The sequence below is a fragment of the Semicossyphus pulcher genome, unplaced genomic scaffold (assembly GCF_022749685.1).
Source record: "Semicossyphus pulcher isolate SPU_LCO1_2020_fin unplaced genomic scaffold, fSemPul1.0.p SCAF_9, whole genome shotgun sequence".
Classification (NCBI taxonomy): domain Eukaryota; kingdom Metazoa; phylum Chordata; class Actinopteri; order Labriformes; family Labridae; genus Semicossyphus; species Semicossyphus pulcher.
The window spans coordinates 10,225,970-10,296,536 of record NW_027211770.1 but is presented as its reverse complement, the minus strand read 5'-3'; the positions used below and the strand labels follow the sequence as shown (position 1 = coordinate 10,296,536).

The 70,567-nt window shown below is 44.4% G+C and overlaps 4 protein-coding genes across 4 annotated transcripts in view; all 4 read right to left on the bottom strand.

Moving 5' to 3' along the window:
- LOC138583714 (uncharacterized) overlaps positions 1–9,646 on the bottom strand; it is a 23,540-nt gene extending 13,894 nt beyond the window's left edge. Inside the window, exons 1-18 of the mRNA XM_069655676.1 lie at positions 9,275–9,646; positions 8,294–8,521; positions 7,233–8,021; positions 5,819–5,944; positions 5,323–5,427; positions 4,834–4,969; positions 4,556–4,668; positions 4,226–4,378; positions 4,043–4,099; positions 3,710–3,807; positions 2,511–2,676; positions 1,878–2,047; positions 1,615–1,752; positions 1,278–1,392; positions 1,027–1,173; positions 525–591; positions 210–331; positions 1–39 (exon numbers count right to left, since the gene is read on the bottom strand). The exon at positions 1–39 is cut by the window's left edge and continues 111 nt beyond it. Coding sequence (XP_069511777.1) covers positions 1–39; positions 210–331; positions 525–591; positions 1,027–1,173; positions 1,278–1,392; positions 1,615–1,752; positions 1,878–2,047; positions 2,511–2,676; positions 3,710–3,807; positions 4,043–4,099; positions 4,226–4,378; positions 4,556–4,668; positions 4,834–4,969; positions 5,323–5,427; positions 5,819–5,944; positions 7,233–8,021; positions 8,294–8,521; positions 9,275–9,646 — 3,141 coding nt within the window. The remainder of the gene's footprint in view (positions 40–209; positions 332–524; positions 592–1,026; positions 1,174–1,277; positions 1,393–1,614; positions 1,753–1,877; positions 2,048–2,510; positions 2,677–3,709; positions 3,808–4,042; positions 4,100–4,225; positions 4,379–4,555; positions 4,669–4,833; positions 4,970–5,322; positions 5,428–5,818; positions 5,945–7,232; positions 8,022–8,293; positions 8,522–9,274) is intronic.
- A 19,283-nt stretch (positions 9,647–28,929) lies between these two features.
- On the bottom strand, positions 28,930–39,575 carry LOC138584771 (neural cell adhesion molecule 1-like). The gene is made up of 17 exons (XM_069657083.1): positions 39,325–39,575; positions 38,424–38,495; positions 38,122–38,319; positions 37,889–38,026; positions 36,742–36,885; positions 36,428–36,545; positions 35,215–35,369; positions 34,972–35,105; positions 34,579–34,714; positions 34,318–34,488; positions 34,096–34,215; positions 33,797–33,799; positions 33,435–33,571; positions 32,587–32,749; positions 32,194–32,389; positions 31,930–32,058; positions 28,930–30,144 (listed from the first exon to the last, which is right to left on the bottom strand). The coding sequence occupies exons 1-17, from the start codon at positions 39,392–39,394 to the stop codon at positions 30,102–30,104; spliced, it is 2,127 nt and encodes a 708-aa protein (XP_069513184.1). The 5' UTR covers positions 39,395–39,575; the 3' UTR covers positions 28,930–30,101.
- Positions 39,576–41,117: 1,542 nt separating this feature from the next.
- On the bottom strand, positions 41,118–48,920 carry LOC138583713 (maestro heat-like repeat-containing protein family member 1). The gene is made up of 18 exons (XM_069655675.1): positions 48,762–48,920; positions 48,265–48,369; positions 47,780–47,915; positions 47,502–47,614; positions 47,168–47,320; positions 46,985–47,041; positions 46,652–46,749; positions 45,451–45,616; positions 44,818–44,987; positions 44,555–44,692; positions 44,218–44,332; positions 43,967–44,113; positions 43,465–43,531; positions 43,150–43,271; positions 42,826–42,975; positions 42,593–42,727; positions 42,247–42,346; positions 41,118–41,125 (listed from the first exon to the last, which is right to left on the bottom strand). Exons 1-18 carry the CDS (start codon positions 48,918–48,920, stop codon positions 41,118–41,120), a joined length of 2,139 nt encoding a protein of 712 aa, XP_069511776.1.
- A 16,577-nt stretch (positions 48,921–65,497) lies between these two features.
- The window catches only part of LOC138583712 (neural cell adhesion molecule 1-like), a 9,492-nt gene continuing 4,422 nt past the window's right edge, over positions 65,498–70,567 (bottom strand). Inside the window, exons 10-15 of the mRNA XM_069655674.1 lie at positions 70,383–70,385; positions 70,021–70,157; positions 69,168–69,330; positions 68,775–68,970; positions 68,511–68,639; positions 65,498–66,712 (exon numbers count right to left, since the gene is read on the bottom strand). Of these exons, the coding sequence (XP_069511775.1) occupies positions 66,670–66,712; positions 68,511–68,639; positions 68,775–68,970; positions 69,168–69,330; positions 70,021–70,157; positions 70,383–70,385 (671 nt within the window). The 3' untranslated portion in view covers positions 65,498–66,669. The remainder of the gene's footprint in view (positions 66,713–68,510; positions 68,640–68,774; positions 68,971–69,167; positions 69,331–70,020; positions 70,158–70,382; positions 70,386–70,567) is intronic.

The window sequence follows — 70,567 nt, the reverse complement described above, 5'->3', positions numbered from 1 at the left end:
CATCAGGTGGATGGAAGCACAGCGGATCTCGTCATTTTCCTGGATGAGCACAGAGGCAGAAGGTTCTGTTAGAGTAATGTGTGTCTCTCTGTGTGTGGAGAAACTACTTCACCTTGTTGCAGTCAACAATTAAATAACAGTAGGCACTACAAAGGTAAAACACACTTGTGATTATTCCTTACACCTTGAAACATGTAGAGGAAACTCACACTCTCCAAGAACGGTTTGATCTTCATGAAGATATGAACCACCAGTAAGTGGACGTTCTTCTTGTCCAGGTAGAGGAGGACTTTAGAAAGACCCGACATGGCTTCAAGTGTAATCAGCTTACCTGCAGGAAGAGCAACGACAAAGCATCCAGGATGAGCAGCAGGACATGTTTCACAAACATGACTGATGAAAATGGAACCAGAAGACTGTAAGCTTTATTTAAAGATTAGTGCAGGAAATCAGGAGAGCCAGACAACAGATTAACTGTAACTTTACTTTTTCCAGCACAGAAAATGACTTTGCTTTTAACTTACCGGGATCATCTTTCTCCTCCATCCCTGAACTCATGGCTGCCAGCAGCTCCTTTGCATATTTATTCACCTGGTAAGAGAAGGAAGATGTCCAAAGTAGGGCTGCACGATAAATCATTCAACAACTGCGATGTGCGTATGTGCAATAGTCACATCGCAGGACATGCAATTGTGAGGCAAATTAAGTGACACACGTCAAGCTGCTACTTTAAAGTACTTGCCAGTTTCTCGTTTTAAATGACTAATCTACAACAAAAGTCTGTCTGATATCACATTAGTGCAGCTCTTCAGCAGAGCACAGAGTCTGTGTGTCACCTGCCTGTAAACTGTAAACAAACACGCAACACTGCTGCCGTCACAGATCATGTCGGCGGGATGATTGAGGCTCTGTTACGCGATGTGGCTTTTCAGTGAGTCCAAAGTATCCCATAAATATCAGTGATCTAACAGCTGGTTTGCATCTTGCAGCACAGCGTTTGTTAACGTATGTATATGAGCGGTTTACCTTTTCAGGTGATCCCACAGCTATGTTTCCCAGACCTCGCACAGCCAACATGCGGACTGTGCAACAGGGATCTGATATCCTCTCCATCATGTTGTTCATTAACACGTCTATCAGCATCAACTCCGTCACCACGTGGTGGTTTAAGAGCTGCAGAGAGAGAATCATTTCATTTAGCTCTGTAAAAACACTGGTCCCCTGCTCACACAGAAAAACTGACATACATTTTGATGCAATCTTTCATGGTGTCTCACCTCAGAGAAGAAAGCTGTGACAGTGATTCTCTGGCATTCATAGATGTTGTTCAATGATGGACACAGACACTCCACGATGGAGGGCAACCTGGGACCAGCGTGCTTAGACATCGCCCTGCAGACAAGACAGATGTTATTTATTGAATGGATAAACTATCAGGAACACAGATTTAATAGTAATGGGAGAGAGAAACAGGAGAGGATTTACATTAGGCTCCTGATATCTTCCTCCATAAAAGCTTGGCAGACATTATCCTGCACAGCAGCAGCTTTTATCTGGACTGAATTCCTGAGCTCTCAAACTGAACCTCACCCAGCTTCCTGTAAGGATACGTACCTTGCCAGTAGTGTAATTCCTGTAATGTGTGTATTTTGTTCCTTCATTGCTTCCCAGGCGTTATCTTCATCCAGTCTCTTCATCACTTCATCTAACTGGGCTCGGGCTAACAAGATTCGCAGCGCATCAGCTGCTACCCTGAAACACAAAATTTACACCTAATTGTTAGCCCCCACAGTGCACCTGAAAAAAGTTTATGCAACTTATCTACGTAGAGACATTGTCTAAATGTTAAAAGCTCTAAAGAGAGAAAAGACGCCCACCCTGCTACATGGACAGAGGCAGCGTGTTTAGTGTTGTTGTCCTTCGGTGCTGAGACCCCGACACTTGCTCCCAGTCTGACAGCGAGACAGGTGAAGAGCTGAGGAAACATGTTGACCGCCGGCTCCTGGCATTGACCGTTTAATAACAGTTCTTTGAGCCCACACGTCATCTGGAAACAAAGAAAACACAGATACAAGCACACGTGAACTCAGGAGAGTCAATTCTTCTGCAGCTATGTTTCTATTTTAATCATGACAGCTGCATCTCTACACAGGCCGTATAAATGCTCACCTTATATTTGTGTAATCCTAACTGTATTGTTATTACCAGAACATTTTCTTCAGTACTTGTGTAACTAAATTGCTTGTGTATTTGGCTGCGGATTACCTACTTTCATTACTGTCCCTGAACACATCATACGTAGACCACAGATATTGGACTAAATCTGCCGCTGCTGCTCTGGGCTGTGTAGACATGCGTAACTTAAAAAGATGTTCATGAGTAGCAAACAGTATCTAGCCAGCAAAATACTGAAGACCCCCCAGCCTTTACTGACTGTGTCACTTATATATTTATATATGCACGGAGCAGAAAACACATACAAGCCATGTCTGTGAGAGTTTGTGACTTACAGCCAGGGGCTGATTGGTGGCAATCTTTATTGTCCCTCCTCTCATCATTGACTCCTTCTTGTCTACGTATGGCGCCATGATGAGGAGCTTCTCCATCACCATCTCAATGATCTGACTGGCCACGATGGGGTCCGCTCCCAAGGCCATCCACATCTCGCTGATCCAGCTGGACGAAAAGAAAGAAAAACTTTAAGGATCTTTTGTCGAATAAACCAACTCTGGGCTGTAAGAGAGGTGAGAAAATCTTCTTGTTTATGAAAACAAACTTGATGAAGTACAATAGTTTATGTAATTATTAGTTCTGGATAAATAGCTGTCTCTTTAATCATCTCAATGTACGGCTAGGGTCATGTTTCAATGTATCATTCTATGTTGTATGTCTAAATGCAAAACTATCGCGCCCTTAAAAACTGTATGGGAAGAAGAGCTTTTAATAACATTTACAGATAAAGAGTGGGTTGATATCTTGCATCATTTAAAATACATATCGAGGGATATTTGTACCTGGCTAATCTCATTCAAGATTATTAATAGAATATACTGGACACCCTCTAGTTTATACAGCGTGAAAGCTTAAAGGGGACCCCGGGTGCTGGAAGTGTCCAGAAACAGGCACCTGTACTCATGTTCTCTGGCATTGCCCCAAAGCACAGGACTTCTGGAGAGGAGTTCACGACTGCATCCAGAGAATCATTGTTAAGGCAGTCCCCTTCTGCATTTGACTGTTCTTGCTGGGGGACCCGTCCATTCGGAAAGGCAGCTTCTTCTATCTTTACTGAATGGATCCAGACCGCTGTCATGCTAGATAGAAGGCTGCTCGTCCAACAATGGAAGTCAGCTCACACCCCATCAGTCACTGATTGGCATAATCTACTTGCCAGGGTGGGCGCATATGAACGGGTCTCCTACTCACTGCTGGGTAGGATAGATCAGTACCCTTATTTAGCCCTAATTAATTCTGTATGTTATCTTTCTTGTGTGTGTGTGTGTGTGTGTGTGTGTGTGTGTACTAGGACTTCCAATTATGTTTTTTATTATTTATTTATTTTTATTTAGACTTTATTTAGATTTCTTGCTTTATATTTATAATTTTCTCTTGTAGGTGATGTATTTATGTATTTTCCGTTGTTCGCTGTGTCTTTATACCTGCATGTCTGTTAAAACTCAATAAAATTTCAATCACAAAACAAAGTAAATACCTGTCGTAAGGGAGAGGTTGGTTAACTAGTGAGGTGATCACAGTCTGTAGATGCTGAGAGGCCAGGATGAGGACCGTCTGTCCTGCTGCCACTCTCACCTGAACACAATGAAACAGTTCTTTCACTTTGACCTCATTATAGGTTCAGCAGGTAAAGATTGTAGATACATGGATAATCATTGAGTTATTATGAAAAACAAATAATGAAAAATATAACTGCACAGTGGGCTGATCTGTTCTCATACAATAAACCTAAATAGGGTGAATCAAGTTTGTTTTCTAACGAACAATAAATATCGATGCTGCATGTTGTAACAGTGATGTCTGCACCAACCTGCTCCTCTGTGATGCTCTGCAGACGTGCATGCAGCACCTCCAGCATCTCTGGGACCTAAAACACACACACACACATCAAGCTCTGTATTTGGTAATCCAGTACTGCTGTTTAATCATGAGTGTTTATATAATGATGGACATCAGCAGAGAGTAAGTGCGTGTGTGTGTGTGTGTGTGTTACCTGGTCCTGTAGCCCCCCTCCTCTGTTCTTCAGCAGAGTATTCAGGATGACAGAAGAAGCTCTGCAGCAGTTTGTCTGACTGTCGTTGAGCCCATCAAACAGCAAAAAGACCAACGTGGACAGCTGCTCCTGAGGCAGACGCTTACTCATCACCTGACACACACACACACACACACACACACACACAGGAAAAGTCTAGATGTTTCAACTTTGTTTGCTTACTTTACAAGACTTGGAGGCTTTATTAAGTTAACCAGAATAAGAGCAAGTGCTAAAGTTAAACTCTAGACAATAATTCAACAGAGCCGTGCTGCTTGGCACAAAGTGTACCTTGGTGAGGTCAGAGCAGGTCTTATATAGAACAGCGTGGTCAGGGTTTTCTAGCTGGTCTTTCAGCGGCAACAGACTGTCCACAGCTTCATCCTTATAGTCCAGGGAGAAACCTGCACACAGAGAAAAAGTGCAAGAAAATGTACAAAACAAGCAGCATTAAAAAAAATGAGTCCTTGTTTTTCTATAATACAGCATGTCTATATTTTTCTAAAGAAACTGCAAATCAATTAAATACAATAACAGGTAAAATGTCAGAGCTCTGTGTGTCTGTATACCTTCGTAGCGTAGCTGTATATAAAGCAGTGTGTATATGCAGTCGACCGCAGCAGTGCGAACAGGAGGATGAGGGTCAGAACAACGAGGAGACAGTCGACCCAGCAGAGCTCCAAGGTTGTGGAAGGACACCATGTTCTGGACAAAGAGACACAGATATTAAAGGGTGAGAAGGCATGAGATGGCCGTCATGCAAAATGTGATTTTAACATCAAGCAAAGACAAAAAAAATTATTATTGAGTGACCTTAAATTGCATTAAACATTTATTACGTTTGAAAAAGAAAAAGAAGAACACACTGGAACCATTTTTTAAAATACCGTCTGTTGGGATTTCAAAGATAGTAAATGTTTCAGAAAATCAAACCCACAAGACAAACAGTCAGATGTGTGTGTGTGTGTGTGTGTGTGTGTGTGTGTGTGTGTGTGTGTGTGTGTGTGTGTGTGTGTGTGTGTGTGTGTGTGTGTGTGTGTGTGTGTGCGTGCGTGCACCTTGATAGTCAGGTTATCCAGGAAGTTAGCCAGGATGTGAGCGGTGGCTGTGACAGCTCTCTCTCTCTCATAGTAGTGTCCGGAGCTCAACCAGGATTCAATGTGCTGCACTGGAGAGTAACACACATCATGTCAGACAACACTGTGATCGAGTACAGCAGAGAAAGCCTTTATAGATCTGTGGTTATTTACTCACAGCTGAAAAACAAGTCAAGGGGATGAAGGAGAAGAGACACAGGAGAGGAAGTGGTGAGATTTGATCATAGAGAGCAGGACGAGCTTCTTTTATACAAAAACTTCATTTACTGTTTACTTTATGCTTACTTGGCGATTGCTTGGGTGGCACAAGTGTTAGAGAGAGGGATGCTACATAGCTGTCATTTACAGAAAAAAGTTTCAAGAAATCTGTATCCACAGTTTTAACTACTTTAAGAAAGGTACAAGTAGTCCGATATAAGCCTAACTGTCTCTCTGCTCCGCTGGTATTTACCCTCACCCTGTGTGCACACTTCTCTGCTTCACTCTTCACCTTTCTCTGCTTGGGGTCCAGTACATCATCCTCTTTAGTTTTCTCTGGAGTGCTGGTCTCAGGTGGCAGAGACATCACACTGTTCACACACACCTTTAACAAGTCAAAGTTCTCATTCTCACTCATCATTCACTGGAGGAGAGGGAGCGGTTGTTTGAGAGCTGGTGGAAGCACAAACAAACCATCTGAAGGTAAGTGCAGGTAGGTGATTTATACCTTCACATTTATTCTGTTTAACTGAAGTAAGTTTTTAAAATGTATTTAATGTGAGTTTGTTTGAGCTGTTTGAATGTGTAGTGTAGACACGGGGGGGGGGGGGTAACAGTGGTTAAAGGTCTAAAGTAGTGGTTGGGATTAGTAAGAGGACAAGTTGCATTAAAGAGGGAAGACGAGAAGAACCAGGAGGCCTGAGGAGAAGAGGAGGTAAGAGAAGAGGAAGGAGACGGAGGAGGAAAGAAGAGGAGCACAAAGGTGAGGAGACAACATGAATGTTCTCATGTAAAAGGTGAGTGTTTCATGTTATCATCAGATTTCATTCATTCATTCATTTTACCTTTGTTCACCTGAAGTTTCCAACCACTGACATTCTTTTCTTACAGGGAGGCCAGGAGAGGAGAGAGGGGAGGAGAGGAGGTGGGAGGAGAGGAGAGGAGAGGAGGTGGGAGGAGAGGAGAGGAGAGAGCGGAGGAGAGAAGGTGGGAGGAGAGGAGAGGAGAGAGCAGAGGAGAGGAGGTGGGAGGAGAGGAGAGGAGAGAGCAGAGGAGAGGAGGTGGGAGGAGAGGAGAGGAGAGAGCGGAGGAGAGAAGGTGGGAGGCGAGGAGAGGTTTTGATTTTGAGAGTCCCTTTATTTACCGTTGACAGGAGAAACCCTCAACAACACATGCAACAAAAAAACAAGCCAATCAAATATTCACAACGAGCTCTCCGTGCTCTCCCACAGAGCACAAAACCCCCCCTACAGCCCACACACGAGTGAAAGCCTGCACATTATCCATCATAGAGGCATAGGCATGTTCAACCCTCAGTCTGGCTTTTAAAAGTCCCTCCAGAACCGGTACTGGCTCCACACTACCGGCACCCTGAGCCCGGTTCTGCGAGTCAGCCAAATGGCCAATTTGGCAGAAGCGGATAAAAAGTTCATCATCGTATGTACAGTCTTTTTCTTTGCTGAATACTTTGGGCCAAAGATGAACACAGGAAAAGAAAAATCCTCTCTGAGAGCCTGAAACCAAGATTTCAAAAGTACAAATAAACGTGACAGTCTGGGACACTCAACAAACAAATGAACAAGAGTTTCAACCTGGGAACAAAACAGACACTCCTCTCCCACCCCAGGATCAATGTGCGCTCTGTATCTGTTCGTAGCTATTGCCCCGTGTACCACCCTCCATTGGAGGTCTGCTGTCCGCTTCTCAACGGACAGCTTGTACAGGGACCGCCAGCTGCCTTTCGGGGAAACGTCTGGGCCAAAGAACTCAGTCCACCTCGACTCCTTCATCCCTGACAGAGACCGGACATTCAGGACCTTCACACAGAGCTGGTAAACTACCTTTTTCTCCACATCCTGAAACTTGACCGGGTAAGGAGTTGTAAGGGACAGCAGCTGCCCTCCCCCCTCTTGCCAGCCCCCCATTGCTGGGGTAACAGACAGAGAGGGAAAACTGTACTCGCACCCCTCAGTCCACTGGTCACACAGAGTCCGGTTCTTTGCAAAAGCCTTTAGATGGTGTGGCAGAGCAGTACAGACCTCCTCCACCACTCTGTTGCTCAGTCGTGTGGAGGTGATGTTGCTCCTGTCTCTTAGTGCTTCCACGGACGTAGCCGCCAGCCTCATTAAGTGGCCCAGTTTGGTACAGGCAGCTTCTCTCAGACTCACCCGTAGGCTGGCAGACTGCAAGATTTGAGTCCGAATGAAGCTGTTAAAAAATAAAGGCTCCTCAAACACCCACATTCCTGGAGTCTCCTCTGTGGCACGTGTGGTCTTTAAAACTTGCCACGCCTGCAGTATTGAGCTGTAGAAAGGGGTCAGTCCAGTGAGGTCCACATCCTCAGGCTGCAACAGCAAAGGTGCTTGTCGTAACCCCAGCGCCCAGCTCTCCTCAGCAGCAGTCGAGCTGTGTCCAGCCAGCTTGGGCCACAGTTGTAGAGCAGTCTTTGTGTTGTCCAGAGTCTAAACGAGGCGATTTTTGATGGGATGTTAACAAGTCCCTGTCCACCCTCAGCCACTGGCAGATAAAGGGCTGCTGCCTGAACCCAGTGTTTTCCAGACCAGAAGAAGTCCAGGATGACCCTCTGTATGTCCTCCATCAGGCCTCTAGGTGGAGTCAGAGGGACGAGTCTGTGCCAAAGAGTCGAGGCGACCAAGTTATTGGCGACCAGAACTCTTCCCCTATACGACAACTGCGGCAGCAACCATTTCCATTTAGACAACCGAGCACACACCTTCTCATTAACTCCCTCCCAGTTCTTTTTTTGAAAGCCCTCAGTGCCCAAAAAACCCCCCAGCACCCTCAGCCCCTCCCTCCCCCACTCAAGTCCTCCAGGCAGACTGGGCACCACCTGATCCCTCCACTGTCCAACCAGCAGAGCCTCGCTCTTTTCCCAGTTCACCCGTGCTGACGTTGCCTTTTCATACAGGGACAGGGTGTCCTGCAGACACCGGACATCCCCCTGATTGAAAACCAAAATACTCACATCATCCGCATAAGCAGAGAGTGTTGGGGGACGTTCAAGGCCGCAGGACTCGGGCAAAGACAGCCCGCTGAGCCGCCCCCTCAACCTGCACAGCAAGGGCTCAATAGCTAAACTATACAATTGGGCAGAGATGGGACAACCCTGTCTAATCCCCCGCTGTACAGGGACAGGCCGACTCAGCCCTGCCCCCATCTTCACCAAACACTGTGCGTTCTGATACAACAAACCAACCCAAGACAAAAACCCATCACCAAAACCAAAAGCCTTCAGGGCAGAAAACAAATACGAGTGATCCACCCTGTCAAACGCCTTCTCCTGATCCAGAGACACAATACCACAATCAACATTATAGAATTTACACAAGTCAGTGACATCTCTCATGAGGAAAATATTGTCCATTATTGTCCTGTCAGGTACACAATAACTCTGGTCAGTATGTATGATACTTCCCAGGAAGTCCTTCAGTCTGTTCGATAAAGTTCTGGAGAGTATTTTATAATCCGTGCAGAGGAGGGCGACCGGCCTCCAGTTCTTTAACAAGGCAAGGTCTCCTTTCTTTGGCAGCAGGGAGAGTACTGCCCTCTGACAAGACACCGGGAGAGAACCTGTTCTCAAACACTCCAACAAAACACTGTGAAGATCAGATCCAAGAATTTTCCAGAACCTTTTAAAAAAGTCAGCAGGTAACCCGTCTATCCCAGGGGATCGACCTGAAGCCATCTGATTTACAGCAACAGTTAGCTCCTCCAGAGTCAGCTCACAGTCCAAAGCAGCCGTTTCCTCCTTGCTGAGCCGAGGACGACCCTCCAGGAGCTCCCTACGGCACTCCAAACTACAATTCTCAGCTCCAAAGAGATCCGCGTAGAAACCCATGGCATGGCTCCTCATCTCAGCTGGATTGGTTGTAACTCTGCCCCCTGGAAGCTTCAGGCAGGACATCAGCTTCCTCTGTGCCGCCGATCTCTCCAAGTTAAAAAAGAAAGAGCTTGGGGCATCCATGTCCTTAAGCTGAAGGAAGCGAGACTGGACCAGGGCTCCCTTTACCATCTCCTGCAGGAGGGAGCTCAACTCCATCCTCTTCTCCTGCAGCAGAGGGCCCATGGTGGCATCTGGGCTCCGGTTTAATCCCTCCTCAATGTTTTGGATTTTGGTCTCAAGGTCTTTAACTGCTGCTTTTAACCGAGCAGAAGAGTGAGAGGTGTATTGTTGACAGAACACACGGATCTGGGCTTTACCAACCTCCCACCACAACTTCAGGCAACCAAAGTCTGCTTTTTTTATTTGCCACTGTTTCCAGAAAACCTCAAAGCTTTGGCAGAAAATACTGTCGTGTAGGAGTTTGTTGTTGAAATGCCAGGAGGAATTAACCCTTTCACCTGGTGAGGTTATTAATTCTACGCAGACAAAATGGTGGTCTGTGAAACCAACCGGACTGATGTTACAGTCAAGCAATTTAGGGCTGAGAGTTTTTGAAATGTAAATCTGATCCAACATTAGGAGCATAAATGTTGACAAAAACGAACACAGAGCCGCCTATCTCTGCCCTGACCACCAGCAGCCGGCCCTGCACCACTTCAGCACATGATAACACATTAGCATTAGCAGAGGCTCCAAACAGAACAGCCACCCCTGCACTAAAGTTTGTTCCATGGCTAAGGTTACAGGAACCCTCCCACCATTAACCCCAGTCCGTCTCATCAGAAGGATTACTGTGCGTTTCCTGTAAAAACAACACATCAATCCTTTTCTGATTAGAGACTTCAGATATGAGTGCTCTCTTGTGTCTGTCTCTCCCCCCATTGATATTCAAAGACCCTATTTTAAGGCTACGCGTAGGGAAGTGAGACAGGAGAAGCAGACCGACAGAAAACAGCAAAGAACAGTGGAAAGAGGAGGACACCTTGTGATGCATGATCATTTTTACTTCTTATTTTTCCGGACAGTTTTACCGCTTGCTTTTCTCAGAGTTGTGATGTGTTTTTTTAACCTGAAGCGTTTCTTTTCATCCAGGAGGTCAAAACCAACCTGTCTCTTTAGAGTGCTGACTGATCTGATGAACTTGTCTGTGTTGTAGCGGTAACTTCCTTTTTGGATTAGAAATTTACTCTCGTTGAAAGGGGCACCACCTCGATTAGGAGGAAAATAAACAGATAGGATTACAGGAAAATGTATCAGTCTCGTTATCTTTTTAGTAAGATCTGAACACATTGACCATAGTTCTGTAATGACAAATATAGACAGACAACGACTTTGATCAATAGATGAAGACCTTTTATTGATAATAAAATGATGATTAATAAGTGAATAAGTGAGCATACAATGAATATAAACACTTAAAGAAAACTGTTACCTGGTTATGAACTAAAGTATTAACTTGGCGATAGTGATAAAGAATATGATTTGATTTAGTTTATGGCGGATAAACGGACGGGTCGGATATCACGAAGATCCCTAAATTTGGAATGGTGAAATTTCACAATATTATACGCTACATCAACTTTTGATCACAGCAGTGTCGGGTGTTTTATGCCTACTTGTCGCAGCGTTGTCAGAGGGCTTCTCCGGTGGGGTCCAGCTGTAGTTCGCTCCAGTCGGCGGCGTCAAGGGCTCCGCAACGGGTCTCCACTCGGTGAAAGGCCGTCACTGCCGGTCGACGAATGCAAGGATCGAGGTTACTTTAGCTGGCCCGAGCATCCACCGCGGTGGATCGGTAGAAGTCTCTGGTTAACTGCCTGGGCAAAACACGCTGGTCCCGCGTTCAGTGCTGGTAGTCAAAAGCCGAAGGCGGACAAAACTTCTTAATTTACTCGTTTAAATAACTTAAAAGTAATCTCGCCGGCCGGACGATAATACCTTCAAACTATCAAAGCGGGCTTTACTGATGTAGAAAAAGGAAGAAAATCAAGCTTGCTGAGCTGGATACAATTACGCGTTACTTTGACGGTCAAGAAGTTAAGGAAAGTACGAAACAAAAGAAAGTCCGGAGAAAATAATTAAGGTTAAGAGGAGTATATATGGCTCTTTGGTCGACCGTGAATCCCAAAGGGAAAAAGAAAAAGAAGCCCGGACAAAAGAAAGTTTGTGGTTTTATCAATGTTGTGACTCGTCACTTTGTGGGCGGTCTCGGGCTCTCATCTTACCGCCGCAAACTTTCTTCATTTAAAATAAAGGAAATTTCCTATATAATCACGTAGTTATTCGTTTACTTCATTTTCGCACAAAGTAACATATTCTTTATCACTTGTCAATAGATGTTAAGCAGTTGTTTTTAAAACACACATTAAATGAAAATAGGAACATAATCATGAACACAAGATAACTACGGCAACATACTTTATGAGCATTATAGATTATTAAACGGCGCATGCAATTCCTAATCAATTAGTTGCCAGATCTAACTTTAGCGTTACTACATTAAAAGAAATAGGGGTTAAATGACTCGTTTCAATAAAGATCGCCGGATTATCAATAATTCACAGACGTATTTCATCATGTCCACTGGATGGCAGTATGACCACACGGTAGAAGTTACAGTATAATTGTAATTTCATATCTCAGTAAAAATATAACGTACAGAAGCGGGAATTGAACGATTTTGCAGGGAAACACAAATTGAGTAATATGAACCTGTTTCCTGAATGATCAGACCACAAGTTTACCTTAATTCAGAACTGATCAAAAAGTACTTCAGAACACACACAAGAATGCTCTTAAATTTATGACTGGCGTCTGTTTTCACAGTGAGAGTAGGAGAGAGGAGGAGGTGTTGGGTGTGTTCATGTTGAGATGAGAGAGAGAGGAGAGACAGATAAGACATAGGAAAGGCAACCATTGTTATTCAGTGTCCTTATCAACCAATTCTTGTTGATTCGCCTTTTGGTCCTGTCAGAGGGTACATGTTTACGTGTTAATTCCTTTGATTGTGAACAAAGGCACTTCTACCCAGGTTCGACCAAAGAGGTCTGAGGGTCGTTGTTGATTCACCCCTTTATCTCCTAAAGGGTGGTTTCTTGAAGTGTCCGAGGACTTGATAGTCCACTGGGAAATGTTACTTCTGTCACCTTTATGACTTTTGAAGGGAAAACCACTGACAAGGTTCCAGGATGTCTGGTAAACATCCTCCCCGGTGTTAATCCAAAGGTCCATTAGTTGGAAAGGAATGCATTTAGAGTTAACACTCACCGATAAATGGCTATCAGTATTGCCACACTAGTGAGGTCCACCTCTGTCCTCGCTACAGTGTCTGTGAAATAGTCGCTCACTTTCACTGATTTCTTGAATGTTTCATCCATAAACTGGTTTATTTCTTGTAAAGCTCGTTCTCTAGAAGCTCGTTGGGAATGAACGGCGGAACACCTGATATGGTGATCCGCGTGGAGGGAACAGACAGCGGGGAAACCTGCACATACAAGTCCCTCACAAACACTCCGCTCTCAATCAGCTGGTACACCAGAGGCTCATCTTTTAGAAACACAACCACCCCTTTATTCATTCTGGATGCAAAACACAACTTATCATGAACTACCTGCTCACCAACAGCCAACAAAACCTCCTCCACCGTCACATTACTGTCCGGCGGGACTATCCGCACTCCCTGCCGGATTGACGGAGGTGGCGTCTCGGCGGACGCCATTCCTCCCGAAAACACGAGGGAAACAAAACAACGACCTGTCTCTCACAGTCAAAAACATAAAATACTAATAAAGAGGCTTACCTGATCATGCAGATAGAAAACACAGGAAAATACAGGTGAAAACCAGGGACAGAAACAATTCAAAACCCGCGCCACTCTCACGTCCGCCACTCACGCTCACAAACACCGGAAACGAGGAGAGGAGAGGGGAGGAGAAGAGAGGAGGTGGGAGGCAAAGGGAGGAGGTGGGAGGAGAGGAGAAAAGAGTGGAGGAGAGGAGAAGAGGTGGGAGGAGAGGAGTGAGCAGAGGAGAGGAGAGGAGAGAGCGGAGGAGAGAAGGTGGGAGGCGAGGAGAGGTTTTGGTTTTGAGAGTCCCTTTATTTACCGTTGACAGGAGAAAACCTATCACTGTCACATTTTCACATTCTTTAAAATAAAAATAAAAAAACCCCTCAACAACACATGCAAAAAAAAAACAAGCCGATAATTTCTCAATCAAATATTCACAACGAGCTCTCCGTGCTCTCCCACAGAGCACAAAACCCCCCCTACAGCCCACACACGAGTGAAAGCCTGCACATTATCCATCATAGAGGCATAGGCATGTTCAACCCTCAGTCTGGCTTTTAAAAGTCCCTCCAGAACCGGTACCGGCTCCACACTACCAGCACCCTGAGCCCGGTTCCTGCGAGTCAGCCAAATGGCCAACTTGGCAGAAGCGGATAAAAAAGTCATCGTCGTATGTACAGTCTTTTTCTTTGCTGAATACTTTGGGCCAAAGATGAACACAGGAAAAGAAAGTCCTTTTCGAGAGCCTGAAACCAAGATTTCAAAAGTACAAATAAACGTGACAGTCTGGGACACTCAACAAACAAATGAACAAGAGTTTCAACCTGGGAACAAAACAGACACTCCTCTCCCACCCCAGGATCAATGTGCGCTCTGTATCTGTTCGTAGCTATTGCCCCGGGTACAACCCTCTATTGGAGGTCTGCTGTCCGCTTCTCAACTTGTACAGGGACCGCCAGCTGCCTTTCGGGGAAACGTCTGGGCCAAAGAACTCAGTCCACCTCGACTCCTTCATCCCTGACAGAGACCGGACATTCAGGACCTTCACACAGAGCTGGTAAACTACCTTTTTCTCCACATCCTGAAACTTGACCGGGTAAGGAGTTGTAAGGGACAGCAGCTGCCCTCCCCCCTCTTGCCAGCCCCCCATTGCTGGGGTAACAGACAGAGAGGGAAAACTGTACTCGCACCCCTCAGTCCACTGGTCACACAGAGTCCGGTTCTTTGCAAAAGCCCTTAGATGGTGTGGCAGAGCAGTACAGACCTCCTCCACCACTCTGTTGATCAGTCGTGTGGAGGTGATGTTGCTCCTGTCTCTTAGTGCTTCCACGGACGTAGCCGCCAGCCTCATTAAGTGGCCCAGTTTGGTACAGGCAGCTTCTCTCAGACTCACCCGTAGGCTGGCAGACTGCAAGATTTGAGTCCGAATGAAGCTGTTAAAAAATAAAGGCTCCTCAAACACCCACATTCCTGGAGTCTCCTCTGTGGCACGTGTGGTCTTTAAAACTTGCCACGCCTGCAGTATTGAGCTGTAGAAAGGGGTCAGTCCAGTGAGGTCCACATCCTCAGGCTGCAACAGCAAAGGTGCTTGTCGTAACCCCAGCGCCCAGCTCTCCTCAGCAGCAGTCGAGCTGTGTCCAGCCAGCTTGGGCCACAGTTGTAGAGCAGTCTTTGTGTTGTCCAGAGTCTAAACGAGGCGATTTTTGATGGGATGTTAACAAGTCCCTGTCCACCTTCAGCCACTGGCAGATAAAGGGCTGGGGCCTGAACCCAGTGTTTTCCAGACCAGAAGAAGTCCAGGATGACCCTCTGTATGTCCTCCATCAGGCCTCTAGGTGGAGTCAGAGGGACGAGTCTGTGCCAAAGAGTCGAGGCGACCAAGTTATTGGCGACCAGAACTCTTCCCCTATACGACAACTGCGGCAGCAACCATTTCCATTTAGACAACCGAGCACACACCTTCTCATTAACTCCCTCCCAGTTCTTTTTTTGAAAGCCCTCAGTGCCCAAAAAAAACCCCAGTACCTTCAGCCCCTGCCTCCCCCAATCAAGTCCTCCAGGCAGACTGGGCACCACCTGATCCCTCCACTGTCCAACCAGCAGAGCCTCGCTCTTTTCCCAGTTCACCCGTGCTGACGTTGCCTTTTCATACAGGGACAGGGTGTCCTGCAGACACCGGACATCCCCCTGATTGAAAACCAAAATACTCACATCATCCGCATAAGCAGAGAGTGTTGGGGGACGTTCAAGGCCGCAGGACTCGGGCAAAGACAGCCCGCTGAGCCGCCCCCTCAACCTGCACAGCAAGGGCTCAATAGCTAAACTATACAATTGGGCAGAGATGGGACAACCCTGTCTAATCCCCCGCTGTACAGGGACAGGCCGACTCAGCCCTGCCCCCATCTTCACCAAACACTGTGCGTTCTGATACAACAAACCAACCCAAGACAAAAACCCATCACCAAAACCAAAAGCCTTCAGGGCAGAAAACAAATACGAGTGATCCACCCTGTCAAACGCCTTCTCCTGATCCAGAGACACAATACCACAATCAACATTATAGAATTTACACAAGTCAGTGACATCTCTCATGAGGAAAATATTGTCCATTATTGTCCTGTCAGGTACACAATAACTCTGGTCAGTATGTATGATACTTCCCAGGAAGTCCTTCAGTCTGTTCGATAAAGTTCTGGAGAGTATTTTATAATCCGTGCAGAGGAGGGCGACCGGCCTCCAGTTCTTTAACAAGGCAAGGTCTCCTTTCTTTGGCAGCAGGGAGAGTACTGCCCTCTGACAAGACACCGGGAGAGAACCTGTTCTCAAACACTCCAACAAAACACTGTGAAGATCAGATCCAAGAATTTTCCAGAACCTTTTAAAAAAGTCAGCAGGTAACCCGTCTATCCCAGGGGATCGACCTGAAGCCATCTGATTTACAGCAACAGTTAGCTCCTCCAGAGTCAGCTCACAGTCCAAAGCAGCCGTTTCCTCCTTGCTGAGCCGAGGACGACCCTCCAGGAGCTCCCTACGGCACTCCAAACTACAATTCTCAGCTCCAAAGAGATCCGCGTAGAAACCCATGGCATGGCTCCTCATCTCAGCTGGATTGGTTGTAACTCTGCCCCCTGGAAGCTTCAGGCAGGACATCAGCTTCCTCTGTGCCGCCGATCTCTCCAAGTTAAAAAAGAAAGAGCTTGGGGCATCCATGTCCTTAAGCTGAAGGAAGCGAGACTGGACCAGGGCTCCCTTTACCATCTCCTGCAGGAGGGAGCTCAACTCCATCCTCTTCTCCTGCAGCAGAGGGCCCATGGTGGCATCTGGGCTCCGGTTTAATCCCTCCTCAATGTTTTGGATTTTGGTCTCAAGGTCTTTAACTGCTGCTTTTAACCGAGCAGAAGAGTGAGAGGTGTATTGTTGACAGAACACACGGATCTGGGCTTTACCAACCTCCCACCACAACTTCAGGCAACCAAAGTCTGCTTTTTTTATTTGCCACTGTTTCCAGAAAACCTCAAAGCTTTGGCAGAAAATACTGTCGTGTAGGAGTTTGTTGTTGAAATGCCAGGAGGAATTAACCCTTTCACCTGGTGAGGTTATTAATTCTACGCAGACAAAATGGTGGTCTGTGAAACCAACCGGACTGATGTTACAGTCAAGCAATTTAGGGCTGAGAGTTTTTGAAATGTAAATCTGATCCAACATTAGGAGCATAAATGTTGACAAAAACGAACACAGAGCCGCCTATCTCTGCCCTGACCACCAGCAGCCGGCCCTGCACCACTTCAGCACATGATAACACATTAGCATTAGCAGAGGCTCCAAACAGAACAGCCACCCCTGCACTAAAGTTTGTTCCATGGCTAAGGTTACAGGAACCCTCCCACCATTAACCCCAGTCCGTCTCATCAGAAGGATTACTGTGCGTTTCCTGTAAAAACAACACATCAATCCTTTTCTGATTAGAGACTTCAGATATGAGTGCTCTCTTGTGTCTGTCTCTCCCCCCATTGATATTCAAAGACCCTATTTTAAGGCTACGCGTAGGGAAGTGAGACAGGAGAAGCAGACCGACAGAAAACAGCAAAGAACAGTGGAAAGAGGAGGACACCTTGTGATGCATGATCATTTTTACTTCTTATTTTTCCGGACAGTTTTACCGCTTGCTTTTCTCAGAGTTGTGATGTGTTTTTTTAACCTGAAGCGTTTCTTTTCATCCAGGAGGTCAAAACCAACCTGTCTCTTTAGAGTGCTGACTGATCTGATGAACTTGTCTGTGTTGTAGCGGTAACTTCCTTTTTGGATTAGAAATTTACTCTCGTTGAAAGGGGCACCACCTCGATTAGGAGGAAAATAAACAGATAGGATTACAGGAAAATGTATCAGTCTCGTTATCTTTTTAGTAAGATCTGAACACATTGACCATAGTTCTGTAATGACAAATATAGACAGACAACGACTTTGATCAATAGATGAAGACCTTTTATTGATAATAAAATGATGATTAATAAGTGAATAAGTGAGCATACAATGAATATAAACACTTAAAGAAAACTGTTACCTGGTTATGAACTAAAGTATTAACTTGGCGATAGTGATAAAGAATATGATTTGATTTAGTTTATGGCGGATAAACGGACGGGTCGGATATCACGAAGATCCCTAAATTTGGAATGGTGAAATTTCACAATATTATACGCTACATCAACTTTTGATCACAGCAGTGTCGGGTGTTTTATGCCTACTTGTCGCAGCGTTGTCAGAGGGCTTCTCCGGTGGGGTCCAGCTGTAGTTCGCTCCAGTCGGCGGCGTCAAGGGCTCCGCAACGGGTCTCCACTCGGTGAAAGGCCGTCACTGCCGGTCGACGAATGCAAGGATCGAGGTTACTTTAGCTGGCCCGAGCATCCACCGCGGTGGATCGGTAGAAGTCTCTGGTTAACTGCCTGGGCAAAACACGCTGGTCCCGCGTTCAGTGCTGGTAGTCAAAAGCCGAAGGCGGACAAAACTTCTTAATTTACTCGTTTAAATAACTTAAAAGTAATCTCGCCGGCCGGACGATAATACCTTCAAACTATCAAAGCGGGCTTTACTGATGTAGAAAAAGGAAGAAAATCAAGCTTGCTGAGCTGGATACAATTACGCGTTACTTTGACGGTCAAGAAGTTAAGGAAAGTACGAAACAAAAGAAAGTCCGGAGAAAATAATTAAGGTTAAGAGGAGTATATATGGCTCTTTGGTCGACCGTGAATCCCAAAGGGAAAAAGAAAAAGAAGCCCGGACAAAAGAAAGTTTGTGGTTTTATCAATGTTGTGACTCGTCACTTTGTGGGCGGTCTCGGGCTCTCATCTTACCGCCGCAAACTTTCTTCATTTAAAATAAAGGAAATTTCCTATATAATCACGTAGTTATTCGTTTACTTCATTTTCGCACAAAGTAACATATTCTTTATCACTTGTCAATAGATGTTAAGCAGTTGTTTTTAAAACACACATTAAATGAAAATAGGAACATAATCATGAACACAAGATAACTACGGCAACATACTTTATGAGCATTATAGATTATTAAACGGCGCATGCAATTCCTAATCAATTAGTTGCCAGATCTAACTTTAGCGTTACTACATTAAAAGAAATAGGGGTTAAATGACTCGTTTCAATAAAGATCGCCGGATTATCAATAATTCACAGACGTATTTCATCATGTCCACTGGATGGCAGTATGACCACACGGTAGAAGTTACAGTATAATTGTAATTTCATATCTCAGTAAAAATATAACGTACAGAAGCGGGAATTGAACGATTTTGCAGGGAAACACAAATTGAGTAATATGAACCTGTTTCCTGAATGATCAGACCACAAGTTTACCTTAATTCAGAACTGATCAAAAAGTACTTCAGAACACACACAAGAATGCTCTTAAATTTATGACTGGCGTCTGTTTTCACAGTGAGAGTAGGAGAGAGGAGGAGGTGTTGGGTGTGTTCATGTTGAGATGAGAGAGAGAGGAGAGACAGATAAGACATAGGAAAGGCAACCATTGTTATTCAGTGTCCTTATCAACCAATTCTTGTTGATTCGCCTTTTGGTCCTGTCAGAGGGTACATGTTTACGTGTTAATTCCTTTGATTGTGAACAAAGGCACTTCTACCCAGGTTCGACCAAAGAGGTCTGAGGGTCGTTGTTGATTCACCCCTTTATCTCCTAAAGGGTGGTTTCTTGAAGTGTCCGAGGACTTGATAGTCCACTGGGAAATGTTACTTCTGTCACCTTTATGACTTTTGAAGGGAAAACCACTGACAAGGTTCCAGGATGTCTGGTAAACATCCTCCCCGGTGTTAATCCAAAGGTCCATTAGTTGGAAAGGAATGCATTTAGAGTTAACACTCACCGATAAATGGCTATCAGTATTGCCACACTAGTGAGGTCCACCTCTGTCCTCGCTACAGTGTCTGTGAAATAGTCGCTCACTTTCACTGATTTCTTGAATGTTTCATCCATAAACTGGTTTATTTCTTGTAAAGCTCGTTCTCTAGAAGCTCGTTGGGAATGAACGGCGGAACACCTGATATGGTGATCCGCGTGGAGGGAACAGACAGCGGGGAAACCTGCACATACAAGTCCCTCACAAACACTCCGCTCTCAATCAGCTGGTACACCAGAGGCTCATCTTTTAGAAACACAACCACCCCTTTATTCATTCTGGATGCAAAACACAACTTATCATGAACTACCTGCTCACCAACAGCCAACAAAACCTCCTCCACCGTCACATTACTGTCCGGCGGGACTATCCGCACTCCCTGCCGGATTGACGGAGGTGGCGTCTCGGCGGACGCCATTCCTCCCGAAAACACGAGGGAAACAAAACAACGACCTGTCTCTCACAGTCAAAAACATAAAATACTAATAAAGAGGCTTACCTGATCATGCAGATAGAAAACACAGGAAAATACAGGTGAAAACCAGGGACAGAAACAATTCAAAACCCGCGCCACTCTCACGTCCGCCACTCACGCTCACAAACACCGGAAACGAGGAGAGGAGAGGGGAGGAGAAGAGAGGAGGTGGGAGGCAAAGGGAGGAGGTGGGAGGAGAGGAGAAAAGAGTGGAGGAGAGGAGAAGAGGTGGGAGGAGAGGAGTGAGCAGAGGAGAGGAGAGGAGAGAGCGGAGGAGAGAAGGTGGGAGGCGAGGAGAGGTTTTGGTTTTGAGAGTCCCTTTATTTACCGTTGACAGGAGAAAACCTATCACTGTCACATTTTCACATTCTTTAAAATAAAAATAAAAAAACCCCTCAACAACACATGCAAAAAAAAAACAAGCCGATAATTTCTCAATCAAATATTCACAACGAGCTCTCCGTGCTCTCCCACAGAGCACAAAACCCCCCCTACAGCCCACACACGAGTGAAAGCCTGCACATTATCCATCATAGAGGCATAGGCATGTTCAACCCTCAGTCTGGCTTTTAAAAGTCCCTCCAGAACCGGTACCGGCTCCACACTACCAGCACCCTGAGCCCGGTTCCTGCGAGTCAGCCAAATGGCCAACTTGGCAGAAGCGGATAAAAAAGTCATCGTCGTATGTACAGTCTTTTTCTTTGCTGAATACTTTGGGCCAAAGATGAACACAGGAAAAGAAAGTCCTTTTCGAGAGCCTGAAACCAAGATTTCAAAAGTACAAATAAACGTGACAGTCTGGGACACTCAACAAACAAATGAACAAGAGTTTCAACCTGGGAACAAAACAGACACTCCTCTCCCACCCCAGGATCAATGTGCGCTCTGTATCTGTTCGTAGCTATTGCCCCGGGTACAACCCTCTATTGGAGGTCTGCTGTCCGCTTCTCAACTTGTACAGGGACCGCCAGCTGCCTTTCGGGGAAACGTCTGGGCCAAAGAACTCAGTCCACCTCGACTCCTTCATCCCTGACAGAGACCGGACATTCAGGACCTTCACACAGAGCTGGTAAACTACCTTTTTCTCCACATCCTGAAACTTGACCGGGTAAGGAGTTGTAAGGGACAGCAGCTGCCCTCCCCCCTCTTGCCAGCCCCCCATTGCTGGGGTAACAGACAGAGAGGGAAAACTGTACTCGCACCCCTCAGTCCACTGGTCACACAGAGTCCGGTTCTTTGCAAAAGCCCTTAGATGGTGTGGCAGAGCAGTACAGACCTCCTCCACCACTCTGTTGATCAGTCGTGTGGAGGTGATGTTGCTCCTGTCTCTTAGTGCTTCCACGGACGTAGCCGCCAGCCTCATTAAGTGGCCCAGTTTGGTACAGGCAGCTTCTCTCAGACTCACCCGTAGGCTGGCAGACTGCAAGATTTGAGTCCGAATGAAGCTGTTAAAAAATAAAGGCTCCTCAAACACCCACATTCCTGGAGTCTCCTCTGTGGCACGTGTGGTCTTTAAAACTTGCCACGCCTGCAGTATTGAGCTGTAGAAAGGGGTCAGTCCAGTGAGGTCCACATCCTCAGGCTGCAACAGCAAAGGTGCTTGTCGTAACCCCAGCGCCCAGCTCTCCTCAGCAGCAGTCGAGCTGTGTCCAGCCAGCTTGGGCCACAGTTGTAGAGCAGTCTTTGTGTTGTCCAGAGTCTAAACGAGGCGATTTTTGATGGGATGTTAACAAGTCCCTGTCCACCTTCAGCCACTGGCAGATAAAGGGCTGGGGCCTGAACCCAGTGTTTTCCAGACCAGAAGAAGTCCAGGATGACCCTCTGTATGTCCTCCATCAGGCCTCTAGGTGGAGTCAGAGGGACGAGTCTGTGCCAAAGAGTCGAGGCGACCAAGTTATTGGCGACCAGAACTCTTCCCCTATACGACAACTGCGGCAGCAACCATTTCCATTTAGACAACCGAGCACACACCTTCTCATTAACTCCCTCCCAGTTCTTTTTTTGAAAGCCCTCAGTGCCCAAAAAAAACCCCAGTACCTTCAGCCCCTGCCTCCCCCAATCAAGTCCTCCAGGCAGACTGGGCACCACCTGATCCCTCCACTGTCCAACCAGCAGAGCCTCGCTCTTTTCCCAGTTCACCCGTGCTGACGTTGCCTTTTCATACAGGGACAGGGTGTCCTGCAGACACCGGACATCCCCCTGATTGAAAACCAAAATACTCACATCATCCGCATAAGCAGAGAGTGTTGGGGGACGTTCAAGGCCACAGGACTCGGGCAAAGACAGCCCGCTGAGCCACCCCCTCAACCTGCACAGCAAGGGCTCAATAGCTAAACTATACAATTGGGCAGAGATGGGACAACCCTGTCTAATCCCCCACTGAACAGGGATAGGCCGACTCAGCCCTGCCCCCATCTTCACCAAACACTGTGCATTCTGATACAACAAACCAACCCAAGACAAAAACCCATCACCAAAACCAAAAGCCTTCAGGGCAGAAAACAAATACGAGTGATCCACCCTGTCAAACGCCTTCTCCTGATCCAGAGACACAATACCACAATCAACATTATAGAATTTACACAAGTCAGTGACATCTCTCATGAGGAAAATATTGTCCATTATTGTCCTGTCAGGTACACAATAACTCTGGTCAGTATGTATGATACTTCCCAGGAAGTCCTTCAGTCTGTTCGATAAAGTTCTGGAGAGTATTTTATAATCCGTGCAGAGGAGGGCGACCAGCCTCCAGTTCTTTAACAAGGCAAGGTCTCCTTTCTTTGGCAGCAGGGAGAGTACTGCCCTCTGACAAGACACCGGGAGAGAACCTGTTCTCAAACACTCCAACAAAACACTGTGAAGATCAGATCCAAGAATTTTCCAGAACCTTTTAAAAAAGTCAGCAGGTAACCCGTCTATCCCAGGGGATCGAACTGAAGCCATCTGATTTACAGCAACAGTTAGCTCCTCCAGAGTCAGCTCACAGTCCAAAGCAGCCGTTTCCTCCTTGCTGAGCCGAGGAAGACCCTCCAGGAGCTCCCCATGGCACTCCAAGCTAGAATTCTCAGCTCCAAAGAGATCCGCGTAGAAACCCATGGCATGGCTCCTCATCTCAGCTGGATTGGTTGTAACTCTGCCCCCTGGAAGCTTCAGGCAGGACATCAGCTTCCTCTGTGCCGCCGATCTCTCCAAGTTAAAAAAGAAAGAGCTTGGGGCATCCATGTCCTTAAGCTGAAGGAAGCGAGACCGGACCAGGGCTCCCTTTACCCTCTCCTGCAGGAGGGAGCTCAACTCCATCCTCTTCTCCTGCAGCAGAGGGCCCATGGTGGCATCTGGGCTCCGGTTTAATCCCTCCTCAATGTTTTGGATTTTGGTCTCAAGGTCTTTAACTGCTGCTTTTAACCGAGCAGAAGAGTGAGAGGTGTATTGTTGACAGAACACACGGATCTGGGCTTTACCAACCTCCCACCACAACTTCAGGCAACCAAAGTCTGCTTTTTTTATTTGCCACTGTTTCCAGAAAACCTCAAAGCTTTGGCAGAAAATACTGTCATGTAGGAGTTTGTTGTTGAAATGCCAGGAGGAATTAACCCTTTCACCTGGTGAGGTTATTAATTCTACGCAGACAAAATGGTGGTCTGTGAAACCAACCGGACTGATGTTACAGTCAAGCAATTTAGGGCTGAGAGTTTTTGAAATGTAAATCTGATCCAACATTAGGAGCATAAATGTTGACAAAAACGAACACAGAGCCGCCTATCTCTGCCCTGACCACCAGCAGCCGGCCCTGCACCACTTCAGCACATGATAACACATTAGCATTAGCAGAGGCTCCAAACAGAACAGCCACCCCTGCACTAAAGTTTGTTCCATGGCTAAGGTTACAGGAACCCTCCCACCATTAACCCCAGTCCGTCTCATCAGAAGGATTACTGTGCGTTTCCTGTAAAAACAACACATCAATCCTTTTCTGATTAGAGACTTCAGATATGAGTGCTCTCTTGTGTCTGTCTCTCCCCCCATTGATATTCAAAGACCCTATTTTAAGGCTACGCATAGGGAAGTGAGACAGGAGAAGCAGACCGACAGAAAACAGCAAAGAACAGTGGAAAGAGGAGGACACCTTGTGATGCATGATCATTTTTACTTCTTATTTTTCCGGACAGTTTTACCGCTTGCTTTTCTCAGAGTTGTGATGTGTTTTTTTAACCTGAAGCGTTTCTTTTCATCCAGGAGGTCAAAACCAACCTGTCTCTTTAGAGTGCTGACTGATCTGATGAACTTGTCTGTGTCTGTGAAATAGTCGCTCACTTTCACTGATTTCTTGAATGTTTCATCCATAAACTGGTTTATTTCTTGTAAAGAATACAAGTCAGTGCTCCTGTTGGATGTTTCGGTATTGTCCGAGTCATAATCCTCCTCCATGTCCTCTCCTTCACATGATGCCTGACTGCAAACTGCCTGTCCTTCACTAACAGTCACACCTTCACCGGTGAAACTGGACGAAGCTGCTTCCTCAACATTTTGATGGTTTCCTTCGGCAGCTGCAGACTGAGAGCTGCTCAGGTTTACTGCAGCTACAGGTGCCTGCTGCGCATCAGGCTCACTCTGACTCTCCCTCTCCAAGCTGTTACTGTCAGACTTCAAACCAGCGTTTCGGTCTGTGACATCCCTCACAGCGCAATGCGCCGCCGTGCTCACTGCAGGTCCAACAGACACAGACGCGGAACCGTGCGCGGTCACGGCGGTCGCCGTTGCGCCAGCCGCGGCACACGCCGCCGCGTCACCGGCAGCGCCAGCCGCCCCCTGCTGTCTATGCGGACAGGCAAAACGCTTATGCCCCACATCGCCACATTCAAAACACTTCATGTGCCCTGAGCTCGCATACACCATGTAAGACCCGTCACCGTGCTTCACTCTGAATGACACCTCCAGACTCTGTGTAGGCGAGTCCAGGAACATAAACACCTGCCGCCTCAGGGACTGCACGTGCTTCAGTTTAGGATCTTTACATCCTAAAATCACAGTTTTAAAGCCGCTTGCAAACTTCCCAAACCTGCGGAGCTCGTTCTCTAGCAGCTCATTGGGAATGAACGGCGGAACACCTGATATGGTGATCCGCGTGGAGGGAACAGACAGCGGGGAAACCTGCACAAACACTCCGCTCTCAATCAGCTGGTATACCAGAGGCTCATCTTTTAGAAACACAACCACCCCTTTATTCATTCTGGATGCAAAACACAACTTATCATGACCTACCTGCTCACCAACAGCCAACAAAACCTCCTCCACCGTCACATTACTGTCCGGCGGGACTATCCGCACTCCCTGCCGGAAAACACGAGGGAAACAAAACAACGACCTGTCTCTCACAGTCAAACACATAAAATACTAATAAAGAGGCTTACCTGACCATGCAGTTAGAAAACAGAGGAAAATACAGGTGAAAACCAGGGACAGAAACAATTCAAAACCCGCGCCACTCTCACGTCCGCCACCTCCACTCACGCTCACACACACCGGAAACGAGGAGAGGAGAAGAGGGGAGGTGGCGGGTAAAATTAAGCGACATCTCTCACAAAGAAAGGTAAATATGGATATTTTTATTATCACAATTTATGTAGTGATGCAGAAACAATCAGTTCTCTTGTTTGTTCTTTTTTCTTTTGTTTTTTTACTGAAACCTTCCCTGTGTTCCATTTGTCTTGCAGAGAGAGGAGCAGAGGAACGAGGAGAGGAGAGGAGAGGATGGGAGAGGAGAGGAGAGGAGGGGAGGTGGCGCGCCAAAATTAAGCTAGAACTCTCACATAAAAAGGTAAAGATCAATTTGTCTAATAACCATCACCGAATTGAATAAAATTGTGTTATCTGTTCATTTGTTGATGAACCATCTCAAGTTTCTATGTTTTTTTTCTGCCATTTTTCTTGAATAGGAGAGAAAAGAGGAGAGGAGACAAGACAGGAGGAGGTGAGAGGAGAGGAGTGGAGGGGAGGTGGCGGGCCAAATTAAGCTACATCTCTCACACAGAAAGGTAAATATCACTATTATTATTATCATCACAATTGATGTAGTGATGCAGAAATATTCAGTTCACCTGGTTTCTGTTTTTTCTTTAACTAAAATCTTCCCTGTCTTCCATTTGTCTTGCAGAGAGAGGAGCAGAGGAAGGAGGAGAGGAGAGGAGGTGGGATCAGAGGAGAGGAGGTGGCGGAGGAGAAGCTTGAACTCTCATGAAGAAAAGGTGAATATCAGTTATCTAATGTCAGAATGAATGCCAGATTTCATCAAGTTCAATTATCCGCCATATGTTTACAATGATTTAACTCAACCTCGTCCGTCTGCCGTGGACTGTTAGAGAGAGCAGAGGAGGTCCGAGGAGAGGAGGGAAGAAGAGAGGAGAGGAGAGGAGGGAAGAGGAGAGGAGAGGAGAGGAGGGAAGAAAAGAGGAGAGGAGAGGAGGGAAGAGAAGAGGAGAGGAGAGGAGGGAAGAAGAGAGGAGAGGAGAGGAGGGAAGAGAAGAGGAGAGGAGAGGAGTTGGACGGCAGTTGGAACTCTCGAATCTTTGTGGTAATTATCAGTTAATTTGGCGTTATCATCATAATTCATGTATTGATGGATAAATATGAACATCCTTAAGTGACAGACACCCTGACCCGAGTCTTTAGCGTCATGGAGATGATCATTACAATACAATTAATTCAAATACAACAGTATTACAGTATATATAAGCCAGTTCAGAGTGCATTGACTGTTGATACCAACAAAGTATAGTAAATTAAGATAATAAATAATATATTTCATTATTTAAAGTACCCTTTGTCCGTCTGTTCAGCAGCTCTCTAGCACCCCGCGCTGCCTAACTGCCTCCTCATCGTCAGGGTTTGGTACGTGCAGGTGTGCTCAGCAGGAGGAACACTTTACAAGCCTTACGGTGGCTACGAGGAGCTGGATCATCTACAACCAAACGAGTCCATGTTGATCAATGCTCAAAGTCCCTGACAAATATTTAATAAATGAAATTAGAAATACGGAAAATGATAATTATCAACTCATTTGGGTTATTTTAATTCAGCACTTCATTTTCTTCATGTACAATTGTTCCTGTTGCAAAATAATTCCTACTTTTAAATAATCTGTATTTTTTAGAAGCTTTCACACTAATCAAAGATGAGTTTTAGTATCACTAATAGGCCACTAGATGGTGCTGTTTTCCACCTTATTCCATGATGCGTAAACCATGTAGAAAAAAAGATCAGTACTAGTTTCCTTCAGCAATACTGTCCCGTCAAGATCTCTAAAAGTATCTACATTACCTGCTCATTCTTTATTATCTCAAAAGGATTTATCAAAATAATAGACCTCTAGATGACAAATGCAATGACAAGTTCTACTTTGACCCTGATTGTATGACTACACGTTTCCATTAATGTGACCCCATTCTTCAGACAAAAAAAATATTTTCCTGCTATCTGAACTTAACCTGGCAAAATGCTGCAGACACTCTTTTCTTGGTGAGGAAAAACAACAGATAATTAGAAAAAATATGTAATATTTAATAACTTCTTATGAGGATGTCTGATCAGTGTTGTGGGTAAATGTAATCATTTGAAATTCTGAATGATTTCTTGTGCACAAGAGACACAGAGGAAATCAGCAACTGCAGGATTTTTCACACTATAAACTCAACTTGGATAGTGAGTTTGAAAATCACCGAATAAAAAACAAAGACAAATCACAAGTTAATACCAGGAGGAAATGGGGTTGCTGTGTGTGAACCAAGCAGAAACCGATGTGGAAGTGCATAAAACTGCAGTTCCTCCAGTGTCCACTTGAAGCTGGCTCCAGGAGCTAAGAAAACCCCATTCGGGCGGATATTAAAATGCTCAACTCTACAGCAGAATTAAACTTGTTTACAGTCTGGTACAGAAAATGGTTTTCTTTCATATAGCTAATTTCTGTATTCAAGATAACTGCACAGGGGTATTTTTATATAGCTCACTCATTTTAACTATATTAAGCCTTAAATCATGCGAGCGGGGTCACTCTAAATGACAGGTAGGTACTGCTTGCTGTCTGCTCGACATCAATACAGCCACACAGTCACTTAACTTCTCAGCTGTGTTCGGGATGTTAGAGTCTTTTGGGGATTATTTCATGTACAGTAAATATCAGAAATATAATATTGCTTACGCACGTGTCGGTCACCCACCTCTCTGTCACTGGAGATTCAGGCGCCACAACTAACTTCCTCTGTGGAAAACATGAGGGTAAACTTGCTCATTCCAGGCTTCATTTACGCAGTTGAGAAACCGATGGCTACATCCATAATTTATATAATCAATGGTGTGAACATGCTTGTTTTTATCTGCCCCCTTGTGGCCAAAAATTTAGGAATGCAGCTTCAAATATTCGTAAAAAAAGGTGCAATATGAGGTTAATGTTGGTTCAATCTCGTAACCCATCAACTATTGTCTGGAGACAGTATAACCTCTGGGAAAGACTTTTCAGGGCTCTGGTGTAGCCAGCGGTTAGCGAACAGCAAGAATGGATTGTTAGCTTCACTTGCAGGTAGAAATCTGTTATTTTAATTTTTTAATCAAAAGCCAAATCATCATCAGATGAGCGCAGAGATGACATCATGGCGGATTACGCTACACCCCTTTTTCTCTCCACACTGACTTCTTCGTTTTTCCTACATACGCCAAAGCCTGCTGATACGTGATTGGTCATCACTGCTCAGACTACAGTCGCGCTACAAACTGAAACCAGAACACTTCCCATAGCAGAAACAGATTTTACTGTTTGTGATGGAGGAACTATAAAGAGAAAACAAACATTCAGTTTGAGCAGGAAACACACATAGCTGCTCCGTGTTTTTATCAAATATAGAGATGTAACAACATGTGTATGTACAACCATGTACAGTGTTCAACACAACACCAAAACACTATCAGGATACTTAAATGGTTAGGTCATTTGCAAACAAGACAGAGTGACACATTCAACAGTGAGAAAATATTTGATAACTGAAGGTAATAATATGCCTTTAAATATAAAATAAGATAATCCATATTGTTAGGTGTGTATACTGAATGTTTCCTATTATTACAGGTACTTTCAAGAAGGTTTTCAAAATAAAAGTTGCTTCTAATTACACATGCTCTTTGTGACCAGAGTTAGCTGCAGACTCTGTAAAATTGTTTCACAAAAGGTGATTAAAAATTATGTTCAAAGCCTCTCATGCAGAAAACCTCTCATGTATAGTTTAAAAAAAAAAAATGCCAGTGCATGATAATAACATTAAGGTGAGTTAGTTCAGTTTCAGCAGAAATGCCCTTTACATTACTGGTCAGGAGAAGAATAAAATGTTTTTTAACCAGAAATAAACAGAGGAGAGGAGCAGCAACAATGCAATGTTAATAACAATTTAACAACGTAGATATAGATATCTTAAAATGCCAACAAAATGATAAAGATAATATCCATGATACACTTAACAAAGAGTAAAACTGAAATCAAACCTTGTGTCCGTTTACAACATTCAAAATGCAGCTAAAGGTAAACTTTGTCGTGAAAATAAAGCGAGTTGAAGATAAAGATTTTACCCTGTAAAACACAGACGTCATGATAACCCTGTAAAAGTAGATTTTGTAGCTCTTGCTGATAAAAACGAGAGCAGACAGAGCAACAAAATAAGACTACAAAATGACATCACTTCCTGCCTGTAGCGCTGTCAGGAGAGGATGAACGCAGGCCAGCCGTCCTCTCACTCGTCTGAAACAGTTTGAACCTGAACATCAGTCAGTGATGCTTCCTCCTTCCCGAGGCCGTTGTGTCCAACGTCCCGGCTGTTCTGAGTCAGTTTTTAAGACCGAGTGATTCTTTGATATATTTTTATACATTCTCACTTCTTGGCTCACCCTTCTTTAAGTCGTTTCTGTTTTCTCTGGCCTCATGCGTTGGCAGCGGGCAGGTCTTTACATGGTTGTATTTTCCTGTGTGAAAGAAATAAATCATCATTAAGATACTGCTATAAAAACAGAACTGCATAGAAAAATGTAATGACTCTCAAATAAAAAATAAACTTGACGGGTATTACACAAATATGTAAAGTCTTCTTAGATCAATTTTAGTAACCTTACTTATTATTTTTATTAACATATTTCATTTGTTTGTTCCCCTTGAAGTTTTCTTTTTATGTTTTTTAGTTAACATTTACACTTCATTGACTCACAGGATGTAAAATGTTTGTATAAAGCTGCCATTGTCAGGCTGAGTTCTTCTTCCCTTCTGATATCTGTGTGTCACTGTATTCAAAATCACCTGCACTTTTTTAGACAAAAACCAAGCTGACAAGAACCCTACAAATGGCAGGTATTGAGGCCTGCTTCTGAATGGTATAACATATATACAAACAAGATTTATAGAACCATTTCTTTTGCTGAGATTTAACATCCCAGAGTCCCCAAATGCAAACTAAACAGTTTTAAAAATGTGTTTGTTCCCACGTCGATCAAAATTCTAAATCCTTCCTGAGGTTATATGGATTGTGTAATAGCATCATGGTGTTCCTATATATTTTTTTAATTCCAATATTCTTATATTTTTCATCTTTTTCTCTTATTTTGTACCGTCTTTTACATGGATCTGTGCAATACATGTTTGTGGTCTTTTCACGCACATGTACTCTTGTTTGCATGTGGATTGTGTTGGTTTCTATTGTTTTTAATTTATTGATCCTATCGTAATGGGAGCGAGGTGTGCGCAGCATTGGAGTCCAAGACAAATTTCCTCAAGGGGACAACCTTTTCTTTAAAGGAAAGGTTGGGGGTTCGATTCCCTGATTGCTACAGTCTACATGTCAAAATGTCCTTGAGCAAGACACTGAACCCAAATTTCTCCTGAAGGCATGGCCATCAGTGTGACTGTGCAGCCTTGCCTGCTATGCAATGTGTGTGTGAAAAGCTGAATGTGACATTGAGTGTAACAGTGCTTTCAGTAGTAAATGGACTGTACTTATACAGCACCTTTCTATTCTTCCGACCACTCAAGCGTTTTTACACTACATGTCACATTCACCCTTTTACACTCAGCTGGGTGGCTGTGGCTTAGTGGAAGAGTCGGTCGTCTTTCATTCGGAAGGTCGGAGGTTCGATCCCAAGCTCCCTCAGGCTACATGTCGAAGTGTCCTTGGGCAAGACACTGAACCCCAAATTGCTCCCGGTGGCATAGCCGACGGGTATGAATGTGATATCTGATTGACAGTTGGGCACTTTACCTAGCAGCCTCTGCCATCAGTGTGTGAATGGGTGAATGTGATATGTAGTGTAAAAGCAGCTTTGAGTGGTCGCAAAGACTAGAAAAGCGCTATATAAGTACAGTCCATTTACTCACACTCACACACTGACGGCAGAGGCCTAAGTGCCAATCCCCAATCAGGATCTATAGGCCTGGTGGTGGTCTGAAGAAAACTAGAAAAGCACTATTTAAGTCCAGTTACCATTTCCCTACATGTAGTCCTTTATTTGAAAGTCTTTAACACCTGTTTTTGTTAAACACATTTATAACATCAGCTCTGCTTATGAGGGATGGATATAGACACTGTGGAGGTCAAATTGACTTTTGGAAAACTAATTGGTAAACTCATTTGGCAAATAGTCTCTGGACAGAGCTGGCTTGGATGTCAGAGTAAACGGAAACATCTTACTGCAGCTATTTTAAGACAATCTAAGTATGTTAGCTGTACATGAACAATGTGAAGTGTGAGTGGAAGAACATACTCGTTTTTAGTAAGAGGGGCTTTGTCGCAGGTGACCTCTGTGAGCTGCCCCCCATCCTTAGTGATTGCCTGAACTCCTCCCTGTTGCAGACTGCCTCTCGGAGTGGACATACCCTTCAGCTTCACCTCTCTGCAGACACAACACACACAGGTTTCAAATATGATGACTACAACTTAATTATGAACAAAAAAGTTTCCGTTTTGTGAAAATAAACTTGACTCATGGATATACACACTCTTTAAGTCATTTCCAACACTTACTCACCCGTTAGTGGTTCCCTCTCCGTCTTCCAGCATTCGGAGGCCGGGCACTTTCTGTCCAAAGACTTTCACAGCGATGGACATGAGCAGGCCGCAGCGGTTGATGTAGCAGCAGGAGGCGTCGACCAACAGGAACACTACTAGGAAGATCACCATCACGATGGCGACCACGGTGCCTTTGGTCATACTTTGGTTGCTCACTTTGAATGGAGGGTGGGATAAGAGAATCAACATGACTAAACAGAAAGCATGGAAGACATCTTCAGTGTGGTGATTAACATGATGTTGTAAGTGTATCTGTTATGCCAAAGTTTTGAAGTGCCTGAAGTCTTTTAAGCCCCTGTTTTGGCTAACAGGTAACAAAGTGCATGGTGTAGTGGAGTGGGAGGCCGCGTACCAGGCTGTGCTCCGATGGTGAAATTGAAAGTAGCTGGGATAGAGGAACCATTCGCATTGACTGCTGTGACTTCTAGTTGATAGTCTGAGCCGAAAGACAGGCCTTGAAGGGAGATAGACTCGGCATTGGACGACAACTGCTTCTCCTTCCACTCAGTCCCCCCCTGAAAGAGCAGAAAAAGAGGGAATAAAACAAGTAAATAAAGTAAAATAAAAATGCTTCTAAATAAATAAACAAATGGCAAGAAAGTAGTTTTTGGTTGGAATAAACCTTTAAAATTGTAAGTAGTAAGACAGAAGTAGTATTTTGAAGCCTCATGATGCTTTTTTCCATCATCCAATCACAAGGTGGCATCGTTGCAAAACATGATAATGACAGTAGACTGTATGAAAAGATGGACGACGTGACAGCTCCCTAAAAGTGAAGCCAAAACATTTCGAGCGCCCCCTGCTGACTGGCTGCAGTATAGGTCATAAAGCCCGCCTCCTCCATGTTAACAGATGGGACATGAGTCAAACTATAAAATCAAAATACACGTCAAATAAATGTTTCTCAAACATGGTTTCTGTCTGTTCATTGTTTTTAGCTGAAGGGGCGGGACATCAATACAGCGGCTCCACCAGCTGATCTCTACTGCGCAGACTCTGGCTCCAAATGCACCCGGGGATGTTTTGGCTTCATTTTTATACGAGAGACACGCTGTCCTTTTTTATTTACAGTCATTGGTAATGAGGGACTTTGGTTTTGTCCAATCACATACAATAATTGTGTTCTGACCTATCCCCTAATCTGCAATGTTTTAGTTTAAAAAGATTTTGTGTGTCCTGGACCTTGACCTTCAGGGCCACCGTACTTACCTGTTTGTATCGTACGTTGAAGTGCTGCAGAGGAGTTTCTCCATCATCGATCTGTTTCAGAGGGACAGAGAACGAGTTGGCCTCTACTTTCACCGCATCCATGGACAAAACTGGACTGTCAGGTTCACCTGCAGACAGGAAGCAGAGAAACAGGAAACTGATGAGCAATGATGACCATAAATGCACAATTAAGAGTCATAAATCAATAAGCTGAATCTGTTCATAGAGGTTAAACAGTCATGAACCGTAACTAACAGCTCATCTTTGGATATTTAATTCTTAAGGCTAAACAGAGATAACTGGAGCATGTCTGTATGATCACATAGTTTAGTGGATGACTGTGTGTACTTTACCCTCTGAGGACGGATGGCAGCATGGCAGCATGAGAGGACATCAGGCCCCAGATGATGATGTCATTGAAATGTTGTGATGATGGTTGCATGAAAGATAAATTCAAGATAACTTGGTCATGATTGATGAAAAGGATAAGGTTTGCTTACTAGAATATAATATAAGAATAAGAGTACTTGCATTTACACATGCAAATATGAACACAAACACATGATGCATGTCCATTTAATACTCCACCCATGGCATGAAATATGGGTTAAGTGAGTGTTGCAGATGTGTTGTTCGTGTGTATATGACTTACGTATCCCGTGGGTGCGGACAGTGTTTGTGTCTGAAAACTGTCCGCGTCCCACTGCATTCATCGCAGCTAAACGCACTGTGTACAACGTGTACGGCTTGAGGGGGGTTATGACCATAGGCTCTGAAGAGCAAACACAAAGAGACACAACGTCAGCACACATGCACACTTTAATTTGTTTTACTTATTTAACATGATGCACAAATGCAAAGCCTCTTTTTTTACCCAGAGCCGGGGCCGTGAGGAGTTCCTTCCACTGTTCTGCTGCACTTTGCCTCCACTGCAGGACGTAATTTGTGATGGGTGCTCCTCCGCTGACCGGTGGGGTTTTAAGGAAGAAGAGGATGGAGGTTGGCCCAGGTGAGACTGACAGGTAGTGAGGAGGACCGGGCTGGGCTGTGGGTCAGGAGGAGGGAAGAGATAATTAAAAAATAGAAAAACAGGTATGGAGTGTTACTTCTCATAACTTGTTTCACCAACTCTTACTGTAAATTGCGACATCTCTTGATGCGTTTCCAGTGGAGCTGACAGCCATGCAGGAGTACAGACCACCATCAGAGGGCAGCACCTCATCAATCGTCAACACACCGTCTACAACACGGATACGGCCATAGGTGGAGTCCTGACAGGTGGAGACAACATCCAGTCACATCTTAGACCAAACATAAGTCTGGAAACGCCTCATTTTCATGCTGTTTGAGTCGTTGGACGATGTGAGAAGTCTGCACGTGCTAAATATCAGTTGGGAGTTAGATAATAGTTAGACAATGGTGATGGATGTCAGATTTATTGAGACAGACGAGGACTGGAAGCTTGGTCAATCCATAGGGGCAGCTGATGTAGATGTGCATATGTGTGTGTGTGTGTGTGTGTCCGTACCATTGTTTGTCCATTGTGCTTGTTGAGCCAGTGCAGCTCAGGCTGAGGATGACCGGAGACGTTGCAGGACACCGAAACACGTTCACCCACCGACACGTTCTGCCACTCTGCTGACACGCTCACCTCTGGGGCCTCTGAAAGGATACACCACCATAACAGTGAAGACCCCAACAGAACACATGTCCATTTGTCTTCACACTACAACAGGTACAACAGGAAATAAGAACATTGAAGTGCACTAACCAAAAACATGGAGCATGATGGTCGCGCTGCTCTCAGCTATCTTGTTGGTGGCGGTGCAGACGTACTCTCCGTAGTCCTCTCTCGCTACAGACCTTATAGTCAGCTGGCTCTGGTCTGAGTTAAACTGATGATGTGAAGGGTCAAAGGTCATTGGCCTGGGAGGAGGAAATACAGACAAAAATACACGACGAGTGATGCTGCATGTGAATCATATGGATTTATTAGTGCAGGTATATAAAGAAAGACAGAGGCCACAAGAGGGACACACAAACACACACACACTAACGCACACACAGACTTCCCTTTTGAACTCTTCTCTAAGCACCTGCACACAGACAAGATGAAATGCCTCATTAGCAACACTTAGAGTCAGCGGCGCTAAAATGACCCAGTGTTGTTGCTTTTGTTAGGTAGTGCAGTTCTGATTTAGTTAAAAATCTATAAAGTAATGAAAATATTTTCATTTAAATAAATGTCTTTAAAGTCACTATCTATCTCCGAATGAGGTAACACAATGATGACTGAGTCTATGGTCCACTGATGAAAGCCTTTGCATTTGCAGTATATAGTATTATTACAGACTGGGTGTCTGTGGCGGAACAAATCATAAGCCCAGTTAGTGACGTGTTTTCAATCAGCCAGCAGTGGTTGGTCAGCCAGAGAGGGTAGGCGGAGCTAAGCGGCTGCTTTTCCAGTCTCTGCGAGTGTTGCAAGTAAACAGTAATCTACTATGGCTGAACAGACAAAGAAAAGATCGATGACTACAGATACAACTTCTACAATAAGTGAAAATCCAAAGAAAAAGAAACAAACTCGACGCTCAGATGAAGGCAAACAGTCTGAAAAGGAAAGCGACCGTCAGCCAGGAAAATCAAGACTTACAACCGGGAAAAAGGGAGCCAATCATAGATGTCTGGTTATCGGGGACGCATGCACAATAAATTGCCTTCATCACCATCAGGTGCTGCCAAATACAACTAAACTGAGATCTTCGAGATTATAACTTTATTATTTAAAACATATAAGTCAGCTGAAATAAAGGAAAGTGATGAAGTGTAATTCAAAGGCTTACAGAAAGAATAACATATACAGTGAGTCATTATACTTTTGCTGAGAAACCAGTTTAGATAAACTAGCGTAATTATTCCATGTTTAACCTTTCCTTTATCAACATACAGATGCATGGCGGTGCCTTTCAGTAGTCAGGACTTACATGGTCCAGGTGATGTTGGGTTGCGGCAGGCCGTTCACCAAACACAGTAAGGTAAAGTTGGTTTCTGGTCCAGCTATCACGTTTTTCACCTCCTCTTTCAGATGCACAGTGGGAGGAGCTGCAGGAGGGAGTCATATGATCTAAATTACACTTAATACTTATTATGGCATCTTAATTAGGGAAAGTATAACAGAAAATCTCTTTTTAAAGCAAAGTACCCTACAATTAAAACATCCATCACATAATTCTGTTTTATGTTCAACACATCCAAACCTCTGACCACTTTTGAGTCTTAATGTAAGAAATATACTGACCATTGACGACAACAGAGACGGTGAGGGTCTTGTCGATGGTCCTTCCTCTGATCTGAGCCTGACACATGTAAGTCCCAGCATCCTCCCTGCTCACCTTTTCAATAAACAGCGTGTTATCACGCAGCTGACGCACACGCCTCCCCGCTGAGGTGAGAGATACAGCGAAAAGATGAGGAGACAGACAGCGAGAGACAGAGAGAGAGAAAGACCCAGACAGTGATGGAAGGAGGTGAAGGAAAAGACAAACAAACAGAATAGAAAGAACAAAGAATTATATTAGAAGGCCATTATTGAGTTGTGTCTTGCAGCTGGACAAAGAAACAGCACTGCAGGAAGTAAATTAGCAGAAAGAATATTGAACCCTGTTTGCATCCAAAACAATTTGTACACTTGTTCAGCAAGAATTTAAGTTACTTTATTATCATTTTAAGCTTCCTGTTATGTGTCGTTCACCCGCTGATGTCATTGGGCGAGCGAGTGGCGAATTTGCTAAGTCCTCCCTCCCATAGATAAACACCTGCAGTCAGTCAATGTCACAAACAAAATCTCCTCTGTGGGAAACACAAAGTTAAACTGGTTATTCATTATTTATACAGTCTATGGCTAATAACTGCTAGCTACGCTGAGAAGCATATGGCCTAGCTTCTTAGCTGTAGCTGGCCTGGTAGCTTCAAGCTAGATGGGCTTGTTTCAGCAATAAAGATTCATGCGGCCCGCCCATAGTCCTCAGCCATAGGCCTCAGCTTGTTCGCGCTCCACCTCTGGATTAGCCGACTCTGGCGTTTCCAATATGGCGACTGCCAGCACAGCCACAATTCAGGCTTCAAAACGCTTCTTCAGAAACCATTGGGCGACGTCCCAGAGACTAAGTCCATTATTTATACACTCTATGGTCCACAAGCTTGTTGCTAACTTTTTCCGACGTTTGGTATTGGTTAAGTAATGAACAGTTAGATTTCTAATTCTTTTTTCAACCTAAAACAGCTTTCTACTGTGGCTGACAACAACATTTATAAAAGATGGAGTGAATTCATACAGAAAAGTTGTGGTCAGAAAATCAACCACCTGTTGATATTAAAAATATTAATCAGGGTAGGTTTAAAACCCCAGCATAGATCACTATTGCCAGTGTGTGTGCTGGTCATACCATTAGAGGGGATTTCCTGCTTGTCTCTGAGCCAGTGAACATCCACGGTTGGCTGTCCTGTCACCAGGCACGGCACTACGCCGTCTGTGCCCTCCAGAAACTCATGGTAGGTGGTGGTGCCTCCAAACGATGGGCCCTCTGATGAAACAGGAGGTTAGGATGATTACTTTCTATGCAATGCAGCAACACAATTTCTGTCCATTGAGAATAGTGTGCGGGTATTTGTTACGTACCATAAACATAGATCGTGATCTGAGTGTTATCACTGTGTCCATTTTCAAACTCACACAGACAGCTGTAACTGCCCGCATCCTGCATCGTGGCCTTCTTAATTAGTACTTTAGAGGTGGTCTCATCCACCGTTGAAACCTTGTCTTCATCATCGAAGTCTTCCCCGTCCTTCATCCACGTTATTGCTCCCTCTCCACCAGCTGGGACAGGGGAGGACGAAGAGACAGGTAAATAAATGCGGATGCTTTTACACATTAGAGTCACATGGCCAAGCTTCATTAGTCATTAAATTAAATTAACTCACCTTTACAGAGCAGCATGATCTCTTTTCCCACCAGAATATCTTGTTGGCTGGTGATGAGGTCCATCTTTGCATCTAAAGAGGAGAACTTTTATTTGACTTTTGTGCCTGTTTTTGCCTTTTAGGAAGCATCATCTTTGATTTCATATCAAAAAACAACCCTGTCACGCATTAACCAGTCCTAATAGATTAATGTACTCCTTGGACGACATATGAAAGGTTTCCTTTTTATTTGTTTAGTGGTCTGCACTTTTATTTTGAAGTACACTAATAGTTCAGTCCAGTGCATTTATGTGCCCAGTGGGGAGGGACACATTAAGTTGATGCAAAAGACACAGATGTGACTTCTGTAAGTTACATTCTTCATGACCATCAGGCTCTTCTTGTCATAACTCAACAGAGAGACTCAAATAGAGTCAAAGGACAATGAGTCACTTTAAAACATAAGGAATGGGTAGACATAACACATTTCACCACTGTGCCTTTGAGGTGTAAATGTACCTGTCTACATTATGACATAAAACTTGTGAAATGACAAAGTCATGGTGCAAATACAAATGACATAAAGACATTAGCTAAAACGGATCGTGTATATGGTAACTTCACTTTGAAATATACATGTGTAATTATTGTTGATGTATTATTCAGCTTTATCACATTTTAAACCAATTTGAGCTTTTACAGCAAAAAGTCGTCGGTCTGTGCACCTGCAGAAAGATTTCAACTGCTTAAAGGACGGTATTTATTTCTTCTAAATCCTTCAGTTATTACATGGACATGTTTTAAAACACCGAGCTAAGCTAACTTTTCATCACGACATGTCAGCCATGCACTGCAAATCAAAACACATCGTTACTAAACTGTGTCGCTCACTACAAATCATGATAATGTCAACAGATCTTACCTGTGCCACACACCAGCAGGAGCAGCAGCAGTGAGGTCATTCTCAGGATGAGAGCTGATTGGTTTGCCATTTTCACCTGGCTGCTGACTTCAAATTAAAACTGCAGTTTGCTCAGTTTAAAATGTTAGACTTTGCAGTCAGCACAGCTGAACAAAATTTAAAAAATTGTCTAATAATGTTTAAAAACTCAACAAAAATTCTTCTACAACATAAATGTAACCCCTGCAGCAAACTGACACGCAGACCCTTGTTGTTTCTATCCACCTAATTTAACAATGATGGGACACAGGCTGGACCAGAGGTTATATAGAGGCACAAAAACAGAGGTGATGAGAGGAAACAAGTAAGGGCGGGGGGAAAGAGAGAGAGAGAGAGAGAGGGAGAGAAAGCAGTGCTCTCTCGTCCGTCCATTAACCCTAACAGAGTCATTCATGAAGACGAGTGCAGGCTGCTGACACAATGATGACACCTCCCTCTCATTCCTTTCATATTGCTCTCCTTTTGTTGGCCCATATTTGTCCCTACTTATCCTTTGTCTGTCTCTATTTTAAATAGATTTTTACCTCTTTTTCTTTTTGTTTCTCCCTCCTCTCCCTCTCTCTCCCCCCTGTTTGCTGCCTCTCTCTCCCTCCAGGCTACCGGATGAAAGCAGGGGAGGCAGCCCCCCAGGGGAAGAAGAGATGGGCAAAGATATTTTTATCACTCCATCGTTTTTTTCCTCTCTCATTTGAAAAAGGGTCACATTCTTCATGAGCACACGCAACTCCTTACGCAGACAGTCCACATACAGCATGCCAAACTCACCACGCTGCCATCATTCACATGCTGCTGACGACGTGCATCCTTAAGGATGCTGAAATCAAAACACCTCAGTGACACCCATTCTACCACAAAGTAAACATTGTCTTAACTTTCATAGGCCTTTCTCACAGCAAACTTTGAAAGTTACCAGTGCACAGAGAGAACAGGTGATGCCAAGATGGGGCTGAAATGAAGCAAACATGGAAGTGCCGAAACTATAGTTCCTCAAGTGGCCACCTGAGGCTGGCTCTAAAAGTGAGTCAATCCCTATAAGATATAGATATATCTATAGATATAGATATATAGATATAGATATCTAAATAGATAGATACATACAAAAAAGTTGATTGTTTTAACTCAGTGGTTCTCAAAGTGGGGTCACTTTCCACAGAATGTCTGAAATATATTAAAGCACAAAATGTTCGGACAAGGCTGAAAAGAGATTGTTCTTATTCCCATTGAAGACATAACTCTTTCAAAACACCTCACAGTTATACAAGTCTCATTTGTTAAGTTGCAGCCGGGCACTGCGGTAAGAAAATGCTACAGGAGGAAATACGGTCGTGCATTTGTTGAGAACTATTTTCAGCAGCGTATTAATACACAATGGTGGGTTTACAGCAGCAGGACGGAGGGATTGAGCCCTTCTTTATTTTGGGTGTTTTTATGGGACTTGTTGACACAGTATCACCAGACGTATACCATAAGACCATAAGGTAAAGTTAGCTTTAAGTGGTGTTGACAGCAAAACAACAAAAGATCCACCAATATCATGTTTTTTTTAATGGATATAATTTCAATTGACTAAAAGCATTTGCAACAGAAAATAAACATTAAACTATCTGCTCTTTTGAGAAATACATTTTAGCCACTTTCCAGTGAGAAACACGTCTGTTGGCAATCAAATTTATTGTATCGTATCGTTAAAGTGTCTGATTTTACTGATGATTCAGAAAATATCAAAGGCCTTCTACTGAACCTTAATGAGCCTCTTAGGGATCTTCGGAAAATTGGACCAAAAGAAGGATTAAGGTCTTTGAGTGGCTCCTTAACGCACTCGGGAAGCTGCAGCCCAGATACACACGTCACTTTCATTTGACACAACAAAGCCTCTGCAAGTAAAAGACAACAGAATAATGCAACGTTAATACGTCTGTAGGAGGGGAGGGACTCTAAAAGCACCAACTTCTCACCTCCAACACAGCAGGCATGCAGGTGGAAAGCCTGGGCTAAAAATGAGCAGTGTGAAAAGCATGTGATGTGTTTAAGGAAGCACATGGTGTTCACTTCTTTAAGTGAGATGCCTGGGAGTCTCTCTATCACTGCAAAATGGGCCTGGGTGGCAGATGCTTTAAAATCAGACTAAAGATATTTTAAAAAAGAGATCATTATTATAAACAGGTTTGCAATCACGAAGGCTCTCTGCAATACATATTATGTTTTTAAATACTTTGAGATTACTAAATTTAAAGTAAAGCTCAATTATCCTCTGATGTCAGCAAAAAAAAGCAGATTAACTTGTTTGGGATGTTATTTTGCTTAAAGAGGAGCAGGTGGTGGTCCGATCCTGAACATTTCATGTCCAGAGAAAAACTACAAGTCTGTCCTTCCACATGGACATTTGGTGGATTGAGCAGAGTTTCCTAGATTACATAAGAGCCAGGACTTTATCATCAGTGTCTATCAGGCTTTCCCTGGATTACAAGATGACTGCCTCTGCCTCTTGCTAGGCAACAACAGTCCAGTTTCAGTTAAGTTGTGGAACTAGTTGAGTTGATGGAGCAAAAAGTAATCTGTTTATCAATTATTACTGTTACTACTATTTGCCGCGTGTACAACTGTCATATAAAAGCAATATCACACTCTAGGTTGTGATGTTGTTCTGAATATCATCACTGCTTTAATTATCAGCAGCCACGAGCCTATGACCGAATCACAGTGATGATATTCAGTACAACATCACTCCCCCTCATGTGAGAGTTTACATTTCTAACCTGTACATCAACTAGTTCACTGGTTTTATTTTCATGTGTGTTGTAGTTGTTGATACATTCATACGCTCCAGGAAGTTTTAGACATGAATGTTTTTATGAGATGGGTTAAAGAGCGTTGTAGTCGTACCTATAAACATGGCCTCTGCTCGGACCTCATGCCAGTTGCTCTTGAAGAACTGGATGACTGAGATGTGATAGAAGTTCAGCATGCCTGGAAAGTCCTGAATCTATGAACCAACAAAACACAGTGAACATCAAACAAGAGAAATGATCTCTAACGTAGTTTAACAGTATCATCTGTTAAAAGAATCTGTGAGGTTGATCCTGAAATACACCTAAAGACACATGTTCAAGTAGTTTGGATGTTTTGTCTGGATTGTTTCTCAATTTGTAGGAGAAAAAAACAACAACAAATAATGTTGCATAATTCCCCGTTATTCAGCCATGCTTCTCTGTGACTCTGAGTGTCTCACCAGGTACTTTGTGAGGTCATTGATGAACTCTCCGTAGTGCAGGCTCTTGTCTTCGTGGAGGTGGTTCTGAAACATGGTTGTGATCTGCTCTGATCCCACCACAGGAGCACACACTCGCATTGCATACTTGCACGCCTGCACAGTTAAAAGAAACACAATCCATGTTGCAAGACTGTCAAAGATGTATCCACAAAAAGGCTGTTTTGATAGTCTGTGTGTGTTTCCTTCTGTACCTTGACCACCTCTGGGTTTGGGTCGACCAGGTGTAGCAGCAGGCTGACCAGAACATTGTGGATCTGGTCTTTGAACACGGGCTCTCCTGAGCCAAACTTGGACAGGTTTCCCATCAGGTGGATGGAAGCACAGCGGATCTCGTCATTTTCCTGGATGAGCACAGAGGCAGAAGGTTCTGTTAGAGTAATGTGTGTCTCTCTGTGTGTGGGGAAACGACTTCACCTTGTTACAACTAGTCAACAATAAAATAACAGTAGGCACTACAAAGGTAAAACACACTTGTGATTATTCCTTACACCTTGAAACATGTAGAGGAAACTCACACTCTCCAAGAACGGTTTGATCTTCATGAAGATATGAACCACCAGTAAGTGGACGTTCTTCTTGTCCAGGTAGAGGAGGACTTTAGAAAGACCCGACATGGCTTCAAGTGTAATCAGCTTACCTGCAGGAAGAGCAACGACAAAGCATCCAGGATGAGCAGCAGGACATGTTTCACAAACATGACTGATGAAAATGGAACCAGAAGACTGTAAGCTTTATTTAAAGATTAGTGCAGGAAATCAGGAGAGCCAGACAACAGATTAACTGTAACTTTACTTTTTCCAGCACAGAAAATGACTTTGCTTTTAACTTACCGGGATCATCTTTCTCCTCCATCCCTGAACTCATGGCTGCCAGCAGCTCCTTTGCATATTTATTCACCTGGTAAGAGAAGGAAGATGTCCAAAGTAGGGCTGCACGATAAATCATTCAACAACTGCGATGTGCGTATGTGCAATAGTCACATCGCAGGACATGCAATTGTGAGGCAAATTAAGTGACACACGTCAAGCTGCTACTTTAAAGTGCTTGCCAGTTTCTCGTTTTAAATGACTAATCTACAACAAAAGTCTGTCTGATATCACATTCGTGCAGCTCTTCAGCAGAGCACAGAGTCTGTGTGTCACCTGCCTGTAAACTGTAAACAAACACGCAACACTGCTGCCGTCACAGATCATGTCGGCGGGATGATTGAGGCTCTGTTACGCGATGTGGCTTTTCAGTGAGTCCAAAGTATCCCATAAATATCAGTGATCTAACAGCTGGTTTGCATCTTGCAGCACAGCGTTTGTTAACTTATGTATATGAGCGGTTTACCTTTTCAGGTGATCCCACAGCTATGTTTCCCAGACCTCGCACAGCCAACATGCGGACTGTGCAACAGGGATCTGATATCCTCTCCATCATGTTGTTCATTAACACGTCTATCAGCATCAACTCCGTCACCACGTGGTGGTTTAAGAGCTGCAGAGAGAGAATCATTTCATTTAGCTCTGTAAAAACACTGGTCCCCTGCTCACACAGAAAAACTGACATACATTTTGATGCAATCTTTCATGGTGTCTCACCTCAGAGAAGAAAGCTGTGACAGTGATTCTCTGGCATTCATAGATGTTGTTCAATGATGGACACAGACACTCCACGATGGAGGGCAACCTGGGACCAGCGTGCTTAGACATCGCCCTGCAGACAAGACAGATGTTATTTATTGAATGGATAAACTATCAGGAACACAGATTTAATAGTAATGGGAGAGAGAAACAGGAGAGGATTCACATTAGGCTCCTGATATCTTCCTCCATAAAAGCTTGGCAGACATTATCCTGCACAGCAGCAGCTTTTATCTGGACTGAATTCCTGAGCTCTCAAACTGAACCTCACCCAGCTTCCTGTAAGGATACGTACCTTGCCAGTAGTGTAATTCCTGTAATGTGTGTATTTTGTTCCTTCATTGCTTCCCAGGCGTTATCTTCATCCAGTCTCTTCATCACTTCATCTAACTGGGCTCGGGCTAACAAGATTCGCAGCGCATCAGCTGCTACCCTGAAACACAAAATTTACACCTAATTGTTAGCCCCCACAGTGCACCTGAAAAAAGTTTATGCAACTTATCTACGTAGAGACATTGTCTAAATGTTAAAAGCTCTAAAGAGAGAAAAGACGCCCACCCTGCTACATGGACAGAGGCAGCGTGTTTAGTGTTGTTGTCCTTCGGTGCTGAGACCCCGACACTTGCTCCCAGTCTGACAGCGAGACAGGTGAAGAGCTGAGGAAACATGTTGACCGCCGGCTCCTGGCATTGACCGTTTAATAACAGTTCTTTGAGCCCACACGTCATCTGGAAACAAAGAAAACACAGATACAAGCACACGTGAACTCAGGAGAGTCAATTCTTCTGCAGCTATGTTTCTATTTTAATCATGACAGCTGCATCTCTACACAGGCCGTGTAAATGCTCACCTTATATTTGTGTAATCCTAACTGTATTGTTATTACCAGAACATTTTCTTCAGTACTTGTGTAACTAAATTGCTTGTGTATTTGGCTGCGGATTACCTACTTTCATTACTGTCCCTGAACACATCATACGTAGACCACAGATATTGGACTAAATCTGCCGCTGCTGCTCTGGGCTGTGTAGACATGCGTAACTTAAAAAGATGTTCATGAGTAGCAAACAGTATCTAGCCAGCAAAATACTGAAGACCCCCCAGCCTTTACTGACTGTGTCACTTATATATTTATATATGCACGGAGCAGAAAACACATACAAGCCATGTCTGTGAGAGTTTGTGACTTACAGCCAGGGGCTGATTGGTGGCAATCTTTATTGTCCCTCCTCTCATCATTGACTCCTTCTTGTCTACGTATGGCGCCATGATGAGGAGCTTCTCCATCACCATCTCAATGATCTGACTGGCCACGATGGGGTCCGCTCCCAAGGCCATCCACATCTCGCTGATCCAGCTGGACGAAAAGAAAGAAAAACTTTAAGGATCTTTTGTCGAATAAACCAACTCTGGGCTGTAAGAGAGGTGAGAAAATCTTCTTGTTTATGAAAACAAACTTGATGAAGTACAATAGTTTATGTAATTATTAGTTCTGGATAAATAGCTGTCTCTTTAATCATCTCAATGTACGGCTAGGGTCATGTTTCAATGTATCATTCTATGTTGTATGTCTAAATGCAAAACTATCGCGCCCTTAAAAACTGTATGGGAAGAAGAGCTTTTAATAACATTTACAGATAAAGAGTGGGTTGATATCTTGCATCATTTAAAATACATATCGAGGGATATTTGTACCTGGCTAATCTCATTCAAGATTATTAATAGAATATACTGGACACCCTCTAGTTTATACAGCGTGAAAGCTTAAAGGGGACCCCGGGTGCTGGAAGTGTCCAGAAACAGGCACCTGTACTCATGTTCTCTGGCATTGCCCCAAAGCACAGGACTTCTGGAGAGGAGTTCACGACTGCATCCAGAGAATCATTGTTAAGGCAGTCCCCTTCTGCATTTGACTGTTCTTGCTGGGGGACCCGTCCATTCGGAAAGGCAGCTTCTTCTATCTTTACTGAATGGATCCAGACCGCTGTCATGCTAGATAGAAGGCTGCTCGTCCAACAATGGAAGTCAGCTCACACCCCATCAGTCACTGATTGGCATAATCTACTTGCCAGGGTGGGCGCATATGAACGGGTCTCCTACTCACTGCTGGGTAGGATAGATCAGTACCCTTATTTAGCCCTAATTAATTCTGTATGTTATCTTTCTTGTGTGTGTGTGTGTGTGTGTGTGTGTGTGTGTGTACTAGGACTTCCAATTATGTTTTTTATTATTTATTTATTTTTATTTAGACTTTATTTAGATTTCTTGCTTTATATTTATAATTTTCTCTTGTAGGTGATGTATTTATGTATTTTCCGTTGTTCGCTGTGTCTTTATACCTGCATGTCTGTTAAAACTCAATAAAATTTCAATCACAAAACAAAGTAAATACCTGTCGTAAGGGAGAGGTTGGTTAACTAGTGAGGTGATCACAGTCTGTAGATGCTGAGAGGCCAGGATGAGGACCGTCTGTCCTGCTGCCACTCTCACCTGAACACAATGAAACAGTTCTTTCACTTTGACCTCATTATAGGTTCAGCAGGTAAAGATTGTAGATACATGGATAATCATTGAGTTATTATGAAAAACAAATAATGAAAAATATAACTGCACAGTGGGCTGATCTGTTCTCATACAATAAACCTAAATAGGGTGAATCAAGTTTGTTTTCTAACGAACAATAAATATCGATGCTGCATGTTGTAACAGTGATGTCTGCACCAACCTGCTCCTCTGTGATGCTCTGCAGACGTGCATGCAGCACCTCCAGCATCTCTGGGACCTAAAACACACACACACACATCAAGCTCTGTATTTGGTAATCCAGTACTGCTGTTTAATCATGAGTGTTTATATAATGATGGACATCAGCAGAGAGTAAGTGCGTGTGTGTGTGTGTGTGTGTTACCTGGTCCTGTAGCCCCCCTCCTCTGTTCTTCAGCAGAGTATTCAGGATGACAGAAGAAGCTCTGCAGCAGTTTGTCTGACTGTCGTTGAGCCCATCAAACAGCAAAAAGACCAACGTGGACAGCTGCTCCTGAGGCAGACGCTTACTCATCACCTGACACACACACACACACACACACACACACACACACAGGAAAAGTCTAGATGTTTCAACTTTGTTTGCTTACTTTACAAGACTTGGAGGCTTTATTAAGTTAACCAGAATAAGAGCAAGTGCTAAAGTTAAACTCTAGACAATAATTCAACAGAGCCGTGCTGCTTGGCACAAAGTGTACCTTGGTGAGGTCAGAGCAGGTCTTATATAGAACAGCGTGGTCAGGGTTTTCTAGCTGGTCTTTCAGCGGCAACAGACTGTCCACAGCTTCATCCTTATAGTCCAGGGAGAAACCTGCACACAGAGAAAAAGTGCAAGAAAATGTACAAAACAAGCAGCATTAAAAAAAATGAGTCCTTGTTTTTCCACAATACAGCATGTCTATATTTTTCCAAATAAACTGCAAATCAATTAAAGACAATAACAGGTAAAATGTCAGAGCTCTGTGTGTCTGTATACCTTCGTAGCGTAGCTGTATATAAAGCAGTGTGTATATGCAGTCGACCGCAGCAGTGCGAACAGGAGGATGAGGGTCAGAACAACGAGGAGACAGTCGACCCAGCAGAGCTCCGAGGTTGTGGAAGGACACCATGTTCTGGACAAAGAGACACAGATATTAAAGAGTGAGAAGGCATGAGATGGCCGTCATGCAAAATGTGATTTTAACATCAAGCAAAGACAAAAAAAATTATTATTGAGTGACCTTAAATTGCATTAAACATTTATTACGTTTGAAAAAGAAAAAGAAGAACACACTGGAACCATTTTTTAAAATACCATCTGTTGGGATTTCAAAGATAGTAAATGTTTCAGAAAATCAAACCCACAAGACAAACAGTCAGATGTGTGTGTGTGTGTGTGTGTGTGTGTGTGTGTGTGTGTGTGTGTGTGTGTGTGTGTGTGTGTGTGTGTGTGTGTGTGTGTGTGTGTGTGCGTGCGTGCACCTTGATAGTCAGGTTATCCAGGAAGTTAGCCAGGATGTGAGCGGTGGCTGTGACAGCTCTCTCTCTCTCATAGTAGTGTCCGGAGCTCAACCAGGATTCAAGGTGCTGCACAGGAGAGTAACACACATCATGTCAGACAACACTGTGATCGAGTACAGCAGAGAAAGCCTTTATAGATCTGTGGTTATTTACTCACAGCTGAAAAACAAGAAAAGGGGATGAAGGAGAAGAGACACAGGAGAGGAAGTGGTGAGATTTGATCATAGAGAGCAGGACGAGCTTCTTTTATACAAAAACTTCATTTACTGCTTACTTTATGCTTACTTGGCGATTGCTTGGGTGGCACAAGTGTTAGAGAGAGGGATGCTACATAGCTGTCATTTACAGAGAAAAAGTTTCAAGAAATCTGTATCCACAGTTTTAACTACTTTAAGAAAGGTACAAGTAGTCCGATATAAGCCTAACTGTCTCTCTGCTCCGCTGGTATTTACCCTCACCCTGTGTGCACACTTCTCTGCTTCACTCTTCACCTTTCTCTGCTTGGGGTCCAGTACATCATCCTCTTTAGTTTTCTCTGGAGTGCTGGTCTCAGGTGGCAGAGACATCACACTGTTCACACACACCTTTAACAAGTCAAAGTTCTCATTCTCACTCATCATTCACTGGAGGAGAGGGAGCGGTTGTTTGAGAGCTGGTGGAAGCACAAACAAACCATCTGAAGGTAAGTGCAGGTAGGTGATTTATACCTTCACATTTATTCTGTTTAACCGAAGTAAGTTTTTAAAATGTATTTAATGTGAGTTTGTTTGAGCTGTTTGAATGTGTAGTGTAGACACGGGGGGTAACAGTGGTTAAAGGTCTAAAGTAGTGGTTGGGATTAGTAAGAGGACAAGTTGCATTAAAGAGGGAAGACGAGAAGAACCAGGAGGCCTGAGGAGAAGAGGAGGTAAGAGAAGAGGAAGGAGACGGAGGAGGAAAGAAGAGGAGCACAAAGGTGAGGAGACAACATGAATGTTCTCATGTAAAAGGTGAGTGTTTCATGTTATCATCAGATTTCATTCATTCATTCATTTTACCTTTGTTCACCTGAAGTTTCCAACCACTGACATTCTTTTCTTACAGGGAGGCCAGGAGAGGAGAGAGGGGAGGAGAGGAGGTGGGAGGAGAGGAGAGGAGAGGAGGTGGGAGGAGAGGAGAGGGCGGAGGTGGGAGGAGAGGAGAGGGCGGAGGAGAGGAGGTGGGAGGAGAGGAGAGGAGAGAGCAGAGGAGAGGAGGTGGGAGGAGAGGAGAGGAGAGAGCGGAGGAGAGAAGGTGGGAGGCGAGGAGAGGTTTTGGTTTTGAGAGTCCCTTTATTTACCGTTGACAGGAGAAACCCTCAACAACACATGCAACAAAAAAACAAGCCAATCAAATATTCACAACGAGCTCTCCGTGCTCTCCCACAGAGCACAAAACCCCCCCTACAGCCCACACACGAGTGAAAGCCTGCACATTATCCATCATAGAGGCATAGGCATGTTCAACCCTCAGTCTGGCTTTTAAAAGTCCCTCCAGAACCGGTACTGGCTCCACACTACCGGCACCCTGAGCCCGGTTCTGCGAGTCAGCCAAATGGCCAACTTGGCAGAAGCGGATAAAAAAGTCATCGTCGTATGTACAGTCTTTTTCTTTGCTGAATACTTTGGGCCAAAGATGAACACAGGAAAAGAAAAATCCTCTCTGAGGGCCTGAAACCAAGATTTCAAAAGTACAAATAAACGTGACAGTCTGGGACACTCAACAAACAAATGAACAAGAGTTTCAACCTGGGAACAAAACAGACACTCCTCTCCCACCCCAGGATCAATGTGCGCTCTGTATCTGTTCGTAGCTATTGCCCCGGGTACAACCCTCTATTGGAGGTCTGCTGTCCGCTTCTCAAGGGGCAGCTTGTACAGGGACCGCCAGCTGCCTTTCGGGGAAACGTCTGGGCCAAAGAACTCAGTCCACCTCGACTCCTTCATCCCTGACAGAGACCGGACATTCAGGACCTTCACACAGAGCTGGTAAACTACCTTTTTCTCCACATCCTGAAACTTGACCGGGTAAGGAGTTGTAAGGAACAGCAGCTGCCCTCCCCCCTCTTGCCAGCCCCCCATTGCTGGGGTAACAGACAGAGAGGGAAAACTGTACTCGCACCCCTCAGTCCACTGGTCACACAGAGTCCGGTTCTTTGCAAAAGCCCTTAGATGGTGTGGCAGAGCAGTACAGACCTCCTCCACCACTCTGTTGATCAGTCGTGTGGAGGTGATGTTGCTCCCGTCTCTTAGTGCTTCCACGGACGTAGCCGCCAGCCTCATTAAGTGGCCCAGTTTGGTGCAGCCAGCCTCTCTCAGACTCACCCGTAGGCTGGCAGACTGCAAGATTTGAGTCCGAATGAAGCTGTTAAAAAATAAAGGCTCCTCAAAGACCCACATTCCTGGAGTCTCCTCTGTGGCACGTGTGGTCTTTAAAACTTGCCACGCCTGCAGTATTGAGCTGTAGAAAGGGGTCAGTCCAGTGAGGTCCACATCCTCAGGCTGCAACAGCAAAGGTGCTTGTCGTAACCCCAGCGCCCAGCTCTCCTCAGCAGCAGTCGAGCTGTGTCCAGCCAGCTTGGGCCACAGTTGTAGAGCAGTCTTTGTGTTGTCCAGAGTCTAAACGAGGCGATTTTTGATGGGATGTTAACAAGTCCCTGTCCACCCTCAGCCACTGGCAGATAAAGGGCTGCTGCCTGAACCCAGTGTTTTCCAGACCAGAAGAAGTCCAGGATGACCCTCTGTATGTCCTCCATCAGGCCTCTAGGTGGAGTCAGAGGGACGAGTCTGTGCCAAAGAGTCGAGGCGACCAAGTTATTGGTGACCAGAACTCTTCCCCTATACGACAACTGCGGCAGCAACCATTTCCATTTAGACAACCGAGCACACACCTTCTCATTAACTCCCTCCCAGTTCTTTTTTTGAAAGCCCTCAGTGCCCAAAAAACCCCCCAGCACCTTCAGCCCCTGCCTCCCCCAATCAAGTCCTCCAGGCAGACTGGGCACCACCTGATCCCTCCACTGTCCAACCAGCAGAGCCTCGCTCTTTTCCCAGTTCACCCGTGCTGACGTTGCCTTTTCATACAGGGACAGGGTGTCCTGCAGACACCGGACATCCCCCTGATTGAAAACCAAAATACTCACATCATCCGCATAAGCAGAGAGTGTTGGGGGATGTTCAAGGCCGCAGGACTCGGGCAAAGACAGCCCGCTGAGCCGCCCCCTCAACCTGCACAGCAAGGGCTCAATAGCTAAACTATACAATTGGCCAGAGATGGGACAACCCTGTCTAATCCCCCGCTGTACAGGGACAGGCCGACTCAGCCCTGCCCCCATCTTCACCAAACACTGTGCGTTCTTGATACAACAAACCAACCCAAGACAAAAACCCATCACCAAAACCAAAAGCCTTCAGGGCAGAAAACAAATACAAGTGATCCACCCTGTCAAACGCCTTCTCCTGATCCAGAGACACAATACCACAATCAACATTATATAATTTACACAAGTCAATGACATCTCTCATGAGGAAAATATTGTCCATTATTGTCCTGTCAGGTACACAATAACTCTGGTCAGTATGTATGATACTTCCCAGGAAGTCCTTCAGTCTGTTCGATAAAGTTCTGGAGAGTATTTTATAATCCGTGCAGAGGAGGGCGACCGGCCTCCAGTTCTTTAACAAGGCAAGGTCTCCTTTCTTTGGCAGCAGGGAGAGTACTGCCCTCTGACAAGACACCGGGAGAGAACCTGTTCTCAAACACTCCAACAAAACACTGTGAAGATCAGATCCAAGAATTTTCCAGAATCTTTTAAAAAAGTCAGCAGGTAACCCGTCTATCCCAGGGGATCGACCTGAAGCCATCTGATTTACAGCAACAGTTAGCTCCTCCAGAGTCAGCTCACAGTCCAGAGCAGCCGTTTCCTCCTTGCTGAGCCGAGGACGACCCTCCAGGAGCTCCCCATGGCACTCCAAACTACAATTCTCAGCTCCAAAGAGATCCGCGTAGAAACCCATGGCATGGCTCCTCATCTCAGCTGGATTGGTTGTAACTCTGCCCCCTGGAAGCTTCAGGCAGGACATCAGCTTCCTCTGTGCCGCCGATCTCTCCAAGTTTAAAAAGAAAGAGCTTGGGGCATCCATGTCCTTAAGCTGAAGGAAGCGAGACCGGACCAGGGCTCCCTTTACCCTCTCCTGCAGGAGGGAGCTCAACTCCATCCTCTTCTCCTGCAGCAGAGGGCCCATGGTGGCATCTGGGCTCCGGTTTAATCCCTCCTCAATGTTTTGGATTTTGGTCTCAAGGTCTTTAACTGCTGCTTTTAACCGAGCAGAAGAGTGAGAGGTGTATTGTTGACAGAACACACGGATCTGGGCTTTACCAACCTCCCACCACAACTTCAGGCAACCAAAGTCTGCTTTTTTTATTTGCCACTGTTTCCAGAAAACCTCAAAGCTTTGGCAGAAAATACTGTCGTGTAGGAGTTTGTTGTTGAAATGCCAGGAGGAATTAACCCTTTCACCTGGTGAGGTTATTAATTCTACGCAGACAAAATGGTGGTCTGTGAAACCAACCGGACTGATGTTACAGTCAAGCAATTTAGGGCTGAGAGTTTTTGAAATGTAAATCTGATCCAACATTAGGAGCATAAATGTTGACAAAAACGAACACAGAGCCGCCTATCTCTGCCCTGACCACCAGCAGCCGGCCCTGCACCACTTCAGCACATGATAACACATTAGCATTAGCAGAGGCTCCAAACAGAACAGCCACCCCTACACTAAAGTTTGTTCCATGGCTAAGGTTACAGGAACCCTCCCACCATTAACCCCAGTCCGTCTCATCAGAAGGATTACTGTGCGTTTCCTGTAAAAACAACACATCAATCCTTTTCTGATTAGAGACTTCAGATATGAGTGCTCTCTTGTGTCTGTCTCTCCCCCCATTGATATTCAAAGACCCTATTTTAAGGCTACGCATAGGGAAGTGAGACAGGAGAAGCAGACCGACAGAAAACAGCAAAGAACAGTGGAAAGAGGAGGACACCTTGTGATGCATGATCATTTTTACTTCTTATTTTTCCGGACAGTTTTACCGCTTGCTTTTCTCAGAGTTGTGATGTGTTTTTTTAACCTGAAGCGTTTCTTTTCATCCAGGAGGTCAAAACCAACCTGTCTCTTTAGAGTGCTGACTGATCTGATGAACTTGTCTGTGTTGTAGCGGTAACTTCCTTTTTGGATTAGAAATTTACTCTCGTTGAAAGGGGCACCACCTCGATTAGGAGGAAAATAAACAGATAGGATTACAGGAAAATTTATCAGTCTCGTTATCTTTTTAGTAAGATCTGAACACATTGACCATAGTTCTGTAATGACAAATATAGACAGACAACGACTTTGATCAATAGATGAAGACCTTTTATTGATAATAAAATGATGATTAATAAGTGAATAAGTGAGCATACAATGACTATAAACACTTAAAGAAAACTGTTACCTGGTTATGAACTAAAGTATTAACTTGGCGATAGTGATAAAGAATATGATTTGATTTAGTTTATGGCGGATAAACGGACGGGTCGGATATCACTTAGATCTCTAAATTTGGAATGGTGAAATTTCACAATATTATACGCTACATCAACTTTTGATCACAGCAGTGTCGGGTGTTTTATGCCTACTTGTCGCAGCGTTGTCAGAGGGCTTCTCCGGTGGGGTCCAGCTGTAGTTCGCTCCAGTCGGCGGCGTCAAGGGCTCCGCAACGGGTCTCCACCCGGTGAAAGGCCGTCACTGCCGGTTGACGAATGCAAGGATCGATGTTATTTTAGCTGGCCCGAGCATCCACCGCGGTGGATCGGTAGAAGTCTCTGGTTAACTGCCTGGGCAAAACACGCTGGTCCCGCGTTCAGTGCTGGTAGTCAAAAGCCGAAGGCGGACAAAACTTCTTAATTTACTCATTTAAATAACTTAAAAGTAATCTCGCCGGCCGGACGATAATACCTTCAAACTATCAAAGCGGGCTTTACTGATGTAGAAAAAGGAAGAAAATCAAGCTTGCTGAGCTGGATACAATTACGCGTTACTTTGACGGTCAAGAAGTTAAGGAAAGTACGAAACAAAAGAAAGTCCGGAGAAAATAATTAAGGTTAAGAGGAGTATATATGGCTCTTTGGTCGACCATGAATCCCAAAGGGAAAAAGAAAAAGAAGCCCGGACAAAAGAAAGTTTGTGGTTTTATCAATGTTGTGACTCGTCACTTTGTGGGCGGTCTCGGGCTCTCATCTTACCGCCGCAAACTTTCTTCATTTAAAATAAAGGAAATTTCCTATATAATCACGTAGTTATTCGTTTACTTCATTTTCGCACAAAGTAACATATTCTTTATCACTTGTCAATAGATGTTAAGCAGTTGTTTTTAAAACACACATTAAATGAAAATAGGAACATAATCATGAACACAAGATAACTACGGCAACATACTTTATGAGCATTATAGATTATTAAACGGCGCATGCAATTCCTAATCAATTAGTTGCCAGATCTAACTTTAGCGTTACTACATTAAAAGAAATAGGGGTTAAATGACTCGTTTCAATAAAGATCGCCGGATTATCAATAATTCACAGACGTATTTCAACATGTCCACTGGATGGCAGTATGACCACACGGTAGAAGTTACAGTATAATTGTAATTTCATATCTCAGTAAAAATATAACGTACAGAAGCGGGAATTGAACGATTTTGCAGGGAAACACAAATTGAGTAATATGAACCTGTTTCCTGAATGATCAGACCACAAGTTTACCTTAATTCAGAACTGATCAAAAAGTACTTCAGAACACACACAAGAATGCTCTTAAATTTATGACTGGCGTCTGTTTTCACAGTGAGAGTAGGAGAGAGGAGGAGGTGTTGGGTGTGTTCATGTTGAGATGAGAGAGAGAGGAGAGACAGATAAGACATAGGAAAGGCAACCATTGTTATTCAGTGTCCTTATCAACCAATTCTTGTTGATTCGCCTTTTGGTCCTGTCAGAGGGTACATGTTTACGTGTTAATTCCTTTGATTGTGAACAAAGGCACTTCTACCCAGGTTCGACCAAAGAGGTCTGAGGGTCGTTGTTGATTCACCCCTTTATCTCCTAAAGGGTGGTTTCTTGAAGTGTCCGAGGACTTGATAGTCCACTGGGAAATGTTACTTCTGTCACCTTTATGACTTTTGAAGGGAAAACCACTGACAAGGTTCCAGGATGTCTGGTAAACATCCTCCCCGGTGTTAATCCAAAGGTCCATTAGTTGGAAAGGAATGCATTTAGAGTTAACACTCACCGATAAATGGCTATCAGTATTGCCACACTAGTGAGGTCCACCTCTGTCCTCGCTACAGTGTCTGTGAAATAGTCGCTCACTTTCACTGATTTCTTGAATGTTTCATCCATAAACTGGTTTATTTCTTGTAAAGAATACAAGTCAGTGCTCCTGTTGGATGTTTCGGTATTGTCTGAGTCATAATCCTCCTCCATGTCCTCTCCTTCACATGATGCCTGACTGCAAACTGCCTGTCCTTCACTAACAGTCACACCTTCACCGGTGAAACTGGACGAAGCTGCTTCCTCAACATTTTGATGGTTTCCTTCGGCAGCTGCAGACTGAGAGCTGCTCAGGTTTACTGCAGCTACAGGTGCCTGCTGCGCTTCAGGCTCACTCTGACTCTCCCTCTCCAAGCTGTTACTGTCAGACTTCAAACCAGCGTTTCGGCCTGTGTCATCCCTCACAGCGCAATCCGCCGCCGTGCTCACTGCAGGTCCAACAGACACAGACGCGGAACCAGACGCGGGCATGGTGGTTGCGGTGGCCGCCGCGGCACCAGCAGCGCCAGCCGCCCCCTGCTGTCTATGCGGACAGGCAAAACGCTTATGCCCCACATCTCCACATTCAAAACACTTCATGTGCCCTGAGCTCGCATACACCATGTAATACCCGTCACCGTGCTTCACTCTGAACGACACCTCCAGACTCTGTGTAGGCGAGTCCAGGAACATAAACACCTGCCGCCTCAGGGACTGCACGTGCTTCAGTTTAGGATCTTTACATCCTAAACTCACAGTTTTAAAGCCACTTGCAAACTTCCCAAAACTTCGGAGCTCGTTCTCTAGCAGCTCGTTGGGAATGAACGGCGGAACACCTGATATGGTGATCCGCGTGGAGGGAACAGACAGCGGGGAAACCTGCACATACAAGTCCCTCACAAACACTCCGCTCTCAATCAGCTGGTACACCAGAGGCTCATCTTTTAGAAACACAACCACCCCTTTATTCATTCTGGATGCAAAACACAACTTATCATGAACTACCTGCTCACCAACAGCCAACAAAACCTCCTCCACCGTCACATTACTGTCCGGCGGGACTATCCGCACTCCCTGCCGGATTGACGGAGGTGGCATCTCGGCGGACGCCATTCCTCCCGAAAACACGAGGGAAACAAAACAACGACCTGTCTCTCACAGTCAAAAACATAAAATACTAATAAAGAGGCTTACCTGATCATGCAGATAGAAAACACAGGAAAATACAGGTGAAAACCAGGGACAGAAACAATTCAAAACCCGTGCCACTCTCACGTCCGCCACTCACGCTCACAAACACCGGAAACGAGGAGAGGAGAGGAGAGGAGAAGAGAGGAGGTGGGAGGCAAAGAGAGGAGGTGGGAGGCGAGGAGAGGTTTTGGTTTTGAGAGTCCCTTTATTTACCGTTGACAGGAGAAAACCTATCACTGTCACATTTTCACATTCTTTAAAATAAAAATAAAAAAACAAGCCGATAATTTCTCAATCAAATATTCACAGTGAGCTCTCCGTGCTCTCCCACAGAGCACAAAACCCCCCCTACAGCCCACACACGAGTGAAAGCCTGCACATTATCCATCATAGAGGCATAGGCATGTTCAACCCTCAGTCTGGCTTTTAAAAGTCCCTCCAGAACCGGTACCGGCTCCACACTACCAGCACCCTGAGCCCGGTTCCTGCGAGTCAGCCAAATGGCCAACTTGGCAGAAGCGGATAAAAAAGTCATCATCGTATGTACAGTCTTTTTCTTTGCTGAATACTTTGGGCCAAAGATGAACACAGGAAAAGAAAAATCCTCTCTGAGAGCCTGAAACCAAGATTTCAAAAGTACAAATAAACGTGACAGTCTGGGACACTCAACAAACAAATGAACAAGAGTTTCAACCTGGGAACAAAACAGACACTCCTCTCCCACCCCAGGATCAATGTGCGCTCTGTATCTGTTCGTAGCTATTGCCCCGGGTACAACCCTCTATTGGAGGTCTGCTGTCCGCTTCTCAACTTGTACAGGGACCGCCAGCTGCCTTTCGGGGAAACGTCTGGGCCAAAGAACTCAGTCCACCTCGACTCCTTCATCCCTGACAGAGACCGGACAATCAGGACCTTCACACAGAGCTGGTAAACTACCTTTTTCTCCACATCCTGAAACTTGACCGGGTAAGGAGTTGTAAGGGACAGCAGCTGCCCTCCCCCCTCTTGCCAGCCCCCCATTGCTGGGGTAACAGACAGAGAGGGAAAACTGTACTCGCACCCCTCAGTCCACTGGTCACACAGAGTCCGGTTCTTTGCAAAAGCCCTTAGATGGTGTGGCAGAGCAGTACAGACCTCCTCCACCACTCTGTTGCTCAGTCGTGTGGAGGTGATGTTGCTCCTGTCTCTTAGTGCTTCCACGGACGTAGCCGCCAGCCTCATTAAGTGGCCCAGTTTGGTACAGCCAGCCTCTCTCAGACTCACCCGTAGGCTGGCAGACTGCAAGATTTGAGTCCGAATGAAGCTGTTAAAAAATAAAGGCTCCTCAAACACCCACATTCCTGGAGTCTCCTCTGTGGCACGTGTGGTCTTTAAAACTTGCCACGCCTGCAGTATTGAGCTGTAGAAAGGGGTCAGTCCAGTGAGGTCCACATCCTCAGGCTGCAACAGCAAAGGTGCTTGTCGTAACCCCAGCGCCCAGCTCTCCTCAGCAGCAGTCGAGCTGTGTCCAGCCAGCTTGGGCCACAGTTGTAGAGCAGTCTTTGTGTTGTCCAGAGTCTAAACGAGGCGATTTTTGATGGGATGTTAACAAGTCCCTGTCCACCTTCAGCCACTGGCAGATAAAGGGCTGGGGCCTGAACCCAGTGTTTTCCAGACCAGAAGAAGTCCAGGATGACCCTCTGTATGTCCTCCATCAGGCCTCTAGGTGGAGTCAGAGGGACGAGTCTGTGCCAAAGAGTCGAGGCGACCAAGTTATTGGCGACCAGAACTCTTCCCCTATACGACAACTGCGGCAGCAACCATTTCCATTTAGACAACCAAGCACACACCTTCTCATTAACTCCCTCCCAGTTCTTTTTTTGAAAGCCCTCAGTGCCCAAAAAAACCCCCAGCACCTTCAGCCCCTGCCTCCCCCAATCAAGTCCTCCAGGCAGACTGGGCACCACCTGATCCCTCCACTGTCCAACCAGCAGAGCCTCGCTCTTTTCCCAGTTCACCCGTGCTGACGTTGCCTTTTCATACAGGGACAGGGTGTCCTGCAGACACCGGACATCCCCCTGATTGAAAACCAAAATACTCACATCATCCGCATAAGCAGAGAGTGTTGGGGGACGTTCAAGGCCACAGGACTTGGGCAAAGACAGCCCGCTGAGCCACCCCCTCAACCTGCACAGCAAGGGCTCAATAGCTAAACTATACAATTGGCCAGAGATGGGACAACCCTGTCTAATCCCCCACTGAACAGGGATAGGCCGACTCAGCCCTGCCCCCATCTTCACCAAACACTGTGCGTTCTTGATACAACAAACCAACCCAAGACAAAAACCCATCACCAAAACCAAAAGCCTTCAGGGCAGAAAACAAATACGAGTGATCCACCCTGTCAAACGCCTTCTCCTGATCCAGAGACACAATACCACAATCAACATTATAGAATTTACACAAGTCAGTGACATCTCTCATGAGGAAAATATTGTCCATTATTGTCCTGTCAGGTACACAATAACTCTGGTCAGTATGTATGATACTTCCCAGGAAGTCCTTCAGTCTGTTCGATAAAGTTCTGGAGAGTATTTTATAATCCGTGCAGAGGAGGGCGACCGGCCTCCAGTTCTTTAACAAGGCAAGGTCTCCTTTCTTTGGCAGCAGGGAGAGTACTGCCCTCTGACAAGACACCGGGAGAGAACCTGTTCTCAAACACTCCAACAAAACACTGTGAAGATCAGATCCAAGAATTTTCCAGAATCTTTTAAAAAAGTCAGCAGGTAACCCGTCTATCCCAGGGGATCGACCTGAAGCCATCTGATTTACAGCAACAGTTAGCTCCTCCAGAGTCAGCTCACAGTCCAAAGCAGCCGTTTCCTCCTTGCTGAGCCGAGGACGACCCTCCAGGAGCTCCCCATGGCACTCCAAGCTACAATTCTCAGCTCCAAAGAGATCCGCGTAGAAACCCATGGCATGGCTCCTCATCTCAGCTGGATTGGTTGTAACTCTGCCCCCTGGAAGCTTCAGGCAGGACATCAGCTTCCTCTGTGCTGCCGATCTCTCCAAGTTAAAAAAGAAAGAGCTTGGGGCATCCATGTCCTTAAGCTGAAGGAAGCGAGACCGGACCAGGGCTCCCTTTACCCTCTCCTGCAGGAGGGAGCTCAACTCCTTCCTCTTCTCCTGCAGCAGAGGGCCCATGGTGGCATCTGGGCTCCGGTTTAATCCCTCCTCAATGTTTTGGATTTTGGTCTCAAGGTCTTTAACTGCTGCTTTTAACCGAGCAGAAGAGTGAGAGGTGTATTGTTGACAGAACACACGGATCTGGGCTTTACCAACCTCCCACCACAACTTCAGGCAACCAAAGTCTGCTTTTTTTATTTGCCACTGTTTCCAGAAAACCTCAAAGCTTTGGCAGAAAATACTGTCATGTAGGAGTTTGTTGTTGAAATGCCTGGAGGAATTAACCCTTTCACCTGGTGAGGTTATTAATTCTACGCAGACAAAATGGTGGTCTGTGAAACCAACCGGACTGATGTTACAGTCAAGCAATTTAGGGCTGAGAGTTTTTGAAATGTAAATCTGATCCAACATTAGGAGCATAAATGTTGACAAAAACGAACACAGAGCCGCCTATCTCTGCCCTGACCACCAGCAGCCGGCCCTGCACCACTTCAGCACATGATAACACATTAGCATTAGCAGAGGCTCCAAACAGAACAGCCACCCCTACACTAAAGTTTGTTCCATGGCTAAGGTTACAGGAACCCTCCCACCATTAACCCCAGTCCGTCTCATCAGAAGGATTACTGTGCGTTTCCTGTAAAAACAACACATCAATCCTTCTCTGATTAGAGACTTCAGATATGAGTGCTCTCTTGTGTCTGTCTCTCCCCCCATTGATATTCAAAGACCCTATTTTAAGGCTACGCATAGAGAAGTGAGACAGGAGAAGCAGACCAACAGAAAACAGCAAAGAACAGTGGAAAGAGGAGGACACCTTGTGATGCATGATCATTTTTACTTCTTATTTTTCCGGACAGTTTTACCGCTTGCTTTTCTCAGAGTTGTGATGTGTTTTTTTAACCTGAAGCGTTTCTTTTCATCCAGGAGGTCAAAACCAACCTGTCTCTTTAGAGTGCTGACTGATCTGATGAACTTGTCTGTGTCTGTGAAATAGTCGCTCACTTTCACTGATTTCTTGAATGTTTCATCCATAAACTGGTTTATTTCTTGTAAAGAATACAAGTCAGTGCTCCTGTTGGATGTTTCGGTATTGTCCGAGTCATAATCCTCCTCCATGTCCTCTCCTTCACATGATGCCTGACTGCAAACTGCCTGTCCTTCACTAACAGTCACACCTTCACCGGTGAAACTGGACGAAGCTGCTTCCTCAACATTTTGATGGTTTCCTTCAGCAGCTGCAGACTGAGAGCTGCTCAGGTTTACTGAAGCTACAGGTGCCTGCTGCGCATCAGGCTCACTCTGACTCTCCCTCTCCAAGCTGTTACTGTCAGACTTCAAACCAGCGTTTCGGTCTGTGACATCCCTCACAGCGCAATGCGCCGCCGTGCTCACTGCAGGTCCAACAGACACAGACGCGGAACCGTGCGCGGTCACGGCGGTCGCCGTTGCGCCAGCCGCGGCACACGCCGCCGCGTCACCGGCAGCGCCAGCCGCCCCCTGCTGTGTATGCGGACAGGCAAAACGCTTATGCCCCACATCGCCACATTCAAAACACTTCATGTGCCCTGAGCTCGCATACACCATGTAAGAACCGTCACCGTGCTTCACTCTGAACGACACCTCCAGACTCTGTGTAGGCGAGTCCAGGAACATAAACACCTGCCGCCTCAGGGACTGCACGTGCTTCAGTTTAGGATCTTTACATCCTAAACTCACAGTTTTAAAGCCGCTTGCAAACTTCCCAAACCTGCGGAGCTCGTTCTCTAGCAGCTCATTGGGAATGAACGGCGGAACACCTGATATGGTGATCCGCGTGGAGGGAACAGACAGCGGGGAAACCTGCACAAACAGTCCGCTCTCAATCAGCTGGTATACCAGAGGCTCATCTTTTAGAAACACAACCACCCCTTTATTCATTCTGGATGCAAAACACAACTTATCATGACCTACCTGCTCACCAACAGCCAACAAAACCTCCTCCACCGTCACATTACTGTCCGGCGGGACTATCCGCACTCCCTGCCGGAAAACACGAGGGAAACAAAACAACGACCTGTCTCTCACAGTCAAACACATAAAATACTAATAAAGAGGCTTACCTGACCATGCAGTTAGAAAACAGAGGAAAATACAGGTGAAAACCAGGGACAGAAACAATTCAAAACCCGCGCCACTCTCACGTCCGCCACCTCCACTCACGCTCACACACACCGGAAACGAGGAGAGGAGAAGAGGGGAGGTGGCGGGTAAAATTAAGCGACATCTCTCACAAAGAAAGGTAAATATGGATATTTTTATTATCACAATTTATGTAGTGATGCAGAAACAATCAGTTCTCTTGTTTGTTCTTTTTTCTTTTGTTTTTTTACTGAAACCTTCCCTGTGTTCCATTTGTCTTGCAGAGAGAGGAGCAGAGGAACGAGGAGAGGAGAGGAGAGGATGGGAGAGGAGAGGAGAGGAGGGGAGGTGGCGCGCCAAAATTAAGCTAGAACTCTCACATAAAAAGGTAAATATCAATTTGTCTAATAACCATCACCGAATTGAATAAAATTGTGTTATCTGTTCATTTGTTGATGAACCATCTCAAGTTTCTATGTTTTTTTTCTGCCATTTTTCTTGAATAGGAGAGAAAAGAGGAGAGGAGACAAGACAGGAGGAGGTGAGAGGAGAGGAGTGGAGGGGAGGTGGCGGGCCAAATTAAGCTACATCTCTCACACAGAAAGGTAAATATCACTATTATTATTATCATCACAATTGATGTAGTGATGCAGAAATATTCAGTTCACCTGGTTTCTGTTTTTTCTTTAACTAAAATCTTCCCTGTCTTCCATTTGTCTTGCAGAGAGAGGAGCAGAGGAAGGAGGAGAGGAGAGGAGGTGGGATCAGAGGAGAGGAGGTGGCGGAGGAGAAGCTTGAACTCTCATGAAGAAAAGGTGAATATCAGTTATCTAATGTCAGAATGAATGCCAGATTTCATCAAGTTCAATTATCCGCCATATGTTTACAATGATTTAACTCAACCTCGTCCGTCTGCCGTGGACTGTTAGAGAGAGCAGAGGAGGTCCGAGGAGAGGAGGGAAGAAGAGAGGAGAGGAGAGGAGGGAAGAGGAGAGGAGAGGAGAGGAGGGAAGAAAAGAGGAGAGGAGAGGAGGGAAGAGAAGAGGAGAGGAGAGGAGGGAAGAAGAGAGGAGAGGAGAGGAGGGAAGAGAAGAGGAGAGGAGAGGAGTTGGACGGCAGTTGGAACTCTCGAATCTTTGTGGTAATTATCAGTTAATTTGGCGTTATCATCATAATTCATGTATTGATGGATAAATATGAACATCCTTAAGTGACAGACACCCTGACCCGAGTCTTTAGCGTCATGGAGATGATCATTACAATACAATTAATTCAAATACAACAGTATTACAGTATATATAAGCCAGTTCAGAGTGCATTGACTGTTGATACCAACAAAGTATAGTAAATTAAGATAATAAATAATATATTTCATTATTTAAAGTACCCTTTGTCCGTCTGTTCAGCAGCTCTCTAGCACCCCGCGCTGCCTCACTGCCTCCTCATCGTCAGGGTTTGGTACGTGCAGGTGTGCTCAGCAGGAGGAACACTTTACAAGCCTTACGGTGGCTACGAGGAGCTGGATCATCTACAACCAAACGAGTCCATGTTGATCAATGCTCAAAGTCCCTGACAAATATTTAATAAATGAAATTAGAAATACGGAAAATGATAATTATCAACTCATTTGGGTTATTTTAATTCAGCACTTCATTTTCTTCATGTACAATTGTTCCTGTTGCAAAATAATTCCTACTTTTAAATAATCTGTATTTTTTAGAAGCTTTCACACTAATCAAAGATGAGTTTTAGTATCACTAATAGGCCACTAGATGGTGCTGTTTTCCACCTTATTCCATGATGCGTAAACCATGTAGAAAAAAAGATCAGTACTAGTTTCCTTCAGCAATACTGTCCCGTCAAGATCTCTAAAAGTATCTACATTACCTGCTCATTCTTTATTATCTCAAAAGGATTTATCAAAATAATAGACCTCTAGATGACAAATGCAATGACAAGTTCTACTTTGACCCTGATTGTATGACTACACGTTTCCATTAATGTGACCCCATTCTTCAGACAAAAAAAATATTTTCCTGCTATCTGAACTTAACCTGGCAAAATGCTGCAGACACTCTTTTCTTGGTGAGGAAAAACAACAGATAATTAGAAAAAATATGTAATATTTAATAACTTCTTATGAGGATGTCTGATCAGTGTTGTGGGTAAATGTAATCATTTGAAATTCTGAATGATTTCTTGTGCACAAGAGACACAGAGGAAATCAGCAACTGCAGGATTTTTCACACTATAAACTCAACTTGGATAGTGAGTTTGAAAATCACCGAATAAAAAACAAAGACAAATCACAAGTTAATACCAGGAGGAAATGGGGTTGCTGTGTGTGAACCAAGCAGAAACCGATGTGGAAGTGCATAAAACTGCAGTTCCTCCAGTGTCCACTTGAAGCTGGCTCCAGGAGCTAAGAAAACCCCATTCGGGCGGATATTAAAATGCTCAACTCTACAGCAGAATGAAACTTGTTTACAGTCTGGTACAGAAAATGGTTTTCTTTCATATAGCTAATTTCTGTATTCAAGATAACTGCACAGGGGTATTTTTATATAGCTCACTCATTTTAACTATATTAAGCCTTAAATCATGCGAGCGGGGTCACTCTAAATGACAGGTGGGTACTGCTTGCTGTCTGCTCGACATCAATACAGCCACACAGTCACTTAACTTCTCAGCTGTGTTCGGGATGTTAGAGTCTTTTGGGGATTATTTCATGTACAGTAAATATCAGAAATATAATATTGCTTACGCACGTGTCGGTCACCCACCTCTCTGTCACTGGAGATTCAGGCGCCACAACTAACGTCCTCTGTGGAAAACATGAGGGTAAACTTGCTCATTCCAGGCTTCATTTACGCAGTTGAGAAACCGATGGCTACATCCATAATTTATATAATCAATGGTGTGAACATGCTTGTTTTTATCTGCCCCCTTGTGGCCAAAAATTTAGGAATGCAGCTTCAAATATTCGTAAAAAAAGGTGCAATATGAGGTTAATGTTGGTTCAATCTCGTAACCCATCAACTATTGTCTGGAGACAGTATAACCTCTGGGAAAGACTTTTCAGGGCTCTGGTGTAGCCAGCGGTTAGCGAACAGCAAGAATGGATTGTTAGCTTCACTTGCAGGTAGAAATCTGTTATTTTAATTTTTTAATCAAAAGCCAAATCATCATCAGATGAGCGCAGAGATGACATCATGGCGGATTACGCTACACCCCTTTTTCTCTCCACACTGACTTCTTCGTTTTTCCTACATACGCCAAAGCCTGCTGATACGTGATTGGTCATCACTGCTCAGACTACAGTCGCGCTACAAACTGAAACCAGAACACTTCCCATAGCAGAAACAGATTTTACTGTTTGTGATGGAGGAACTATAAAGAGAAAACAAACATTCAGTTTGAGCAGGAAACACACATAGCTGCTCCGTGTTTTTATCAAATATAGAGATGTAACAACATGTGTATGTACAACCATGTACAGTGTTCAACACAACACCAAAACACTATCAGGATACTTAAATGGTTAGGTCATTTGCAAACAAGACAGAGTGACACATTCAACAGTGAGAAAATATTTGATAACTGAAGGTAATAATATGCCTTTAAATATAAAATAAGATAATCCATATTGTTAGGTGTGTATACTGAATGTTTCCTATTATTACAGGTACTTTCAAGAAGGTTTTCAAAATAAAAGTTGCTTCTAATTACACATGCTCTTTGTGACCAGAGTTAGCTGCAGACTCTGTAAAATTGTTTCACAAAAGGTGATTAAAAATTATGTTCAAAGCCTCTCATGCAGAAAACCTCTCATGTATAGTTTAAAAAAAAAAAATGCCAGTGCATGATAATAACATTAAGGTGAGTTAGTTCAGTTTCAGCAGAAATGCCCTTTACATTACTGGTCAGGAGAAGAATAAAATGTTTTTTAACCAGAAATAAACAGAGGAGAGGAGCAGCAACAATGCAATGTTAGTAACAATTTAACAACGTAGATATAGATATCTTAAAATGCCATCAAAATGATAAAGATAATATCCATGATACACTTAACAAAGAGTAAAACTGAAATCAAACCTTGTGTCCGTTTACAACATTCAAAATGCAGCTAAAGGTAAACTTTGTCGTGAAAATAAAGCGAGTTGAAGATAAAGATTTTACCCTGTAAAACACAGACGTCATGATAACCCTGTAAAAGTAGATTTTGTAGCTCTTGCTGATAAAAACGAGAGCAGACAGAGCAACAAAATAAGACTACAAAATGACATCACTTCCTGCCTGTAGCGCTGTCAGGAGAGGATGAACGCAGGCCAGCCGTCCTCTCACTCGTCTGAAACAGTTTGAACCTGAACATCAGTCAGTGATGCTTCCTCCTTCCCGAGGCCGTTGTGTCCAACGTCCCGGCTGTTCTGAGTCAGTTTTTAAGACCGAGTGATTCTTTGATATATTTTTATACATTCTCACTTCTTGGCTCACCCTTCTTTAAGTCGTTTCTGTTTTCTCTGGCCTCATGCGTTGGCAGCGGGCAGGTCTTTACATGGTTGTATTTTCCTGTGTGAAAGAAATAAATCATCATTAAGATACTGCTATAAAAACAGAACTGCATAGAAAAATGTAATGACTCTTAAATAAAAAATAAAACTTAAAAATAAACTTGACGGGTTTTACACAAATATGTAAAGTCTTCTTAGATCAATTTTAGTAACCTTACTTATTATTTTTATTAACATATTTCATTTGTTTGTTCCCCTTGAAGTTTTCTTTTTATGTTTTTTAGTTAACATTTACACTTCATTGACTCACAGGATGTAAAATGTTTGTATAAAGCTGCCATTGTCAGGCTGAGTTCTTCTTCCCTTCTGATATCTGTGTGTCACTGTATTCAAAATCACCTGCACTTTTTTAGACAAAAACCAAGCTGACAAGAACCCTACAAATGGCAGGTTTTGAGGCCTGCTTCTGAATGGTATAACATATATACAAACAAGATTTATAGAACCATTTCTTTTGCTGAGATTTAACATCCCAGAGTCCCCAAATGCAAACTAAACAGTTTTAAAAATGTGTTTGTTCCCACGTCGATCAAAATTCTAAATCCTTCCTGAGGTTATATGGATTGTGTAATAGCATCATGGTGTTCCTATATATTTTTTTTATTCCAATATTCTTATATTTTTCATCTTTTTCTCTTATTTTGTACCGTCTTTTACATGGATCTGTGCAATACATGTTTGTGGTCTTTTCACGCACATGTACTCTTGTTTGCATGTGGATTGTGTTGGTTTCTATTGTTTTTAATTTATTGATCCTATCGTAATGGGAGCGAGGTGTGCGCAGCATTGGAGTCCAAGACAAATTTCCTCAAGGGGACAACCTTTTCTTTAAAGGAAAGGTTGGGGCCTCGATTCCCTGATTGCTACAGTCTACATGTCAAAATGTCCTTGAGCAAGACACTGAACCCAAATTTCTCCTGAAGGCATGGCCATCAGTGTGACTGTGCAGCCTTGCCTGCTATGCAATGTGTGTGTGAAAAGCTGAATGTGACATTGAGTGTAACAGTGCTTTCAGTAGTAAATGGACTGTACTTATACAGCACCTTTCTATTCTTCCGACCACTCAAGCGTTTTTACACTACATGTCACATTCACCCTTTTACACTCAGCTGGGTGGCTGTGGCTTAGTGGAAGAGTCGGTCGTCTTTCATTCGGAAGGTCGGAGGTTCGATCCCAAGCTCCCTCAGGCTACATGTCGAAGTGTCCTTGGGCAAGACACTGAACCCCAAATTGCTCCCGGTGGCATAGCCGACGGGTATGAATGTGATATCTGATTGACAGTTGGGCACTTTACCTAGCAGCCTCTGCCATCAGTGTGTGAATGGGTGAATGTGATATGTAGTGTAAAAGCAGCTTTGAGTGGTCGCAAAGACTAGAAAAGCGCTATATAAGTACAGTCCATTTACTCACACTCACACACTGACGGCAGAGGCCTAAGTGCCAATCCCCAATCAGGATCTATAGGCCTGGTGGTGGTCTGAAGAAAACTAGAAAAGCACTATTTAAGTGCAGTTACCATTTCCCTACATGTAGTCCTTTATTTGAAAGTCTTTAACACCTGTGTTTGTTACACACATTTATAACATCAGCTCTGCTTATGAGGGATGGATATAGACACTGTGGAGGTCAAATTGACTTTTGGAAAACTAATTGGTAAACTCATTTGGCAAATAGTCTCTGGACAGAGCTGGCTTGGATGTCAGAGTACACGGAAACATCTTACTGCAGCTATTTTAAGACAATCTAAGTATGTTAGCTGTACATGAACAATGTGAAGTGTGAGTGGAAGAACATACTCGTTTTTAGTAAGAGGGGCTTTGTCGCAGGTGACCTCTGTGAGCTGCCCCCCATCCTTAGTGATTGCCTGAACTCCTCCCTGTTGCAGACTGCCTCTCGGAGTGGACATACCCTTCAGCTTCACCTCTCTGCAGACACAACACACACAGGTTTCAAATATGATGACTAGAACTTAATTATGAACAAAAAAGTTTCCGTTTTGTGAAAATAAACTTGACTCATGGATATACACACTCTTTAAGTCATTTCCAACACTTACTCACCCGTTAGTGGTTCCCTCTCCGTCTTCCAGCATTCGGAGGCCGGGCACTTTCTGTCCAAAGACTTTCACAGCGATGGACATGAGCAGGCCGCAGCGGTTGATGTAGCAGCAGGAGGCGTCGACCAACAGGAACACTACTAGGAAGATCACCATCACGATGGCGACCACGGTGCCTTTGGTCATACTTTGGTTGCTCACTTTGAATGGAGGGTGGGATAAGAGAATCAACATGACTAAACAGAAAGCATGGAAGACATCTTCAGTGTGGTGATTAACATGATGTTGTAAGTGTATCTGTTATGCCAAAGTTTTGAAGTGCCTGAAGTCTTTTAAGCCCCTGTTTTGGCTAACAGGTAACAAAGTGCATGGTGTAGTGGAGTGGGAGGCCGCGTACCACGCTGTGCTCCGATGGTAAAATTGAAAGTAGCTGGGATAGAGGAACCATTCGCATTGACTGCTGTGACTTCTAGTTGATAGTCTGAGCCGAAAGACAGGCCTTGAAGGGAGATAGACTCGGCATTGGACGACAACTGCTTCTCCTTCCACTCAGTCCCCCCCTGAAAGAGCAGAAAAAGAGGGAATAAAACAAGTAAATAAAGTAAAATAAAAATGCTTCTAAATAAATAAACAAATGGCAAGAAAGTAGTTTTTGGTTGGAATAAACCTTTAAAATTGTAAGTAGTAAGACAGAAGTAGTATTTTGAAGCCTCATGATGCTTTTTTCCATCATCCAATCACAAGGTGGCATCGTTGCAAAACATGATAATGACAGTAGACTGTATGAAAAGATGGACGACGTGACAGCTCCCTAAAAGTGAAGCCAAAACATTTCGAGCGCCCCCTGCTGACTGGCTGCAGTATAGGTCATAAAGCCCGCCTCCTCCATGTTAACAGATGGGACATGAGTCAAACTATAAAATCAAAATACACGTCAAATAAATGTTTCTCAAACATGGTTTCTGTCTGTTCATTGTTTTTAGCTGAAGGGGCGGGACATCAATACAGCGGCTCCACCAGCTGATCTCTACTGCGCAGACTCTGGCTCCAAATGCACCCGGGGATGTTTTGGCTTCATTTTTATACAAGAGACACGCTGTCCTTTTTTATTTACAGTCATTGGTAATGAGGGACTTTGGTTTTGTCCAATCACATACAATAATTGTGTTCTGACCTATCCCCTAATCTGCAATGTTTTAGTGTTTTCTAAAAAGATTTTGTGTGTCCTGGACCTTGACCTTCAGGGCCACCGTACTTACCTGTTTGTATCGTATGTTGAAGTGCTGCAGAGGAGTTTCTCCATCATCGATCTGTTTCAGAGGGACAGAGAACGAGTTGGCCTCTACTTTCACCGCATCCATGGACAAAACTGGACTGTCAGGTTCACCTGCAGACAGGAAGCAGAGAAACAGGAAACTGATGAGCAATGATGACCATAAATGCACAATTAAGAGTCATAAATCAATAAGCTGAATCTGTTCATAGAGGTTAAACAGTCATGAACCGTAACTAACAGCTCATCTTTGGATATTTAATTCTTAAGGCTAAACAGAGATAACTGGAGCATGTCTGTATGATCACATAGTTTAGTGGATGACTGTGTGTACTTTACCCTCTGAGGACGGATGGCAGCATGGCAGCATGAGAGGACATCAGGCCCCAGATGATGATGTCATTGAAATGTTGTGATGATGGTTGCATGAAAGATAAATTCAAGATAACTTGGTCATGATTGATGAAAAGGATAAGGTTTGCTTACTAGAATATAAACTACATACAGACTAGCATAGAGAGGAC

Bases quoted from the DNA above. Each gene is read 5' to 3' on its own strand.
- LOC138583713 (XM_069655675.1), bottom strand. From the start codon at position 48,920: ATGAGTGAGAATGAGAACTTTGACTTGTTAAAGGTGTGTGTGAACAGT. The intron at 47,916-48,264 runs GTGCACGCACGC...CTCTTTGTCCAG, and splicing joins TGGATAACCTGACTATCAAG to AACATGGTGTCCTTCCACAA. The intron at 44,988-45,450 runs GTAAGTCACAAA...CTTTGTTTCCAG, and splicing joins CCACCAATCAGCCCCTGGCT to ATGACGTGTGGGCTCAAAGA.
- LOC138584771 (XM_069657083.1), bottom strand. From the start codon at position 39,394: ATGGCAAACCAATCAGCTCTCATCCTGAGAATGACCTCACTGCTGCTG. The intron at 34,216-34,317 runs GTAAAAAAAGAG...TTTGCTCTTCAG, and splicing joins CCTCACGGCCCCGGCTCTGG to AGCCTATGGTCATAACCCCC. The intron at 30,145-31,929 runs GTATGTTCTTCC...TCTTTCACACAG, and splicing joins GCCCCTCTTACTAAAAACGA to GAAAATACAACCATGTAAAG.